We start from the raw sequence: 72,089 nt of genomic DNA, 5'->3' as shown, positions 1-72,089 counted from the left end.
ATTATCAGCCAAACTGTAACAATAAGAAGATGTGATGTGAGTGATGTGTACACAGAGCATTAGAATAACATCTGGAGATTGGGAATGTGGAGAGAAAATGTCCCCAAATGTGAGTTCAAAAAACCTATGCAATGTGTCCACTGACACTAGTATTCCCAATCTAGAAATACAGAATACATGAATAAAATATTCACTTCATTGAATATCATAAACCAATAAGCAATGTATTCTATGCTATGTTTTATAGATAGGTTCCAAGGAGTCCTAAGAGTATTCTAGACTATGTTTTATAGATAGGTTCCTAGGAGCCGTAAGAGTGTTCTACACTATGTTTTATAGATAGGTTCCTAGGAGCTGTAAGAGTGTTCTACACTATGTTTTATAGATAGGTTCCTAGGAGCCCTAAGAGTATTCTACACTATGTTTTATAGATAGGTTCCTAGGAGCCCTAAGAGTGTTCTACACTATGTTTTATAGATAGGTTCCTAGGAGCCCTAAGAGTATTCTACACTATGTTTTATAGATAGGTTCCTAAGAGTCCTAAGAGTGTTCTACACTATGTTTTATAGATAGGTTCCTAGGAGCCCTAAGAGTGTTCTACACTATGTTTTATAGATAGGTTCCTAGGAGTCCTAAGAGTGTTCTACACTATGTTTTATAGATAGGTTCCTAGGAGCCCTAAGAGTATTCTACACTATGTTTTATAGATAGGTCCCTAGGAGCCCTAAGAGTATTCTACACTATGTTTTATAGATAGGTTCCTAGGAGTCCTAAGAGTATTCTACACTATGTTTTATAGATAGGTTCCTAGGAGCCCTAAGAGTATTCTACACTATGTTTTATAGATAGGTTCCTAGGAGCCCCGACAGTGTTCTACACTATGTTTTATAGATAACTTCCTAGGAGTCTTAAGATTATTCTACACTATGTTTTATAGATGGGTTCCTAGGAGTCTTAAGAGTGTTCTACTGCCAGAAAATCAAAAATTGTCTGAAAGTGACGGTTTATCTGTCCCGTCTGTATAAGCAGCACAGATCTCCCTCACTCCTAGTATCCCATTCCCATCCCATCTCAGTTGATTTCCAGCACTAGTCTTCCTTGTGTCATTACTTGATTCTCTAAGTTCTCCTTCTGCTCTTTTGCTTTAAACCCTATCTTCTGAGTTGTCCTATAGCCTATGATGCAGTGAGAGGGATCATAGACGTATCGGCATATTCACCATTACAGCAACTAAATGTAGATCACAATTACAGCACCTTATATACCCCATATGACATCAGCATTGTGAGGTCCATCTATCATTGTCTATTGGTTGAGCGGCTGTATAGTGGTGCTACAAAGTCAATGACAGTGTCTTAGTCATACACACTTGTCTCCTTTGTGTTTTGTGGACAAACCCGTGGCAGCAGCCATTTTCTTGTATTGCAGCCATTTTTTTTTTCAAGAAAAAATAATTATAAGTTTAGTACCTCAGATCCTGTAGATTGCATAATGCTGGGGCAAATCTCTCCAATCCTCCAGTATCTAAGGAACATCTAGATAGATTGAGTTCTTTTATGTTTGTGCAGAATTCTAGAATATATGCCAACACTGTGCAGTCCAGAGATGACATGTGAATACCAGAAAAGTCAAAACTTCTGAATGACTGGAATGATTCCTGTACTAGAGCCGTATTACGAGTTTCAAACCGATAGAAGAAGGTCCTGAGAAGTTGTTGCTTTTGTCGCTGTTCTACAATGAAGTTCTTCAGCCAAGTGATAACATCTCTGGATCTGCCTGTGCACCCAAATACTCAGACAGTATTGACCTGGTGGAGCTGTCTGATAGACCACACAGGAAACGGAGGAACATCTCACCCCGTCCATCAGGATAGGATTTGGCTTCTATTAGTGATTTCTGTAACTTCTCAGGAGAATAATCAGTAAAATGGACCAAGGCAGAGAAGAATTCCTGGAGAGTGAGATGTAAGAAGGAATAGGTCACAGGTTCCCCTGATTCTATCAGAAAACTTGATAAGAGTTTAGAGTCACTGTCTACTTGGAAAGACTCCAGATCTCGATGATCAAAAATAACCTTGTGATTCATGACTCCATGTTCTGCCATCCATCCGATGGACTGCAGGATCTTCTGAGCCTCACTTTTCTCCAGACTGTGATCGGACAGAATGTTGGCAACAAATAAGGCAAATACCTCACTACTTGTAGGCTGGAAGCTCCTGGATAATACAGTACAGATGATCCAGCAGTAGGACGGGAGGTAACACAACATGTACAAGGTCTCATTCTGCCTCACATAAGTAAAAGCCTTTTCTGCCAGTTCAGGGTTGGAGAAGAAATTATTGAAGTAAATCTTTCGTTCTTCTGGAAGAAACCCAGTGATTTCTACTTTTCTCTGGAAAACACTACAATCAATTGATGTCAGTCTGGTTGGGCGACTGGTCACTAGGACAGAACAACCATTAAGAAGAGACTTTCTCAACAAACTAACCACAATCTGACCACAATGTTCAGGCTGTTTAGGATGAGAGCACAAGTGATCTGATGTGAAATCCATTGTATGATCGCTTTCATCTAATCCATCAAATATAAAGAGAAGTTTATCTGGATCTTGTAAGATGTTCTCCAGCTGCTCCTCCAGATATGGGTACTGATGGAGGATCATGGTCTCCAGACTAACCTCATCCAGTCTGTTGAGCTCCCGGAATTTAAAGAAAAAGACAAGCGTAAATCTTTTATAGAGATCGCCCTTCGCCCAGTCATAGACAAACTTATGCATCAGTGTGGTCTTCCCTACACCGGGCACTCCGACCACCATTACCATACGGGGTACAAGTTTAGATTTACAGCAATAGTGGAAAAGCTTGTTGAGGGAAATGTGCTGACATTCTTTTTGTTTCTCCTTTATATATTCCTCATGTTTTACCCCGGTCTCTATGAGCTCATTCTCAGAGTGTCCCCTAAAGTGACAATGACGGGGTTCACATAACGTTTAGAGAAGGGGAGACTTTCCTCTTCCTGGTCACGTCCTGGAGGTTTATTCTCTGTAAGTTTCTCTCTTTTCTTATGTAAATGATTCTTGTGAAATTTCTGGATATCTAAAAAGATATAAAGGAAATACGATATATGTTCAGATGTTCGATTTTAAAAAAAATTAATGAAGAAAAAGAGGAGATGTAGCAATAAGATGGAAGTATGCAAGAGACAGTACTTATGGCATAATACATTTTGTACAACTGCTAAATATTAACACCTTTCAATACAAAGCCTGAAGGATGGTGTAAATTGACATTAGAAATGGGAAAACCCCCTCAAGATTTGCATTCTATTAAGACTTGGCAGCTCAGGTCCCAGGTTAAGTATGAACCACCGTTTGAAGTGGCTTAAAACATAGTATAGTATACTCTTAGGGCTCCTAGGAACCTATCTATAAAACATAGCGTAGAATACTCTTAGGGCTCCTAGGAACCTATCTATAATACATAGTGTAGAATACTCTTAGGGCTCCTAGGAACCTATCTATAAAACATAGCGTAGAATACTCTTAGGGCTCCTAGGAACCTATCTATAAAACATAGCGTAGAATACTCTTAGGGCTCCTAGGAACCTATCTATAAAACATAGTGTAGAATACTCTTAGGACTCCTAGGAACCTATCTATAAAACATAGTGTAGAATACTCTTAGGGCTCCTAGGAGCCTATCTATAAAACATAGTGTAGAATACTCTTAGGACTCCTAGGAACCTATCTATAAAACATAGTGTAGAATACTCTTAGGGCTCCTAGGAACCTATCTATAATGCATAGTGTAGAATACTCTTAGGACTCCTAGGAACCTATCTATAAAACATAGTGTAGAATACTGTCAGTGCTCCTAGGAACCTATCTACAAAACATAGTGTAGAGTACTCTTAGGGCTCCTAGGAACCTATCTATAAAACATAGTGTAGAGTACTCTTAGGACTCCTAGGAACCTATCTATAATACATAGTGTAGAATACTCTTAGGGCTCCTAGGAACCTATCTATAAAACATAGCGTAGAATACTCTTAGGGCTCCTAGGAACCTATCTATAAAACATAGCGTAGAATACTCTTAGGGCTCCTAGGAACCTATCTATAAAACATAGTGTAGAATACTCTTAGGACTCCTAGGAACCTATCTATAAAACATAGTGTAGAATACTCTTAGGACTCCTAGGAACCTATCTATAAAACATAGTGTAGAATACTCTTAGGGCTCCTAGGAACCTATCTATAATGCATAGTGTAGAATACTCTTAGGACTCCTAGGAACCTATCTATAAAACATAGTGTAGAATACTGTCAGTGCTCCTAGGAACCTATCTACAAAACATAGTGTAGAGTACTCTTAGGGCTCCTAGGAACCTATCTATAAAACATAGTGTAGAATACTCTTAGGGCTCCTAGGAACCTATCTATAAAACATAGCGTAGAATACTCTTAGGGCTCCTAGGAACCTATCTATAAAACATAGCGTAGAATACTCTTAGGGCTCCTAGGAACCTATCTATAAAACATAGTGTAGAATACTCTTAGGACTCCTAGGAACCTATCTATAAAACATAGTGTAGAATACTCTTAGGGCTCCTAGGAGCCTATCTATAAAACATAGTGTAGAACACTCTTAGGACTCCTAGGAACCTATCTATAAAACATAGTGTAGAATACTGTCAGTGCTCCTAGGAACCTATCTACAAAACATAGTGTAGAGTACTCTTAGGGCTCCTAGGAACCTATCTATAAAACATAGTGTAGAATACTCTTAGGGCTCCTAGGAACCTATCTATAAAACATAGTGTAGAATACTCTTAGGGCTCCTAGGAACCTATCTATAAAACATAGCGTAGAATACTCTTAGGGCTCCTAGGAACCTATCTATAAAACATAGCGTAGAATACTCTTAGGACTCCTAGGAACCTATCTATAAAACATAGTGTAGAATACTCTTAGGACTCCTAGGAACCTATCTATAAAACATAGTGTAGAACACTCTTAGGACTCCTAGGAACCTATCTATAAAACATAGTGTAGAATACTGTCAGTGCTCCTAGGAACCTATCTACAAAACATAGTGTAGAGTACTCTTAGGGCTCCTAGGAACCTATCTATAAAACATAGTGTAGAATACTCTTAGGACTCCTAGGAACCTATCTATAAAACATAGTGTAGAATACTCTTAGGGCTCCTAGGAACCTATCTATAAAACATAGCGTAGAATACTCTTAGGACTCCTAGGAACCTATCTATAAAACATAGTGTAGAATACACTTAGGGCTCCTAGGAGCCTATCTATAAAACATAGCGTAGAATACTCTTAGAGCTCCTAGGAACCTATCTATAAAACATAGTGTAGAACACTCTTAGAGCTCCTAGGAACCTATCTATAAAACATAGTGTAGAATACTCTTAGGACTCCTAGGAACCTATCTATAAAACATAGTGTAGAATACACTTAGGGCTCCTAGGAGCCTATCTATAAAACATAGTGTAGAATACTCTTAGGACTCCTAGGAACCTATCTATAAAACATAGTGTAGAATACTCTTAGGACTCCTAGGAACCTATCTATAAAACATAGTGTAGAATACTCTTAGGGCTCCTAGGAACCTATCTATAAAACATAGCGTAGAATACACTTAGGGCTCCTAGGAGCCTATCTATAAAACATAGCGTAGAATACTCTTAGGACTCCTAGGAACCTATCTATAAAACATAGTGTAGAATACTCTTAGGACTCCTAGGAACCTATCTATAAAACATAGTGTAGAATACACTTAGGGCTCCTAGGAACCTATCTATAAAACAGTGTAGAATACTCTTAGGACTCCTAGGAACCTATCTATAAAACATAGCGTAGAATACTCTTAGAGCTCCTAGGAACCTATCTATAAAACAGTGTAGAATACACTTAGGGCTCCTAGGAGCCTATCTATAAAACATAGCGTAGAATACTCTTAGAGCTCCTAGGAACCTATCTATAAAACAGTGTAGAATACACTTAGGGCTCCTAGGAACCTATCTATAAAACATAGTGTAGAATACTCTTAGAGCTCCTAGGAGCCTATCTATAAAACATAGCGTAGAATACTCTTAGGACTCTTAGGAATCTATCTATAAAACATAGTATAGAATACTCTTAGGCCGGGTTCACATGGAGTATTTTGGCTCGTAATGTGGTACGTAGACTCACAAAATCACGGCCGCAAAATAGCGCCGCGTATACGGTACCGGCTCCCATTGAAATCAATTTGAGCGTATACGGCCCGCAAAAGCTCCCGCGGCGTCTACTTATCACATTACGAGCCAAAATACTCCGTGTGAGCCCAGCCTTAGGAGTCCTAGGAACCTATTGTTTGTTTATCTCTTGTGTTTTTGGTTTTTATTTTGGGTGTTATCCTTGTAGGTAGTATACAAACTTTACAATAGTCCCCAGACCTCCGAACTGTGTTATTTTTGTACTTTATATATCTTTCTCCAGAGATATATAAAATACACGCCATCATCACACTTGCCCAGAGTTCACCTATTGGTCTGTTTTTAATTTTCTTAGGTTGTATTAACTTAACATTTTAGTATAATTAGTTTATATAATAGTCACTTACTTTTCAGCTTTTTGGGAAGTCGATGCCCACGTTCATCCAGTTTGATTTGCTCGACCAAAGAGTCACCTATTAAGAAATGACAGATATGAACAACTTTGTCTAGCAAACACATCCTCAGTGCATCTATGTGAAGAATCTTAGTGTGTCCTATGATAAAATCTTACCCTACAGCAGTGTAAGGTAGAAGTGACCTTTCTTATACAATATTACCTCTCTGACTGAGTTCCTCTAATACAGCGCGTAGCCTGCAGGAACCCTGATGCTTCTGTAAGGCATAAAGGCTCATCCACAATGCTATCATATAGTCTTTGCCTTTATGAGAAATATCATGTAGTAAAGTCCGGGCCAATGTTCTTCTGTCATTTTCTAGATTCAGGTATTTCTAGAACACAGAAAAGTCACAAACAAGTGTCATTATACAAAGAGAACTGATAACAAGGGGTTAACATGTCCAGATATTTCATGTCAATCTTCTGTATAATCTTCCATATAATCTGCACCAGTGTAGGCATAGGATGCTCACTAGAGATGAGCGAATAGCATTCAATCAAGTAGGTATTCGATCGAATATTAAGGTATTCAATATGTTCGATTCCGATCGAATACCACTGGTATACAGTATAAACCTGTCCCATAGGGGTGAGAAGAAACCTGTATACTGTCATCCGGTATATACGGTAGTAGATAAACGCCATATATCTGCTGGTGTAAGGCAGAACTCACAGAAAGGGCCAAAAACTAAAACTCTGCTGGTGCAGAAATCAAACTTGAACTCAAAAGAAAACATACACACGCAGGTTCTATTACGAAGTTAGAAGAGTCGCTCAGCAAGTGACAGATGTGCTTCTTTGTGTACACCTTGTCCCACCAAAAAGGCTAACGTGTGGGCGTACTGGAACACTCTCACCAAACTCACTAAAATCTCTACGGGTTCAAGCCTCCACTCACCCCAAGGGCCTAAAACTCTGCTGGTTTAAGGCTGAACTCACCAAAATGTCAGAGGCAGATGTGGAGGTGTCCTGGCTGGTGGTCTGGACTGCAGCGCCAGCACTGGAAACAGTGGAAGAGTCAATATCGGCAACGCTGGCCAACAATTGTCCTGCGTTTGCTCTCTGCCACTGAGCCCAGCTCACTTCAAGGGCCATAAAAGTAATCACACATACACACACACAATGAAAGGTAAGGGTGGGGGCTGTTCAGTGGCGTAACTAGGAATGGCGGGGCCCCGTGGCGAACTTTTGACATGGGCCCCCCCCATCCCAACTGACGCCGAAGACCTCGACCGACCCCCTCCTCCGCACTCTATTATGTCCCTTACTGGCCCCTGCACACAGTATTATGTCCCTTACTGGCCCCTGCACACAGTATTATGTCCCATAATGGCCCCTGCACACAGTATTATGTCCCTTACTGGCCCCTGCACACAGTATTATGTCCCTTACTGGTCCCTGCACACAGTATTATGTCCCATAGTGTCCCCTGCACACAGTATTAACCCCAATAGTGTCCCCTGCACACAGTATTAACCCCAATAGTGTCTCCTGCACACAGAATTAACCCCAATAGTGTCTCCTGCACACAGAATTAACCCCAATAGTGTCCCCTGCACACAGTATTAATCCCAATAGTGTCCCCTGCACACAGTATTAACCCCATTAGTGTCCCCTGCACACAGTATTAACCCCAATAGTGGCCCCTGCACACAGTATTATGTCCCTTACTGGCCCCTGCACACAGTATTATGCCCCATAGTGACCCCTGCACACAGTATTAACCCCAATAGTGTCCCCTGCACACAGTATTAACCCCAATAGTGTCCCCTGCACACAGAATTAACCCCAGTAGTGTCCCCTGCACACAGTATTAATCCCAATAGTGTCCCCTGCACACAGTATTAACCCCATTAGTGTCCCCTGCACACAGTATTAACCCCAATAGTGTCCCCTTCACATAGTATTAACCCCAATAGTGGCCCCTGCACACAGTATTAACCCCAATAGTGTCCCCTGCACATAGTATTAACCCCAATAGTGGCCCCTGCACACAGTATTATGTCCCACTGTGGACATCCATAAACAATTATTATACTCTGGGGTCTTTTCAGACCCCAGAGTATAATAATAGGAGACCCGGGGAATAAAAACATTACAAAAAAAAAACACTGTTGCTTCTTACCTGTTCCCCGGCTCCTGTGCTGTGCTGTCCTCCTGTGCTGACCACCGCTCGCGTCCTTCGTTAATGACGTCGGACGTCACATGACCCGGGAAGCATGCCGGGTTCATGTGACGTCAGACAACAGTAGGACGGAGGCCTGGCAGGATCGCGGAGAGGTAAGTAACAGTTTTTTATGTTTATTACCTCTCCCGATCCGCTGGTCATTATACTCGGGGGTCTGCAAAGACCCCCGAGTATAATGATAGCCCCTGTGGGGCCCGCGGTGTCACTTGCCGATCCCGACCCAGCCAGGATCGGCAAGTGAATAGGGCCCGTGACAGCCTATTAATAAAACCGCAGCGGTAGCGGCTGTCACCGGGCCCTGTGGCAGCCGCCTCCGCTGCCTCTACGGTAGTTACGCCCCTGGGGCTGTTGGATTTCTCCATTGCTTTGAAAAAAATCTTGGACAATGACTTGAAGATGTGCCAAAAATCTGGTTCGAAGTAAGCAATTGCATCTGTGGTTGTCATGGGCAATGTGATTTAAAGGGGTGCGTGGTAATGTTTCTTTAGCTTAAAATTTGTGTTTCTATCCATACTAATGTAGAGGAAAGAAGGTTTCTAAGTATTTACATTTTCATAGAGGTTCTATTGAGTTTGGAAAGTGTCCAGTTGAAAGGCTGTGATAGGATTTCACATAAGTCTGCCATTCATGGGCACTCATGGTTGAGAAACTGAGGGAGCTGATTTTGATAAACCCTTGGGTTTTGGAGATGGAACTCCATCAAAGGTCTCTGCTGCTCACGCACCCTGCTCAACGTATGGTATGCTGAGTTCCAGAGTGTGGTGACATCGCACAACAGCCGGTGTTCTGGCAGATGTAGGCATAGCTGGAGGGTTTTAAGGCTAGCGGCGGCTACTGTAGATTTACGAAAGTGAGTGCACAAGCGCCGCACTTTCACTAGTAGCTCAGGCACATTGGGGTAGGTTTTTAAAAACCTTTGCACCACCAAGTTGAAAACTTGGGCCAGGCATGGAAAGTGTTTTGAGTCTGGCAAGCTCCAGAGCTGCTACCAGGTTCCGCCCATTATCACACATGACCATGCCTGGGCCCAGGTGCATCGGCGAAAACCACATTGCTGTCTCCTCTAGGATGGCATCCCTCACCTCGGGGGCAGTGTGTTTTCTGTCGCACAAACTGATGAGCTTCAGCACGACCTGCTGACTTCTCCCCACGTCATTGCTGCAGCATTTCCAGCTCACAGCTGGGGTCGATGTTACAGCGGAGGAGGAGGCTTTGTGAGAACCCCTGTCAGGAATCTTGGGCAGGGAGAGAAGACAGGCCACACCAGTTTGTGACCCGGTCCAAGCCTCCACTACATTCACCCAGCCTGTCATTACAGAGATGCAGCATCCCTGACCGAATGCGCTTGTCCAGGCATCGGTGGTCAAGTGGACCTTAGAGCAAAGCATGGAACACAGGCCTGACTCATGTTATAGGACACAGTGGAAGAGTCATTGGCTGCAATGCCGGATGACAATTGTCCTGCATTTGCTCTCTCCCACTGAGCCCAGTGCTTGCCTTCCAAATGACGGTGCATGGCTGAGGTGGTAAGTTTGCTTTTCTCAGAGCCCCTATTCAGTTTTGAGTTGCACAGTGTGCAAACCGCACTCAGTTTGTCCTTCGCGAATACGTTGAAAAATATACACACCATCGAGGGATGTGGCCTTGATGGGTGAGTTTTGGGTGAGTGGCTAGTACAGGGAAAATCTTGGGCGTTGCTGGCTCTGGCCTGGCTTCGGTGAAGCAGCTGTCCTGTGCCTCTGGACATGCCTCTGCCTCTAGCCACCTTTTTTGGTGTTTCACTTGCCTCCACATCTACACTGCTCTTTCCCCGCTAGATATGACCCCTGTCCAGGTCGGGTCGGAGTCCTCATCATCCACCACCTCCTCTTCCAATTGCTCACTCTACTCCTCCTCCTGCACACCGCACATAACCACAGCCTGTCCTGATGGCAACTGTGTCTCATCATCATCACTCAGGCAGAGAATTGCTGGTTGCGGGTCCACAAATACAAAATCGGCAGGAGATGGCGGATGCTCCAGTGTTTGGGCATCAGGACAGAGAAATTCGTCTGTTACCTCCTGGGATTTGGGAAGTGGTTGAACAGACTCGAAGAGTGGAAAAGGACCTGAAAACAGATCCTGGGAGGGGGCAAGGGTGGGATGACTCTACTGGGAAGATTGGGCATGTTGGGAAGAAGGAGCAGACTCTTGGGTAGGAACACGACTGGAGGTAGTGGCTGACTGGCTGGTGGAAAAGCCATTGGAAGCATTATCCGCTAGCCATTGTAACACCTGTTCCTGGTGCTCGGGCCTCATCAGCATTGTACCCTGCACCCTGCTTAACGTTGCCATCAAACCAGGGATTGTGATGAGCGCATGCTAATGTTCTTTAGCTTTAAATTTGCGTTTCTGTCCATATTAATGTAGAGTAAAGAAGGTTTCTAAGTATTTTTCAACTTTCCATAGAGGTTATATTGAGGATGGAAAGTGTCTAGTTGATAGGCTGTGATAGTGGGGTAATACTGGAACTTGGGCCTGTTAGATGCCCCCAGACATGCTTCCCCTGCTGTTCCAGTTGCATTCCAGAGGTGTTGACATCATTTCCTGGGGTGTCATTGTGGACTTAGTGACTCTCCTTAGTCGAATTTGGGTTTCTCCTGAAACGAGCATTTTTTCCCCCATAGACTATAATGGGATTCGATATTGGGTCGAATATTGAGGGTCTACTCAAAACGAATATCGAATCTTGAATATTTCACTACTCGCTCATCTCTAATGCTCACCAATGGGAAAAGGATCTTTGGTTACAAAATCCTTTCTGAATCCACAAGTAACAACCATTATTTCCCAGGATCTAATGACCCCACATACTGTATATGTGCAGAACCTTGACTGAATATGTTATCTAGACTGGATTATAAGCTTTGGAGTGATCTACAGTAAATACAAGCCTCTGCCTTCTACTAAATTGGATATTGGTACTCTGTGATATTTAGCACAATATACAGGTAACATTTTGGAGATAGTAGGATGGTGACCTGGACTAAACTGTCCCTATAACACATGGGGCACTTGTATACAGCACTGGAGGTTCACGTCTTCTCACCTTAACATCCAGGGTCTTTTGGTAACAAAGCTCTCTGAGAAGTGATCGAGGACTCTCGAGATTCTCCACAATGTAGAGCAGATCATCTTGGAAATATTTATGTATTGTCCTCAGTGTACCAACTTTGTACTGAGAAAGCTGAAAGGAAAACTGCTTGGTCTTGACGTAGAAGTCATCAACATCTCCAACATCTAGGAAATGAAGGAGACAAGAAACCTTCTCAGACAAGCAGAAAACTCGATATAGAATATTCCTGATATTGATTGTTTAGAAGGTTCCACTAATGGGAAACCCTGTCATTTAATAATAACATTTACATGAGACTTTTATTAGTTAAGTATTATAGCTAAGGATTACAATACTAAAAAATAACATCAAAATCACAGCAAAGAAAAGTGCAAGACGCAACAAAACCACCTCCAAGTGTCCCTTGTGCAGAGCCTGTAAGACGGTATACATACTGTACCTATAGCACTGTGAGTGACTCGCTGTACACACTGGGGCAGATTTACTAATAGAAACTAGACAGTCCTAAACTGCGCCAGATTTATTAAAGTGTCTAATGCTGTCTGATAAATCTGATGCGTTGCTAGAGCTGACACAAGACATTGGCTGTTTCCACTTGTACAGGACTGGCTTCTGTTATTCACTCGGGGAAACAGGAGAGTCTAGGTTTAGAGTTTACTACAAGTTTGTGAGCCCCAGTGCCGGAGAATGTGGATATGTTAGTCTAGGGAAAGCTGCGTTTCAATATGCAGAACAGGAATTATGGACAAGGGCAATACATGGCTTTCACGGCCCACTGAATCAACGATTTGAGCTGCAGAGGCCACAGTTCAGATATGCAACAAGACTAGGTCCTAGTTGCACCCCATTTGGGCAGGTACAGTACAATACCATGTAGGGACCAGCCACATCTTATAGATCCTACTCTCTGAATCATTTTCCACCCTCACATTTACCAGGGCAAGCCATTGCTTCCACTCCTCCTTCTTTCTTGTTTAATGGGTGTAAGGTGAGGTGCTGCCATGCAGTTTTACAGTTACTGAGTCTGGATCAAAGGAGCTACTCCACTGTATCTATTCTACACTATGTATTATAGATAGGTTCCTAGGAGTCCTAAGAGTATTCTACACTATGTTTTATGGATAGGTTCCTAGGAGCCCTAAGAGTATTCTACACTATGTTTTATAGATAGGTTCCTAGGAGCCCTAAGAGTATTCTACACTATGTTTTATAGATAGGTTCCTAGGAGCTCTGAGAGTATTCTACACTATGTGTTATAGATAGGTTCCTAGGAGCCCTAAGAGTATTCTACACTATGTTTTATAGATAGGCTCCTAAGAGCTCTGAGAGGATTCTACACTATGTTTTATAGATAGGTTCCTAGGAGCTATGAGAGGATTCTACACTATGATTTATAGATAGGTTCCTAGGAGCCCTAAGAGTATTCTACACTATGTTTTATAGATAGGTTCCTAGGAGCTCTAAGAGTATTCTACACTATGTTTTATACATAGGTTCCTAGGAGCCCTAAGAGTATTCTACACTATGTTTTATAGATAGGTTCCTCGGAGTCCTAAGAGTATTCTACACTATGTTTTATAGATAGGTTCCTAGGAGCTATGAGAGGATTCTACACTATGTATTATAGATAGGTTCCTAGGAGCCCTAAGAGTATTCTACACTATGTTTTATAAATAGGTTCCTAGGAGCTCTAAGAGTATTCTACACTATGTTTTATAGATAGGTTCCTAGGAGCCCTAAGAGTATTCTACACTATGTTTTATAGATAGGTTCCTCGGAGTCCTAAGAGTATTCTACACTATGTTTTATAGATAGGTTCCTAGGAGTCCTAAGAGTATTCTACACTATGTTTTATAGATAGGTTCCTAGGAGCTCTGAGAGTATTCTATACTATGTTTTATAGATAGGCTCCTAAGAGCTCTGAGAGGATTCTACACTATGTTTTATAGATAGGTTCCTAGGAGCTATGAGAGGATTCTACACTATGTTTTATAGATAGGTTCCTAGGAGCTATGAGAGGATTCTACACTATGATTTATAGATAGGTTCCTAGGAGCCCTAAGAGTATTCTACACTATGTTTTATAGATAGGTTCCTAGGAGCTCTAAGAGTATTCTACACTATGTTTTATAGATAGGTTCCTAGGAGCCCTAAGAGTATTGTACACTATGTTTTATAGATAGGTTCCTAGGAGCTTTGACAGTGGTCTACACTAGGGTTGAGCTGATCTTGAGATTTCAAAATCGATTTTAAAATCCGATTTTCGATCATTTTCCAGCCGATCTCAATCCTGATCTCGATTGTAAAATTTTCTCGATCGCCGATCGGAATCCAACCTTTTCCAATCCTCAACCCTAGTCAATGCTTCCCTATGAGAAGTGTCACTTTTAGGGTTGAGCCGAGAAGATATAACCTCCAATCCGATCTTTTCCAATCCTGATCGCTCAACCCTAGTCTACACTATATTTTGTAGAAAAAGCAGAGAAGATATATGTCCAGCAATCAATGGCCACCATTTGATATGGCTTAGCTTTTAATTAAGCATATCTAAAATTTAATAAGATTGACAAAAGTAGAAAAATACGCCACTTGTCGCTCATGCTTTTCGGAACAGTTGTTCCTTAGTCAGGGGGCCTCAGCCTTTATACCTTTTTTTTTTTTTTTTGGTTATGTCCCTATGCAGCACAATACTCCAGAATGTTTCCATCTCTGCTATTACTGAGATTACTGTGTATTTTTTTACCATAAATATTGGTCAAGTGGATTTTTTTACCTGAATGCGGAAAATCTATTAATTTGTCCTTAGAACAAAAGGAGGTGTATAGACCCAAAATAGCTTTTAGTAACACACTTGAAAGGCCGAACTTTAGAAGCAGGGGTGGTTTGGGCATTTCTGAGGCCCAAGTAATGTTGGGCTCACCATATCAAAGACAATTGGGTAAATCAGATGGAGATCACTATACTCTTATGGGAAACACTGCACAGTTACAGAGGGAGGTGTTGACATTCATTTGTAGGTGCTGGCAGATAAGACTCTACCACTACCACATTGGCAGGTGTTGGTGCCAGGGAGCACAGACATTGCAAATTCAAGTACCAGATGCAGTGATCATTGTGTTCAGAGGGAACCCCCTTGATCTCTAGAACCCCTTAAATTGATTGGGCTTTGTGATTGGAGGCAACGCTCCCTTTAGAAGGTTCTTATGGATGAATTCCCAGTGCAGCACATCAGGACATGGTCTATCAGGCACATAATTCAGGTGGCAACTTCTCTCGTCTATCTTCCCTGTATAAAGCAAACATAATTATCGCAGACTGGTATAATAATATTTACAGTCAGCTAGTTTGCTAAAATTGTGTTAAATGTTAGAAAATCCCTAAGTAAAAGTGAATTTGTCCTGTGACTTGTCTTACCTCCTTTTGAGTGGCCATTATGGATCATTTGAACTTTATTCAAGGAAAAGAGGAAATTTGTCTTACCCGTAGTTTTCAGTTCCCTCTGTGTTGAATGCCAGATAGGATGAGACATTTTGCTCCCTAGATTCCACCCTTGGACCAGTTCACCTAGAATGGTAAATTCAGAAAGTATCATATATCAGGATGTGATGTGGTTTTCCAGTACAAATGGATAACACCTGACATTCAATTCCACAGTAACACATTATAGTAAATTTACCTTGTCCTGAACTTTATTGTAAAGATAACGTCTTATTCTGAGGTTTACACCAACCCTCCCGATGTCTACAGATCCTCTGTGCAGCCATACCCCTGACTTCCTGCATGCATCGTATTCTATTTCTCAGGTCTGATATAGTCCGCGACCCCGTCCCTTTGTTTTCTAAATTGTACCTTTAAGATGTATTATAAATGTTGTGTCCTCTCTCAGGTCTACTTTGTCCTCTTCTTAAAAGATTCTGTAACGCTGTCTTGTTTATCTGGACTCTGCAAAATAGGGAAGGAAATGGCAAAGAAGAGGAAAGTGAAAGTGACTGAAGTCACAAGATACAGAACTGACTATGGAGAGGAGATTCCAGGCACAGTGCCTGCACAACATGTACTAGAAATCACTACTGAAGTCACAGAACTGACTATAGAGAAGACAGAGAGGAGACTCCGGGCACAGCGCCTGCACAACATGTACCAGATATCACCACTGAAGTCACAGAACTGACTATAGAGAAGAGAGAGAGGAGACTCCGGGCACAGCGCCTGTACAACATGTACCAGAGAGCACCAGTGAAGTCACAGAACTGACTATAGAGAAGAGAGAGGAGATTCCAGGCACAGCGCCTGCACAACATGTACCAGATATCACCAATGAAGTCACAGAACTGACTATAGAGAAGACAGAGAGGAGACTCCGGGCACAGCGCCTGCACAACATGTACCAGATATCACCACTGAAGTCACAGAACTGACTATAGAGAAGAGAGAGAGGAGACTCCGGGCACAGCGCCTGTACAACATGTACCAGAGAGCACCAGTGAAGTCACAGAACTGACTATAGAGAAGAGAGAGGAGATTCCAGGCACAGCGCCTGCACAACATGTACCAGATATCACCAATGAAGTCACAGAACTGACTATAGAGAAGACAGAGAGGAGACTCCGGGCACAGCGCCTGCACAACATGTACCAGATATCACCACTGAAGTCACAGAACTGACTATAGAGAAGAGAGAGAGGAGACTCCGGGCACAGCGCCTGTACAACATGTACCAGAGAGCACCAGTGAAGTCACAGAACTGACTATAGAGAAGAGAGAGGAGATTCCAGGCACAGCGCCTGCACAACATGTACCAGATATCACCAATGAAGTCACAGAACTGACTATAGAGAAGACAGAGAGGAGACTCCGGGCACAGCGCCTGCACAACATGTACCAGATATCACCACTGAAGTCACAGAACTGACTATAGAGAAGAGAGAGAGGAGACTCCGGGCACAGCGCCTGTACAACATGTACCAGAGAGCACCAGTGAAGTCACAGAACTGACTATAGAGAAGAGAGAGGAGATTCCAGGCACAGCGCCTGCACAACATGTACCAGATATCACCAATGAAGTCACAGAACTGACTATAGAGAAGACAGAGAGGAGACTCCGGGCACAGCGCCTGCACAACATGTACCAGATATCACCACTGAAGTCACAGAACTGACTATAGAGAAGAGAGAGAGGAGACTCCGGGCACAGCGCCTGCACAACATGTACCAGATATCACCACTGAAGTCACAGAACTGACTATAGAGAAGAGAGAGAGGAGACTCCGGGCACAGCGCCTGCACAACACGTACCAGATATCACCAATGAAGTCACAGAACTGACTATAGAGAAGAGAGAGAGGAGACTCCGGGCACAGCGCCTGCACAACATGTACCAGAGATCACCAATGAAGTCACAGAACTGACTATAGAGAAGAGAGAGAGGAGACTCCGGGCACAGCGCCTGCACAACATGTACCAGAGATCACCAATGAAGTCACAGAACTGACTATAGAGAAGAGAGAGGACTCCGGGCACAGCGCCTGCACAACACGTACCAGAGAACATGCCATACTATACTGTGTAACATCTGCTGAGTCTGACAATTCTTATCTTTTATTCTTGGGATATTCCTTCTTGTTACAAAAGCAAAGGAAGGTTCCAGTACTGGGTGGTGCAGAATCTTATTCATGGACAGGTACAAGTCTTTCAATAATTACTGTAATATTCTGGCTATGTAAGTGCTCCTGAACTGAAGTCTTCGGTACTGCACATGTGCGTGCCTAAATGCAAATCTATGCCCATCAGGAACTGTTTTCTGGTGTGGGATATAGTAAACCTGGTGCTCCAGTCCTCCTAGATTCCCACCTTGTTCTGACAACTGTCTAAGGCTGAGGTCCCACGTTGCAGAAATACAGCTTTTTTGTTGCAGATTTGTTGAGCCAAGTCTAGGAGTGGTTGAGCAAACATTGTAAGTACTTTCTATATATAATAATATAAAGGATCCCACTGGAAAACAAGCTTCTATGCGTAATTCCTTTTATTTCTCAAAATTGTAACAGTGTATGGTGATCAATAACAGTTGAGTAAACGTTTTCGGCCTAACCGGCCTTCGTCAGACTCTCCAAAATAAACAAACATATGGTGCAATAAATCAATGGTGAGTAGTACACCATAACACATCGTGTACCCTATACATTCTACTGACAATCAGCTGTACAATATATACATAAGAGCATCACAGGTCATTTCAAAACTATACAGAAGTTAAGGTAGATATCCTATAGAGATACATCCTGGAATCTGTGAACTTATATCACATAGTAATCAATTCGCTGCTGTAGCCGTGAAGGTCCTTGGTCACGTATAGATTAGTAAAGTGGAGTGGGTTAAGAGATAGTGTCCCTTAGTTACCAGAAGAGGAAGGAAAAGGATAGGTCTCCAGATTATTCGCATACTATTTAGACACCCCTATAATGGAAGGAAATAGAGATGCGATTAAAGCACAGGTATGACATACCAATATGGTAGAGAGTATTCTCATAGATGGAATAGTTTTCAGAGAGATGTAGAAACCTGTTGGTAAATATATACTGTCATACAAGTTGTAGGGTAGTGTCATATCGTCATAATGTGTAATGGACAGGATGCTTACCCTTAGATGATATTAGTGGTAATACACTGTCAGTGGTCCTGTAAGGTCCCCAAATAATTTCATTGCAAAGGTGCTAAAGATAAAAGCGTAGGCTAGTGGTAAATGGGACTGGCATGGATGGGTGGATTGTCACATCAATGAGACATGAAAAACGATGAAAAATTATAGATGGCTCACCCATAATCACGCATGTAGCGATGCACAGCTAGCCCTTGTATCCAAAAGAGCTGGTGGAGTAGATGCTTTATTTAACAATGGCCTCCTACAGGGATAAATGGCATTGGTGGTGCAGTGTTCCCTGTCAGGGGAGTGGAGGTGATAAATGAAGGTCTGGCATTATAAATGATTATAGGAAGGAAGTCAGAAAGTAGACTTACCTAAGGTGACCAGTATGCTGGAGTAAATGCTGGTGGGGTAGATATTCTGTGTAGGAATGGCCTCCTTCAGGGATAGATAGCATTGGTGGTGCAGTGTTTCCCTGTTAGGACAGTGGAGGTGGTAAATTAGGGTCCTGTTTGTTGAGCAGTTATGGGGAGAGAAATAGTAGCTGGCCCAAATAAGGTTGCCTTACCTCAGGTGGAGGTCCGAGGAGCGTCCTCTCTCATTGGTGGTGTGGTAGGGACTGCGGTCGGTCAGCGCTTTATCCCGCGCTGAGCCGACCCGACATGACGTCACGGCGCTTGCGCGCCGTGCGTCACAGCGTCAGGGCCGGCGCACGTATCATCCTGATGGACGATAGTGTTGCCAGCCGGGGGATAGGAGCGGTCACGTGTGTGAGCGTTCACACGTGACCGCGTTCCCTTGGAAACCTGGTGAAGTGCCGTCCGCCTGTGTTAATGCAGCAGCAGCAATCATTGGTGTATGGGACAGTAACAGTGGATGGTGGGACATGACAAGGGAAGGTATTGATATGATTTAAGTGTCATAAGCCTGTCTTAGCATTATACTGGATGGCCATTTCTAAACACTGCAGGGGTGTGAATAAATAAGTGTTAATTGAAATGTAATGAGTGATGCATTCTGAGATAGAGCAGACCAGACTGACAATATAAGACATTATAAGACATAGGGATAGGAGAGTAAGGAGATATGAGATGAAACATAAAGGAATGAAATAAAGGGACAAAAGAGAGAATTATTACAGTAAAACCAGATTACCATGGACCAAGGATACCTTTCAATGACGGTACAGGAATCTTCTAACGGCGATTCTGAAAAACATGAGAGTAATATTAATATAACAGGTCCAAGATTATAAGAAAGCCGCTACATCATATTCCCTGTTCATTCCCATGGGCTCCATCGTCTGTAGGGTGTAAATCCAAAATGCCTCTCTCCGTTTGAGAAGGCGTATCCTGTCGCCTCCTCTCCTAGGCGTATCCACCTGTTCCAGTACCTGGAACCTTAATTGCGCGATATTGCGGTTTTGACTATGGAAATGAGCTGGTACTGGTAAGTGTAACAGTTGGCAGCGGATGTTGGACTTATGTTGGCGTATGCGGTCCCGCACACGCTGGGTAGTTTCCCCAACGTATGCGAGACCGCACGGGCATTTAATCAAGTAAACCACATACGTGGACTCGCAAGTGAAGTAACCTGGTGAGTTGAAAACGCGTCCCGACAGAGGATGATATATCTTATCTCCCTTCAGTATGTTGGAGCATTGGAGACACCCCAGGCAGGGAAAAGTGCCTCTCCTGGGTGTATCTAAGAATGTTTGTCTTGGTACCCTCTGATTGGAAACTAGGTCAGCCTTCACAATAGTGTCACGTATATTTTTAGGGCGTTTGTAGCATGGCATAAACCCGTTCTGGAATTCCTCAACGTTGAGGAAGGATTTCTTCAGGATATCCCAGTGTCTACGAATAATGTGGTGTATCTTGTAATTGAAAGGATGGTACATATGAATGAACGGTATTCGTTTGGATCTTACCCTCTCTGTTGTGCGTGTTGGGTTGGGCTGGAAATTCTCCAGAACAGATTGCGGATAACCCCGCTCACTGAATTTGAGTCGCATCTCCTCTAATCTGGAGGCGCGTTTTAATGGGTCCTCAACTATCCGGTTAACCCTCGTAAACTGGGATTTGGGGAGGGATTTTTTTGTCGCTGTGGGGTGGAAACTAGAATAATGGAGGAGACTGTTTCTATCTGTGTCCTTAACAAACAAATCTGTGTGGAGGTTACCTTCGCCGTCCTTCTTGACAAGTGTGTCAAGGAAGCTGATGGATTCTTCACTATGTGTCAGTGTGAACTGTAGTTCTGGCCAGATGCTGTTGATATATTCCCTGAAGTTCAATAGGGACTCTAAACTACCAGACCATAGACAGAAAATGTCGTCTATGAATCTTTTCCATAGGCGACAGTGAGTTTGGAAGAGAGGAAAGGGATATATCCAAGTCTCTTCAAAGTCTGCCATGTATGCATTGGCATATGGAGGGGCCACATTGGACCCCATAGCGGTGCCCTGTCTCTGTTTGTAATATATGTCCTGGAAGAGAAAATAGTTCTCCTCCAGCACTATTTTCAGGAGATCTACCGCTAAGCTGGTGACCTGTGCACTCACTGACGATTTTTCAAGTAACCTCCTTGTGGCTTGGATGCCTTTGTTGTGGGTGATGGAGGTATATAGGCTCACTACATCGAAGGTAACAAGAATGGTATCAGGTGGTACTGGGCTCATGTTGCGTACATAGTTGAGGAACATGGTGGTGTCAAGTAAAAAGGAGGATGTATTTTTGGTGAGTGGGGTTAAGATTTTTTCTAGGAAAATGGCCAGAGGTGAGAGAATGGAATCTGTGGAAGCCACTATCGGTCTGCCGGGGGGTTTTTGTAGTCTTTTATGGATTTTGGGAAGAGTATAGAATACAGGTGTAACCGGGGATGGATTGGTGAGATACTGTATCGTATCATCGTCTATTGTCCCTAGTTGTCTGTGAAGCTGTAATGTGTTGGTTATTCTTTCCCTGATGCTGGTCAGGGGATTCTGCCTAAGAGGCTCGTACACATCCCTGTTGCTAAGTTGACTCATTATTTCCTCCACATAATCTGCTCTATCCATAATAACAGTGGCACCCCCCTTGTCGGCTGGCTTTATTATTAGGGATTTGTCCTCAGTGATAGATCTTAAGATCTGCCTCTGCTCCTGAGTTAAATTAGAGGCACAGGAGAGTCTATTACCCTCTACTTCCTTACGTAGGCCGTTGATATCCCTTTGTATCAGGCCTATAGCGGCCTCCACTGCAGGAATATTCTTGGGCGGTTGGAAATTGCTCTTATTCCTGAGTCCCAGTCTTTTTAATGTGATCATATCCGGGTTATCCGTGGTGTTAGTCACGGGGTTTACCGGTTGGGTTGAAAAAAACGCCTTCAGACGTAAAGTTCTGAAGAACTTTTGGAGGTCCAAGTCCATTTGAAATAAATTAAATTTGTAGGAGGGACAAAATGACAGGCCCTTCTGTAGTAATTCGACAAGCTTGGGGTCAAGGGTTTTGGAACTAATATTGATAACAAGTGAATCTTGGCCTACCTGTGATCTAGTAGGAATAGATGTTCTTCCTCTGCTTGTACCGCGTTGCCTCGTGTTGCCCCTCCTTGTGGGGTTGGACACTGGACCTCTATCCCGGGAAAATGATCTTGTAGAGTCTGAGTCAGAAGTGGTGGGAGATGCAGATCTGGGGTGATTTGGAGGGCCGTTCCTCCGAAATCCATCTTGCCATTTGTACACTCTATTGTTGTTGTAGTCATCCAGATCTCTCTGGAATTTCCTTCTTTTTTGGGCCTCCACTTCCTTTCGGTAATCTGCCAGAGTGGTGCGGAGGGTCTCTTTAGTTGACTCAAACTCTGTTTGTGAACATGTGCTTCTTAACTGATGTTCCGTGGCCTCGATCTGTGTCTTAAGAGAATTAATTGCCTTCTGGAGAAAAGAGATCGCTAATAACATCAAATCGTATGAACATTTGTTGAGAATCATCTCAAATTGCTGCGTATAAGAACTGTCATCCCTGAAAATTGTAGGGAAAGTGGACATTCTAAGTCCTCTCGGTATCCGTTGGACCTTAACATATTCTGCCAAGGTGGCACAATGTAATTCTAAACTTATAAGCTTTTTAGAGTCCTTTTCCAGGTCTCTTTGTCGTAGTTCCGCTGGAGCAGATGCCAGGAAGTCCCTGGATATCGTCACCTGGGCCAAGATATTGGCGGTTTCTTCTGGATTATATGACAGCATAAAACGTGATGCGTCACCACCTTCCATCGCAAAGGGAAAGATCCGTGTAGATCTACACGAATCTATACTTTCTATATATCTCACATTTCTCTTATAGCCAATTTTGGCTTTGGCTCAAAAAAAAAAAAAAAAAAAAAAAAGCAACAAAATCTTCAGCAAAAAAAAAGCTGTATTTCCGCAACATGAGGCCTTAGCCTAAATGTAGCAGGTGTAGCCAAATTGTAAAACATTTATGGCCACTTTTTAGGTGCATCACCCTTAGAAAATGTGGGTCACTTTGACTATTAAAAATCAGAATGTACAATCTCCAAAAAAAAAGTTTTACCTTCAGATAATTACATATATAGAATAGATTTGTCATTTTCCTTCAGAAGATACTGCTTCCTCCTGGAGGGTTTTACGGCCACTCCTTGGTGCCGTAGGATCCCTGTTGGAAATAGCTGGAATGGAGGATAAATTACTGATTGATGTGGGCCTGACTTTGGGACCGATACTGAGAACAGGAGGTGTTTATCCCTGTTGTGATTAAGAGAATAATGTTTGGCCTAAAAAAGTCACATTCACTTATCTTACTACTTTGTTATATAGCCCCAATTCACTTCAATGCTGGGACTGGTTGGACCTGAAATAAAGAGACACGCAGAGGCGTAGCCAGTGGGGGGAAGATAGGACTGCTGCCCCGGGCCCACTGACTATGTGTGACCCACCCTGGGGCCGCCATTGATACATCATTTATTTCTAACTAGATCGGTGTCTGCAGACACCGATCTAGTTAAAACATATCCTGCGATTTAATAGACTTGCGGTTTACAAGACCCAAGACCACAGATGGACGTCTGCTTCTCAGCATACACAGCGCAATAACGTCACAACATCACACTGCCTGCGCTCAGACACAGATGTCATGTGTGTAGACACAGAGGAGTCCGCAGCTCCATTCATCAGGATCACAGGTAGGCGAGTATAACTTTTTTGTTTATTTAGCACAGATGAGGTATATTAATAGTATAAGGGGTGGTTAGGAGGGGGAAATCTAACTATAAAGGGAGGATTCATTAGGGGGCATTATGACTTTGGGAGGGAGTCATTTATATAAAGGCTATTATGGAATATTATGAATACAAGGAGGGAGGTTATTTATGTAAGGGGCCATTAGGGGGCATCATTTATATTAGGAGGCTCCCACAGTTCTTTTTTTGCTGCAGGATGCCATGTGGCATTTTCCAGCTCATTTTAAACATCAAAATAGATCATCAATAAAAGATCAGTGACCCTCCGCTGATCAGCTGTATGAAGGGACCATGGCTCCTCTTTATTTCACATGCTGTCTGTTTATAGTGACCATGTGATGTCATTCCAGGCTTGTCACATAGACGTGTATAGGACCAGGATGTAGTTACATGACATGGCCACTAGGAGATGAATGACACTATGTAAAAAAAAAAAAAAAACACGGTCATGGCACTTACACAGGTACCCCTGACCATTCAATTAGCTGATCCCGGGGTCCCGAGTATTGGAACCCCATTTTTTTAAGTAGTAGAAAAGTAGAAAAAAAAGTGGCACTACCGAACACACAAAGTTCTTTGTTCCTGAGAAAAACAGATGCAATGAGGTGGAGCATAAAGTACGGGTAACCATGTTGTCAAATATAAAAGCTAACAAGCTTGCCAAATGGTGCTCTCTGCATAAGAAGTCCATACAAAAAGTAGCAAAAAATAGAAAAAAAGCGCAGGGCACTCACCAAACAGCGGGTTCTATAAAAGCAGAAGGCTTTATGTCATCTTTTTAAAACCATCCAGCGCATAGGGATAGAGTAGATGGTATAACAAACGGATCAGGCGACGATCATTTCATGCAGTAAGCATCTCATCAGGCTTGCTATCACATTGCCTCTGTACCTCTGAGTTATACCGGTGCACTGACCACCTCACCTTCAGGGAGTCTGATCAAACTAAGCAATCTTTATTAACAAAACAACTGTTCATTTCAAAGAAAGGTTAAAACAATGAATTAGTTACAAAAAAAACGTGAAAAAGAAAGACACAAGCTTGAGTATCTCAATCCTTCAGTAGTATATATAGTAATAGTATATATGCATTGTGAGCCTCCGCTAGAGTACACGTATATTCTAATAGGACCTGGTTGGATTAGTCCCGCCCTTTATTTTACGGACCTGAAAGAAAACAGTACATTGTATCTCCTAACCAATCATAGAACAGGATATTTTAAGATTCCTTGCAAGGGAATCAGGAAAAAAAAAATAACGCACTAGTGTAAACAGGGGTTTAGAGAAATACACTCATATCTACCCTGTCATTAGACCTATAGGGCCATTGCTCCGGTATGCAATATAATTTTGGCTTCCTCCTGTAGAAGCCTACGACTTCTATCTCCCCCTCTTGACATTGAATCAATATGTCGTAGACCAAAGACGGAAAGGCATTCAGCATTCAGCCCTTCCTCCGTGCACTTCTTTAACCTGCTCTATCAGCCTGGGGGACCCCTTTCCGTTAGTAATGGATTTAAAATGCTCCCTAAATCTATGAAATAGAGGTCTGATTGTTTTACCAATATAGAACCTTCTCCAGGGACATTGGACTCCATATACAACATACTTTGTTTTACAAGTAATAAACTGTTTAACACTATAGAAAACCCCTCCCAAGTTGGCCTGTTTAATCAAGGTCGTCTAATCGCCCTCTCATCACCTTTAAGAAGTGTAAGACAATAAAAGACTGCATTGTGTCGAGCAGGTTTTCGTCCCAAAAAAATACATGGTTAGATAGCGGTCTACCTAAAGGTAACCATCGATGTCGCAATTGTGCATACTGTGAATTTAATAGCCAGATTAAACAGGCCAACTTGGGAGGGGTTTTCTATAGTGTTAAACAGTTTATTACTTGTAAAACTAAGTATGTTGTATATGGAGTCCAATGTCCCTGGAGAAGGTTCTATATTGGTAAAACAATCAGACCTCTATTTCATAGATTTAGGGAGCATTTTAAATCCATTACTAACGGAAAGGGGTCCCCCAGGCTGATAGAGCAGGTTAAAGAAGTGCACGGAGGAAGGGCTGAATGCTGAATGCCTTTCCGTCTTTGGTCTACGACATATTGATCCAATGCCAAGAGGGGGAGATAGAAGTCGTAGGCTTCTACAGGAGGAAGCCAAAATTATATTGCATACCGGAGCAATGGCCCTATAGGTCTAATGACAGGGTAGATATGAGTGTATTTCTCTAAACCCCTGTTTACACTAGTGCGTTATTTTTTTTTTCCTGATTCCCTTGTAAAGAATCTTAAAATATCCTGTGCTATGATTGGTTAGGAGATATAATGTACTGTTTTCTTTCAGGTCCGTAAAATAAAGGGCGGGACTAATCCAACCGGGTCCTATTAGAATATACGTGTACTCTAGCGGAGGCTCACAATGCATATATACTATTACTATATATACTACTGAAGGATTGAGATACTCAAGCTTGTGTCTTTCTTTTTCACATTTTTTTTTTTGTAACTAATTCATTGTTTTAACCTTTCTTTGAAATGAACAGTTGTTTTGTTAATAAAGATTGCTTAGTTTGATCAGACTCCCTGAAGGTGAGGTGGTCAGTGCACCGGTATAACTCAGAGGTACAGAGGCAATGTGATAGCAAGCCTGATGAGATGCTTACTGCATGAAATGATCATCGCCTGATCCGTTTGTTATACCATCTACTCTATCCCTATGCGCTGGATGGTTTTAAAAAGATGAAATAAATTCTTCTGCTTTTATAGAACCCGCTGTTTGGTGAGTGCCCTGCACTTTTTTTCTATTTTTTGCTACTTTTTGTATGGACTTCTTATGCAGAGAGCACCATTTGGCAAGCTTGTTAGCTTTTATATTTGACAACGTGGTTACCCGTACTTTATGCTCCACCTCATTGCATCTGTTTTTCTCAGGAACAAAGAATGTTGTGTGTTCGGTAGTGCCGATTTTTTTCTACTTTTCTACTACTTGTTTTACCATGAATTAGCCGTTAACAAAATTATTTCCCAAATGATCACTAGTAGAGATGAGCGAGTAGGAGTTCGATGTACTCGAGCGAACACTACTAGCTGTTCAAAGTTTAAGGTTCGATGCAGAACGCTGGTTCTTCTCTTACCTTTCCGAAGTCTTCTCCATGCTGCGTCCCCGCGTCTTCTTCTGGGTGGAATTCACTCTGCCTAGGCATCCAGCCTAGGCAGAGCCGACTGCACATGCGCGGGCATGCACGCGCATATACGCGCATGCGCAGTCGGCTCTGCTTAGGCGTCGGGCCTGGGCAGAGCCGACTGCGCATGCACAGTCAGCTCTGCCTAGGCCGGATGCCTAGGCACAGTGAATTCCACCCGGAAGAGGACGTGGGGATGCTGCGCCGGGAGAAGACTTCAAGCAGAAACCAGCCCAACCGTCACTCGTGGACTTGGTAAGTATGATTTTATCGAATGTTGCGTACCCCTGAAACGAGCATTTCCCCCCATAGACTATAATGGGTTTGAAATCCGTTCGAACAGTCGAACAGTGTGCGGCTGTTCGAATCGGATTTCGAACCTCGGACATTTTAGTGTTCACTCATCTCTAATCACTAGAATTGTGCACTGTCTAGCTATTACACAATATTAGTAATTTTTTTCCCAGTGTCCACATGTGTTCTCACTAGTTCCTACTGGTTATACCTCTATCTATACAGCTAAGAATCCAACTAGTTATACCTAGCTATATAGCCAAATACCCACCTGTTATACCTCTATCTATACAACCAAGAGTTATAGTGGTTATACGTCTAACTAAACAGCTCAGCAGCCTACTGGTTATACCTCTAGCTATACAGCAGAGAATCCAACTGGTTTTACCTAGCTATACAGACAAATGCCCTCCTGTTATACCTCTATCTATATAACTAAGCATCCTACTAGTTATACCTTTTTCAATATAGCTGATTACCCTACTGGTTATACATCCAGGTATACAGCTGAGCATCCTCCTGGTTATACTTTTAGATATACAGCCCAGAATCCTACTGGTTATACCTCTAGCTATACAGCCGATTATCCTACTGGTCATAACACTAGTTATACAGCTGATCATCCTACTGGTTATACCGCTATCTATATAGCCGAGCATCCTACTGGTTATACCTCTAACTATACAGCCGATCATCCTACTACTTATAGCTCTAGCTATTCAGCTGAGCATCCTAATGGTTATACCAGTAGTTATATAGCCCAGAATCCTACTGGTTATACCTCTAGCTATACAGCTGAGCATCCTGCTGGTTATACCTGTAGTTATATAGCCCAGATTCCTACTGGTTATACCTCTAGCTATACAGCTGAGCATCCTGCTGGTTATACCTGTAGTTATATAGCCCAGAATCCTACTGGTTATACCTCTAGCTATACAGCTGAGCATCCTACTGGTTATACCTCTAGCTATACAGCTGAGCATCCTACTGGTTATACCTCTAGCTATACAGCTGAGCATCCTGCTGGTTATACCTGTAGTTATATAGCCCAGAATCCTACTGGTTATACCTCTAGCTATACAGCCCAGAATCCTACTGGTTATACCTCTAGCTATACAGCTGAGCATCCTACTTGCTTTGCCCACATTGTGCACTCATAGTGAAGCTGTCTAATATCAGGACACCTAGAATCTTCCCTTTTGAAGTTCTGCATTATTTTACATTTGGAGACATTGGACATTGTTTGGACAATATATTCAGGGAAGCTCAATCCTTTTCCCTATTGCAAACCCCAAGGAATATAAAACATTAAACACTTTTGTATCATCAGAATGTGCTTTATAGAAGTGCTCGCAGCTTTTCTACTAGTTGTACCGTACCAAGCGCTTTGTGTCAGCTCATGGACAGTCTCTGGCTCCGCAGCACAGAACATAGGGCTCTGTATTACACATGTGGCTCTGGTATATTAGCACTATGGTGTCCTGTATGAGTATGTGAGAGACATGGAGGAGGGGGTCATTGACCATGTGAGGAGCCTGTACAACATATACAGGAAATTTTGAGGAAACCAACATCATCAACAACAAAGTATCAATAGTCAGTAACCTGAAATGATAAACCTAAGTGATAGGCTTCAATGTCACTGTAATAATAGGAAACCTTTACAGTGAATTACATCCGGTCTATTGTGATTTATTAGATCTGGTGAATTCTATGGAGATGATAATCATCTCTATTATAATCCAAGATAATGAATTTCATCAGGACGTTCCGGATACGATGATTTACTAATGTCATCCCTAGTGAGCCCATTATATCATCTCTAAGGAGAGAAACCCCAGGAGGAAGCGATAGATGTGAGCACACGTGCTGATAATGGAGATGGCTGCTGTATACGGAGCATAGTATAGAGTGTTATACTAGAGTTATATAATAGCAAATCATCATTATCAGCTCTATATAGTACAGAGCACACTACAGTATAGAGAGTTACACAACAGTTATTTATATCCTTTCATCATTCTCATAAGCTGTATACAGTACATATATCACACATTTCATAGACTGCTCAATTACATCATGCCATAATGTCATTATTAGAGATGAGCGAACAGTGTTCTATCGAACACATGTTCGATCGGATATCAGGCTGTTCGAGGTGTTCGATTCCATACGGCCACCACGTGGCAAACTGCAAAAAAAATTGATTCCCCTCCCACCTTCCCTGGGGCTTTTTTTTTTGCACCAATAACAGCGCAGGGGAGGTGGGACAGGAACTACGACACCGGAGGCATTGAAAAAAATCGGAAAAAGTCATTGGCTGCCGAAATCAGGTGACCTCCATTTTAGACGAATAGTGGATTTCAAATCCGGGTCATAGGAGACTGTGAACTTTGTGACTATGAGACAGGGATAGCTGTACAGGCAGGGATAGCTAGGGATAACCTTTATTTATGTGGGAATGTTATTAAAAATAACTTTTTGGGGCTCTATCGGGTGTGTAATTGTGTTTTTTGTGAGATAAACTTTTTCCCATAGGATTGCATTGAGCAGCGTTGATTGGCCGAATGAGATACAGAAGACGTGCAGAGACTCAGCAGTGTTGAGCCAGTTCTGCTCAACTACACTGTGTGCCGGTCAGCTCTGCTGTGCGAGCTCGGCACACACTCAGCTCTGCATCACCGCTGGCATTGGCCAGCGTTGATTGGCCAGTATATAGAATCAATATACAGAATCAGCAGAGCTGAGTGTGTGCCGAGCTCGCACAGCAGAGCCGACCGGCACACGGTGTAGTTGAGCAGAACTGGCTCAACACTGCTGAGTCTCTGCACAGCAGAGGTGAGTGTGTGCACTCGCTCAGCACGGCTGCATCACCGCATACCCATAGGAATGCATTGGCCAGCGTTGATTGGCCAGTCTCCAGCCAATCAGCGCTGACTCTGCCGGAGTCTAAGGTCGGACCTGAATGGAGACTGGTGTGGAGCGATCTTAGACTCCGCCTCCTCCGGCAGAGCCAGCGCTGATTGGCCGAATTCTGAAGACTGGCCAATCAACGCTGGCCAATGCATTCCTATGGGAAAAAGTTAGCTTGCGAAAATCGCAAGCTGACAGGGATTTCCATGTAATAAAGTGACTTATATGCCCCCAGACCAGGGGTGAACCTGCCTTTTTCGCCGCCCGAGGCAGACGACAGAAAGCCGCAGGGGGAGTGGAGAGGGCGGAGCGAAGGGGGCAGGACAGAGTGAAGGGGGCGTGGCGGAGCGGCCTTAGCAGGCAGAGAGCAGGCACGAAGAGGACCTGCTCTCTGCCTGAGCGTGAGGGGAGGCCGCTGGAGCAGCGGTGCTCCAGCGGCCTCCCCAATCCACCGCTCGGTGACGCTAAGGCAGTCCAGGACAAGCTGTCCTGGACTGCCTTAGCATCACGGAGCGGTGGATTGGGGAGGCCGCTGGAGCAACGCTGCTCCAGCAGCCTCCCCTCACGCTCAGTCCCTCACAGCTTGTCCTGGACTGGCTTAGGTAAGCAAAAATGCCGCCCTCCCCGGGGCCCTGGCATAGCGCTGCCTGAAGCGGTCACTTCAGGTCGCCTCATGGGAGGTGCGGCACTGCCCCAGACATGCTTCCCCTGCTGTCCCAGTGTCATTCCAGGGTGTTGGTATCATTTCCTGGGGTGTCATAGTGGACTTGGTGACCCTCCTGAGACGGATTTGGGTTTCCCCCTTAACAAGTATATGTTCCCCATAGACTATAATGGGGTTCGAAACCCGTTCGAACAGTCGAATAGAGAGCGGCTGTTCGAATCGGATTTCAAACTTCGAACATTTGGGTGTTCGCTCATCTCTAGTCATTATTATATAGTACATAAAATAATAGAGATGCATATATCAGTATATATGGTGACAAAGTAAGAAAAAGCATACATCTATGGATAGACCCATGTGTATAACTATGAGGTGCAAAATAAGCAAAAAAATATAAAGTGCCCTGTGCAAACCAAGCCAAAATACATGTAACCGAGACAGAGAGTCACTATAACATTACCCAAGACCACTGATATCCTCACCATATGAAGGATATATAATCCATAGGCAGTCTCATGAAAGTAAACACAAAGAACACAAGGATAAAGTAGTGAGTAATACCAGTGTATTATATAAGGTGATGGCCCCATGAGGGATTTGATCTGGGAGGGCCAATCTATTTCAGAAATAAGATATTCATATTTATTGCATTGTCAGAAGATGTGACATCTAAATCTCCCAGTCAGTGTGCGGTGTTCATTGTCATCTCCAGGGACTTCCTTCTCCAGCTTCTTGATGGTACGATGGTTGTGAGTTCTCAGACTCTGGTAGACTTTGTCTTTGTCGTCATCACCCCAGGCTCTTATATAGTCGTACAGTGTCCGCATCTGGCCTGCACTGGTGCTTTTGCTGATCACAGTCTGATATTGTTCATAAGTTAAGAGATTTTGATCTAGGAGATCATCTAGAACCGGATCTACCACCGAGATCATCCGGATCAGTTTTGCACGGTGTTTATCCATAAAATGGACACTTTGAGGGATGGACGAACAGTCTCCTGTAAGACAAATATAATCTACTGTCACTATCAGGTTCCTGCTTACAATCTCTTTCTAACCTTCCACATTCCTATACTGCAAAATAAAAATGTCCACCGAACCACTGTAGACATATATTTCCATCTACAAGACACCAGCCAGGCACTGGACACTAGTAAATGGTGATATACTTTCACTCAGATTACAGGTTTTCTCATTTCTAATTTTATTTTAAAAAAATTGAGTTCAAGCCAACCCCGAACATTTGGGTTCACCACCCAGAAATTATTATTAGAATCTGTGTAATCTTCAAAACATAATTATCAGGGGACCCAGAAAAGTGCATAACAATAATAAAACATCTCATAATCACTTATATTTATCTCTGAGGCTCTGTCGCGGCATCCAATCTACTTTCCTGGAGTCTTTCAGCCTCTTAGGGCCTCCTTCTTGACATCAGCATCCCCAGGGAGACTATTGATATCAGCACTCACATGGAGCACATTGACAATACAATACTCTGATACAAGTGTTATGGTGTTGATGTGACTCACAAAACCACTGAGGCCCAATAATTTTTCTGAAACTTCCCTATACCTACAATTACCGATTTTCTCCCAAAAATAAGCCCTACCCTAAAAATAAGCCCTAGCTAGATTTTTCAGGTTTTATGAAGTAGGCTTGAAATATCAGCCCTACTCCAAAAATAAGCCCTAGCAAGTTTAACCCCTTCCCGATGTCAATCATGAGATTATAGTGGATACCTGGTCCTTAAAGATGGCAGAAACTCTGTTGCAGTCTGGCCACCATAGCTGAATCTCCGCTGTAATGTACAATGGAGACCCAGAGTTAATGTCCACAATCAGAGTTTGCTCTGGTCACGAGAGTTGTAGAATGGGACCTCCCCCAAAGTAGCACAACTGCCCTTGGGCCAGCCCCCACTGCCATAGATACTGTACTGGGTCTTCGCTGCAATTTACAGCGGCGACCTTGAGCTAATGACCACGATCAATGTCCACTTTGATCGCGGGCATTATAGAGCATGTGTTCTTCCCCAAAGTATTACAAATGCCTGGGGCCAGTCCATGACTCCTGCCAAACCCACCCCCAAAACAGAACAACTACACGGGCCTGTCTCATTACAGGCCAGCTCCCTGCGCGAGATAGCGGGAGCCTCATTGGCAGCTAGGGACCTTATGAAGGTTCACAGGCCTGTCATAAGAATATTTCTATTGAGGCTACTATATGGGACAATTTCAGGCTCAAGACTCCTGGAGGGATGAAGATTAATAAAATAGTTTAAAAAAATAAATAAAAAGCTCAAGTCCCACCTATTTTCACTAGAATAAATATAAAACAAAGAAATGACTATGAAGCACATACACATTAAGTATCCTTGTGCCTAAAAATCACCCAGCTTACAAACCTATAATAATATTTTTCCTGTTTGGTGGACACTGTAAAACTGAAATAAAAAGTGATCAAGTGTGTGATTGAATTTGTTTTTACAGTTTGTAAGTGTCTACATTTAAAGGGGTAATCCAGTTAAAACAAGTTACTCCCGATTCTTTGGTGATGGGTGGGTGTCCCAATACTATTTTAAATAACCTGGCCCCCCTTCAAATTTTTAGTAAGCAGTCAAGGTAAAAACCAACCCTCTGGAACTAATATTATCCACGGAGAGGGGAAGATCCATGGTAATCAGATTCATTCCATTCTAAAAATACCAGCTTGATGCTGCCCCAAATTGAGATTGAAATACACTGGGTACTGGGAAAAGCTAGGTACCATCTGAACCTCCAGCCTTCACAGAGGAAAGTTGTCTATCAGACAACTGTATTCAAATGAAATGTAAAACAACTGTCTCTGGACATTTTAATTTGAAAATGTTGATCTGTTATTCTGTTATAGTTTAAAGCGAAGAGAATCCTATAGAAAATAACACACAAATAACAAGCTAACAACGTAGATAAACATCACTTTTCATAATTACTTGAAGATAACTTGTTTGTGTGAATAGAATTATAAAAATAAGTTCATACCTGACTGGTTTGTAAACCTTGACACTGCACATGGTAAATGCATCATTTCCTCTAAAAAAAAAAATAAAAAAAATAAATAAAATGAAATAGTTTACTTTGAAGAGTTCAATATGCAGGAAAGTAAAGGATGAACAACCAAACCATTAAAATCTAAATAGATGAATTGGGATGAAAGTGATTTCTTGCATATGCCAATATTTCCTGGTTTTTGTAGGATATTTCTTTGCAGCAGCCCTCTCACTTATCAGTACACTTATAATCTCATTGGATCGCAGCGATTATGTATTTGAAGACACAGAGTCCCCCAGTCAAAATAAGTAATTCTTCTCTACTCCTCCCTCTTTGTAATGACCTCTGCACAGGTCACAGAGCTTGGCTTGAAAACTCTCCCATACAAATACATAGGGTCTGCTCCAGTCCAATGTGTCTAGGCATCATGGTCCTTTTATAAGAAACAGGAAGTCACAGAGTGTTTTAGGCTTGGGGCAAACCTTGGAATTGCAAAAATTTTTGTATATATTTTATGATAGATATTAATTCGGAAAATTGAAACTACTAGCATAAAAGGTGATTTAAACAATTGGTCATTTTCTGTCAACAAGTTCTCTTTAACCCTTCGGCATTTAAAAGATTTTTTTCCCTTCATTTTGGTTGAGTGCAGGTGTAAGGGTTAAAATAAGCTTGCTCTTTTATTAAGAGACAATAAAGTAAAAGTCAGTTGGACAGCAAAACCACAAGTCTCAGACTGCACACTAGCAGTTACACCCATTCTGCTGATCTATAGATAGCTGTACCCCAGTGGTTAGAAAGTAGTCTGTTATCATTCTAAAAACTGTAGATATGAGGTGTTAAGGTGTAAGTGACTGTTGATGCTCAGTGCTGTGGTATATGTAACATGAGTATATATATATATATATATATATATATATATATATATATATATATATATATATATATGTTGACAATGTATGGTACGTGCTACCGGATCCATGAGACCATATTTAGATTTCGGGTCATGTGACTTTTATGCAAATGTGCTTCCTATATAATCCTACGCTGCTGAACAATAAAGTGAAACATTCCATTCACGATACCTAGGTGTCTGACTGTCTGTTTCCTGAGCTCGATATATTCCAACTCTTTATTAGGCCTACGACAACATAACTCGGGGGTCTTGAGCCCCTAACACAGGTAAGGGGACATCTGTGGATCTTCTCTCCTCTGTCACAGTCTAGTAATACAATAAACATCCAGCAGTTTTCTACTTTATTACAGGTTTTAGTGAATTGCTTTGTATTACCTGCAGTCACCGCAGATTTCCAGACTATAACATCTTTATCTTCTGGAAGTAAAGACACAACAATTTTTGTGATCTTCTCCTCTATACTGATTTCTGTGTAGGCGTATATCTCCAAGGGGCAGTGACTTTCAAACAGCAGTGTCTGCAATAAATTTTGGTTTGCAATGTTCAGACGGGAATTCATTGGGCTCATTTATAAAACACTAGCTGGTACCCGCGACTTTGTCTGCGGTGATAGTAGCAGTGGGTATATACAGGCGCAGGTAAGGTTTTCGTACTATGTATAAAGTATGGGATATGAAATGTAACTTTTTATCTTGTTGTTGCTATAATTCTGAGAATACGTGAGACTTTTGTGTTGAAGTTAATTTGTATTTCAGCTGCTATACGGTGTTGGTATAAACTGTACATGGTGTCTTTGGGACAGAGGTATTACAAGTGAATATACTTGGATATACGACATTGTATGATTTGTTATTTTGCGCCAGTACATGTAAGTTTTGGGCACAGGATACTCTGGAGCAAGCAACATAAAGTCTGACCCTGTGCATGACAGTTTAGTAACTCCATGTGCCTCTTATTTATATCAATTAACCCCATCATGTCCCTCACATTAACCCTTGTGTAAGAGTTACTGATATGTGAGAGACTTGGAGGTAATAATTAAGTATCTTCATTATTGAGGTCTTTTATTAGTACCTCCATGTCTCACATATTAGTAATCTTTATATGAGGCACACAGGGGTTAATATGAGGGACATGATGGGGTTTATTCCTATTAATGTGAGGCACATGGAGTTACTAAGACTAAACTAATAACCCCAAATGCCTGACATTAATAAGAACAGTAATCCTATGTACCTGTGTGTTTTTCAGTTTCACTTTGCTAGCAGCTTCCTCTCCTCCTCGGAGAATCTTTGCATGGTGCAGACGGCAGGAGCAATCACTATAGCAGGCACAGACCTGAGCGATTAAGCTCCACCCCCTGGGTTTCCTGCACCCCTCTCAAAGGGGAGTGTCCTTATGCCTCAGCTCTAGCAGAGCACTGAAGGGACGCTCGGACTTCATTTAACTCTTCCAGGTCCTGTGCTGCTGGTGTGCCAGTGAAATATGGCAGGAGTACCACTCTTGGCACGTGTGGCAGGGGTTGCTGACCTCTGCTGTAGAGGGTAATATGAATTTTGTGGCTTGCTATGGTCCAAAGTGTGTGAGATTGCAGAGACAGTGATGTGAGTTTGGGTTTTCTGGGGGTTCTGGGAAAAACGTATGTGCGCTATTATGATGAAAAGTAGCCTATTGCGCAATTGAGTGTAGTGACTATGTTTGTGGAAAATTTCAGCCAAATCGGTGGAGTGGGTTTTGCGTGATTGAGGATCAAACATCCAAACATTCAAACTCACAAACTTTCGACAGTTTCAGAGGGGACATGGAATGGAATAGCAGATGTAGCAAAATATATTACAGCCACTTTAATGACTTAATGTATTTGATGCACTAGGTTTGACACACTTCGCTATTATTATTTATTATTATTATTATTATTATTATTTGTATACCTAGTGCAAAAACAAGTATAATAACTAAAGATGGGAGAAACCTTGTGAAATTTAATTAGCAAATATCTCAGGTTTACTCTCAAGCTGGGTTCAGAACAAAAATTCTATTATTTTGTCTACCCACTAGGGTTGATCGTGATCGGGTTCGGCTGAAAAATAATTGAAAATCGGATTTTAAAAACGATCCTGAAATCTCAAGATCGGCTCAACTCCACCTATGACTTATTGCATTTAGGGTTGAGTGATCGGGATTGGGAAAGCAAATTTCATGATCGGGATCAACTGGAAAATGATCGAAAATCAGATTTTAAAAACGATCCTGAAATCTCAAGAACGGCTCAACCCTACTTTCCACATGATCACTGAGACCCAAATACAGGACTCAGCAGTGACTCACCACCACTGATATTACCCAGGAGACAAGAAGAGGCTGGTACATGCCTGGAGAGAAGGCAGATGCCTCCATGAATCTGTGAACAGTTGAGGAAAAATTAGTATTATTGTACACCTCTGTAATGTCTTCAGTTATTATGCTCTGGGATCTGAAGAAACTCCCAAATATAATAATTTTTTGTTGGTGGCAAATAGCGTTGAGCCAATCTTGACATTTCAGGATCAATTTCAAAATCCGATTTCCTATCATATTCCAGCTGATCCCAATCATGAAATTTGCTCGATCACCGTTTGGGATCTGATCTTTCCAGATCCCGATCGCTCAACCCTAGTCAATGCTTCTCTATGGGAAAAGCCACTGTTAGGGTTGAGCCGATCTTGAGATTTCAAAATCAGATTTCCAATCATTTTCCAGCCAATCCTGATCATGAAATTTGCTTGATCGCCGATCGGGATCTGATCTTTTCCGAACCCGATCGCTCAACCCTAGTGGCAAACCTTCAAAAATGTGGATTCAAATGAATCAAAAATTTTGGAAACTTTGTAAATCTTTGGGCTTGCACATGTCTAACAATATACAGTACAATAAACACAAAACTAAACTGAAGACTAGAATTGTACAAGCGGTAAAGAGGACCCTGACTGCGAGAGCAAGAGAATGTAGGTGGAGACAATAGGTGAGAGCAGAATTTATATGGGTAATATGTGCATGGTAAGTTATTCTGAAGGGGTAGGTCATCAGGATGCATTTGAAGACTTCATAGAACAATCTAACGTTTTAGGGCAGTGAGTATGTGAGAGCAAGAGGAAGATACAGAAATGATATTACAGATGGTTGTGTGAAGAGAAGACTGAAGAAGGAAGTCTTGTGAGGATCGGAGATTACGTGTGGGGCGGTCTCAGGTGATTAGGTCAGAGATGTATGTATGTTATGCCACCTCATGACTACACCTTCTCCTTTTACATTTTTCAGAACCATCAAGGAAAGCATAAACATTTCTTATATATTTATAAATAAGTTTCTGTCTTTTGTTCTTTATGCGTGACCAAGTAACTGGGCCGATCTTCACCAAATTTGGCACACAGATTCATCAGGGGTCCAGGAAGGTTTTAGACTGGGCCTCAACTCTCTCGGAAGTACCGTTCCAGAGATACAATATTTACAAAAAAAATTACTGGCATTACTCAATACAAACCTGCAAGTCTTTCACTCATATTCCAACCTACATACACCCGGTCACTCCACATGCGCAATCAAACACTGATATCCAAACTGAGATACACGCATCAGAGGATTAGATACGTGGCTCAGCACACAGTACCACATGCCACAGAATTAGATACACATCTCAGTACATATTACCACACCCTGGAGGATTAGATACACACCTCAGTACACAGTACCACATGCCATAGGATTACATATGCATCTCAACACACAGTACCACATGCCAGAGGATTAGAAACACGGCTCAACACACAGTACCACATGCCAGAGGATTAGAAACACGGCTCAACACACAGTACCACACGGCGCAGGAGTAGATACGTGCCTCAGTACATAGTACCACACGCTGGAGGATTAAATAAACATCTCAGCACACAGTACCACAAACTGGAGGATTATATAAGCGCCTCAGCACACAGTAACACACACTGGAGGATTAAATATGCGCATTAGCACACAGTACCACACACTGGAGGATTAGATATGCACCTCAGCACACAGTACCACATGCCTTAGGATTAGATACATGGCTCAGCACACAGTACCACACAGCGGAGGATTAGATACACCACTCAGCACACAGTATCACACATCAGAACTTTACTCCAGGTTTCCATAGCAACTCAGCCATTTTTCTTCACTGCTGTATGTCAGCTTTAAAGGGGCAGGGCACTGTGGATGACACTGTCACACAAGGTCACATTCACACTGCTTTACTCCAGGTCACCATAACAACTGATCGCAGCTTTTTCACTGATATCCAAACTGAGATACACATGAACACATGATGCTTATATGCACACACAAATGACACACAATATACACAAGTGCAAAACTGGATAATTCTTATGGGGCCACTACACAAACAAAAAATGAAATGTACCCGTGCAAAGCCCAGTCCTCCTGCTAGTATATTATAAATTAGGACTGGGCTCACAGGCCTAAACAGTGACATGGGAATGCCAAGCATCATAAAGGAGAACACCAAGGAAGTGCTGTATGAAGTGAAGGAGCCCAGGAGAGGTTAGGGAAGGTGAATCTAAGTATTTATTATTTTTTCCTGGGCCTTCGCTTATTATACTCCGGGTTCTGAATAGTAGAAGTAGAACAAGTTTGGTCCAAAACAGAACAGTCAGATAAACCTTGTGAATATTTGTATAACAAATTTAACACGATTCGCCCATCTGTATATATATATATATATATATATATATATATATATATATATATATATATATATATATATATATATCTCAGAAAACAACCTACCTCTGGGTTTACACTCGCAGTCAGGGGTCCAGTAATTCTGTACTTCTTCTTATAGTACACAGATTCTGTCTGGGGAGGTTTAGGAATTCTCTGGAATGAAAACTTCATCTCCGTGCGCTCCACCTCCTGTATGAGACCAAACCAAATGAAAATTTTACATTTTGCCTCACGTCTCCTGGACATCGTTGCAGTGTGCAGAAGTCCTATAGCATCTACTTCCTACCTCTGGCTGCCATTATGCACCCTGGGGTCAAAGTTTTATGCATCATGTGACCTATGAGGCCAAATTATAAGCCTTGGTGATGACCTCAAGACACGTGATGAAAGCCAGAGGCCAGACGTGGAAGTTTTTGAACCTGTTGAGAATCCCTGATATAGACAACACAAAAATGGAGGAAATACCTTCTCTGCTGTGCGGATCCTCGGCAGTAGATACAGATGGAGTCTATACTGGTGTCTTAGATCTTCTCTGATAATCGTATTAGAGAATAACAGAACCATTCCATGATAAGGGATCAGCTTTATTATTCTCTCTTGTAAAAGGTTCAAGGGATATAAAATAACCCCGATACAGGAGAAGGTGGGGTTCTCCAGCACAGCGTACTTTCCTTCCAGTCTGGACGGTGTTTCTAGAACCAGGTTATCATCCTTGTAGTGGAAACATTGTATCAAAGACTTGTCTCCTCTAAAACCTAAATATACAGAATATAAAAATATAAGCGAGACAAAAATAATTGTATATTTGTAATAAATCTATTTGTATTCTTAGTGTTAGTTAGTTATTGGTTCCATCAAACATCCACATTGTCACTGAGCTAATACAAGATTATATTACATGTAACTAATATCTTATACCTCAGCCCCATGGGTAGTATATATGGTAACAGTTCTTCATTACCTTCTAGACATAGACAATGAGGTAGGTAGACTGCCGAAACCATATTTGGTTCCAATCTGGATTTTACATTGAAGAGAGGCCCAATAATCTCATATCCACCACGTAGGTTCTGCAGGATCTCAGTGTAGTTACTCCAGGAATCCACCTCATAGTCAATGGTCACATGTCGGGTAACCTGGAACTGAATATCAGACTCTGAGCAACGGAACAGTCCTGGAGAGGTCATGGATAGACTGAAAAACAGAAACAAGGTCTGTCAGTCATGTGGGAATATTCCCCAAAATGCAAAACAAAATAGTGTACAAAAATAGTATAGGAATAAACAAACTGGTTCATAACAAGCCTGGTTCATTGCAAGTTTTTGGGGTTTGCCACCCATGAATCATTATTATAGTCTGTGAGGAGATATCCAGAAAAGCAGGACAAAATAGTGAACCATGGAAACAATCGTGCAGGTAGTGCGCGGCAATCACACGGACCCCATTATAGTCTATGGGGTCTTGCAATTGCGATTGTATTCCATCCGGGGGGTCTCAATGCAGGCTCTAGCCGGATGGAACACATACGCTAATGTGAACCAGGTGTAAATTCTGAAAACGCAGAGCGTATAAAACACAATCACAGGCACTTGCGTAAGGAAATTGTCAGGTTTGATTGAACGATGAAGTAAAGCCCGGATTGGTTCTGGTTCTGAAATCTCAGACTGACATAACCCAGACAAAGTTTGGCTAGTAAGCATAGCAAACAAAGCAACAGCCATATGGCAAAATCAGTTGCCGCACAGAATTTCCCATGGTTTGGTGAAGATAAATAATCTAAGCAGTCATGTCACAGAAGCAGTGTATGAATTGTTCTGTATTGAGAATGATGGGACATTAAACACACAGAAAAGCTCAATTGTTCAGATTTTCAAATTGGCCATGGGGACACCCACAATAACCATGAAAGTTTCATAATTTTTCTTTTCTTTGGAAGACTGGGTAACAGGCAGCAGAGTTATTTCATTTGCATTGGAAGGTAGGAATTTGTTGACAGATACCAGATATATTGTATACTTGGAGGTCTAGATAAGGTAGAAGACAACACTATACACAGGTAAGGTTTTGTATACATCTCTTCTGCCTCTCCCACGGATATAAGAACAGAACGTACTCCATCTCTTCCGGGAAACCTTATTGATTGAAATTACTTCCCAGTTACTATAAAGCAGACACGCCACTGCAATGTCTATATAGATAATACAAGGAGGAGGTGCGTCATACCCTGTTTCCCGAAAGTAAGTCATCCTCCGAAAGTAAGACATAGCAGAGGTTTTGTTGAATTGCCTAATATAAGGCACCCCCCAAAAGTAAGACATCCCCCAATAATAATCTTTCTGCGCAAAGATTGTATGAAGAAAAATATTGCAGCCGGCTGAACACTGTGCGCGATGCGTGTGCACAGGTATGTCGACTGCTGACGCTGCTGCGATACATTGTATCCACTGTTACTGCCTCTGTAGGATGAGCTGGGAGATGCCCACTGCGCAAACACTAAGCATCGTATGCGGCTGGGGAGGGGTCCATTCTCCCAGCTCAACCAACAGCAGCAGGAACAGTGGATACAACGTACAGTATCACAGCAGTGGCAGCAGCCAGCTTTCTTGTGCACACAGAACATCGCACACAGCATTCAGCCAGCTGCAATGTTTTTCTTCATACAGTCTATGCACAGTAAACACATCTCAGTGTACCTCAGTGGTAGCAGCAGCACACAAAAATAAAATAAGACATCCCCTGAAAATAAGACCTAGCATATCTTTAGGACCAAAAATTAATATAAGACACTGACTTATTTTTGGGGAAACATGGTACAGTATATAGAGGTTCCTAGGGAAGATTTTTTAAAAATAAAATGCAATATAAGACTATTCATAAGAATAGTATACAATACAATATATGGAAATAAAATGCAATAACTTACTGGTACGTGCTGCCGAGCATAGTGGGCCTAATAACTTTCACTAATCCCTCTGACTGATAGAAGAAAGAAAATGATAAACCCCCCAAAAAAAACAAAATAAATCCCAATAATAAGCATCAATTTAAAAAAAAAATAATTCTCTAATAAGAAGATAGAAATCTTTTGAATGAATGCATTTAACCTCTTGCAATTTTTTTTAATTCTCATTTTTATTTTTATCCCTGTTTACCAAAAGTCATAACATTGTTTCTTACTTTCCCAATCACATACCCAGGAGTTGGCCCGTTTGTGTTATGAAATTGCAATTTATCGTGATTAGAGATGAGCGAACACTAAAATGTTCGAGGTTCGAAATTCGAATCGAACAGCCGCTCACTGTTCGTGTGTTCGAACGGGTTTCGAACCCCATTATAGTCTATGGGGAACATATACTCGTTAAGGGGGAAACCCAAATCCATGTCTGGAGGGTCACCAAGTCCACTATGACACCCCAGGAAATGATGCCAACACCTCTGGAATGACACTGGGACAGCAGGGGAAGCATGTCTGGGGGCATCTAACACACCAAAGACCCTCTATTACCCCAACATCACAGCCTAACAACTACACACTTTACACACTCAATACCACCTCTCTGACAGTAGGAAAACACCTTGAAACATGTGTATTTGGCACTTGCAGTGAGGAGAGCTTGTCACCAGCAGTGAATTTGGCCCTTGTAGTGAGTTGAGGTTGGCACCAAATTCATGGTGGAGGGAGCCTCTAAACAGCCCAGTTTGGACCAATTCATGGTGGAGGGAGCCTCTAAACAGCCCAGTTTGGACCAAATTCATGGTGGAGGGAGCCTCTAAAAACCCCAGTTTGGACCAATTCATGGTGGAGGGAGCCTCTAACCAGCCCAGTGTGGGCAAATTCATGGTGGAGGGAGCCTCTAAAAACCCCAGTTTGGACCAATTCATGGTAGAGGGAGCCTCTAAAAACCCCAGTTTGGGCAAATTCATGGTGGAGGGAGCCTCAAAAAATCTCAGTTTGGACCAATTCATGGTGGAGGGAGCCTCTAAACAGCCCAGTTTGGACCAATTCATGGTGGAGGGAGCCTCTAACCAGCCCAGTTTGGACCAATTCATGGTGGAGGGAGCCTCTAACCAGCCCAGTTTGGACCAATTCATGGTGGAGGGAGCCTCTAAAAACCCCAGTTTGGACCAATTCATGGTGGAGGGAGCCTCTAACCAGCCCAGTTTGGGCAAATTCATGGTGGAGGGAGCCTCTAAAAACCCCAGTTTGGACCAATTCATGGTGGAGGGAGCCTCTAAAAACCCCAGTTTGGACCAATTCATGGTGGAGGGAGCCTCTAACCAGCAGAGTTGTGGGAAATCAGGGTGGAGGGAGATTCTAACCAGCAGAGTTGTGGGAAAGCAGGGTGGAGGGAGCCTCTAACCAGCAGAGTTGGGGGAAATCAGGGTGGAGGGAGCCTCTAACCAGCAGAGTTGGGGGAAATCAGGGTGGAGGGAGCCTAGTATTAGCAGAATTGTGCAACGCTTATGGTGGATGAGTATGAGGATGCGGAGGAATTGGAGAGGTTGAGCACAGACATGGAGTTTCATGTTGGGGTGCTTTACACAGGTGGGCACAAAAATGAAGGCTCTATCCAGTGGTGGTTCATTTTTATCAAAGTGAGCCGGTCGGCACTCTCAGCTGACAGACGGGTGCGCTTGTCAGTGATGATGCCACCGGCTGCACTGAACACCCTCTCAGATAGGACGCTGGCGGCAGGACAGGACAGCACCTCCAAGGCATATAGGGCAAGTTCAAGCCACAGGTCCAACTTCGACACCCAATACGTGTAGGGCGCAGAGGGGTCGGAGAGGACAGGGCTGTGGTCGGAAAGGTATTCCCGCAACATGCGCCTATACTTCTCACGCCTGGTGACACTAGGACCCTCCGTGGCGGCACTTTGGCGAGGGGGTGCCATCAAGGTGTCCCAGACCTTAGACAGTGTGCCCCTTGTTTGTGTGGACCGGTGAGAACTTGGTCGCCTACTGGAGGAACTGCCCTCCCTGCCGCCAACGTCACATGCTGGAAACATCTCCATCATATTCTGCACCAATTGCTTGTGGCAAGCATTGATGCGATTGGCCCTCCCCTCTACCGGAATAAAAGAGGAGATGTTGTTTTTATACCGGGGGTCAAGGATAGCAAAGATCCAGTACTGGTTGTCCTCCATGATTTTGACAATACGCTTGTCGGTTGTAAAGCACCCCAACATGAACTCAGCCATGTCTGCCACAGTGTTAGTTGGCATGACTCCTCTGGCCCCACCGGAAAGTTCAATCTCCATTTCCTCCTCATCCTCCATGTCTACCCATCCGCGCTGCAACAATGGGACGATTCGAAGTTGTCCGGAAGCCTCCTGTATCACCATCACATCATCGGACAACTCTTCTTCCTCCTCCTCCTCCTCCTCCATTAAACGCGATTAAGCGGACAGATGTGTGGACCTACTCTCCAGCTGTGACGGATCGGATGCTATCCCTGACTCCTCTGTGTGATCTGAGTTATCCCTGATGTCAATCAGGGATTCTCTCAGAACACACAAGAGCGGGATTGTAAGGCTCACCATCGCATCCTCAGAGCTCACCCTCCTTGTGGACTCCTCAAACACCCGTAGGATGTCACAAAGGTCTCTCATCCATGGCCACTCATGGATGAGAAACTGAGGCAGCTGACTTTGTGGCACCCTAGGGTTTTGTAGCTGGTATTCCATCAAAGGTCTCTGCTGCTCAAACACTCTATTCAACATCTGAAACGTTGAGTTCCAGCGTGTGGGGACGTCGCACAAAAGCCGGTGTTGTGGCACATGCAGGCGTTGCTGGAGAGATTTGAAGCTAGCAGCGGCTACTGTCGACTTGCGAAAGTGGGCGCACATGCGCCGCACTTTCACCAGTAGCTCTGGAACATTGGGGTAGCTCTTTAGGAAACGTTGCACCACTAGGTTGAAGACGTGGGCCAGGCATGGAACACGTTGGAGTCCGGCAAGCTCCAGAGCTGCTACCAGGTTCCGGCCGTTATCACAAACGACCATGCCTGGGCCCAGGTGCAGCGGCTCAAACCATATTGCCGTCTCATCGAGGAGGGCATCCCTCACCTCGGAGGCAGTGTGCTGTCTGTCCCCCATGCTGATCTGCTTCAGCACGGCCTGCTGACGTCTACCAACACCAGTGCTGCAACATTTCCAACTCGTAGCTGGGGTCAATCTAACAGCGGAGGAGGAGGCGGAGAAGGAGGCGGTGGGTGTTCTTCTCGTGTCCCTGCCAGGAATGTTAGGCGGGGAGACGAGGTACACCGGGCCAGTTTGGGAAGCAGTCCCAGCCTCAACTACATTCACCCAGTGTGCCGTCAGTGAAATGTAGCGTCCCTGTCAGCATGCACTTGTCCACGCGTCGGTGGTCAAGTGGACCTTTGTGCAAAGCGCGGAACTAAGGGCCCGCCTGATGTTGAGTGACACGTGCTGGTGCAAGGCGGGGACGGCACACCGGGAGAAGTAGTGACGGCTAGGGACGGCATAGCGAGGTGCCGCAGTTGCCATCAGGTCCAGGAAGGCGGGAGTTTCAACAAGCCGGAACGCCAACATCTCCTGGGCCAGCAGTTTAGCGATGTTGGCGTTCAAGGCTTGCGCGTGTGGGTGGTTAGCAGTGTATTTCTGCCGCCGCTCCAATGTCTGAGAGATGGTGGGTTGTTGTAAAGAAGCGCCTGATGGTGCCTTTGATGGTGCAGGAGAAGGAGATAAGACAGGAACAGGGGAGGATGAGGAAGAAGTCAACAAAGTGGCGGAGGCAGATGAAGTGGTGTCCTGGCTCATCCTCTGGAGTGCATCGCCAGCACAGTCAGCAGTGGCAGTGGCAGAGGCAGAGGCAGTGGCAGTGGCGTGAACGGCAGGCGGCCTTTGTCCTGCCGTTGCTGCCTGCCACTGATTCCAGTGCTTGGATTCCAAATGACGGCGCATTGAAGTGGTGGACAGGTTGCTCTTCTCAGAGCCCCTAATCAATTTCGAGAGGCAAATTGTGCAGACAACACTATATCTGTCCTCGGCGCATTCCTTGAAAAAACTCCACACCTTCGAGAAACGTGCCCTCGAGGTGGGAGTTTTTCGGGGCTGGGTACGAACTGGAACATCTTGGGAGATTTCGGGTGTGGCCTGGCTTCGCCTAAGCTGCTGACCTCTGCCTCTAGCTACCCTTTTTGGTGCTGCACCTGCCTCAACATCCACACTACTTTCCCCGCTTGACATCCCCCCTGTCCAGGTCGGGTCAGTGTCCTCATCATCCACCACTTCCTCTTCCAACTCCTGTCTCATCTCCTCCTCCCGCACAATGCGCAGGTCAACTGGATGCCCTGACGGCAACTGCGTCACATCATCGTCGATGAGGGTGGGTTGCTGGTCATCCACCACCAAATCGAACGGAGATGGAGGAGACTCTAGTGTTTGAGCATCTGGACACAGATGCTCCTCTGTTAGGTTCGTGGAATCGCGACGTGGAGGGGCAGGTTGAGGGACAATGAAAGGAGCGGAGAACAGCTCTGGGGAGCAGGGACAGTTGGGGTTATTGTTCTGTGAAGCTTGGGAATTTTGGGAGGAAGGAGGACAAGACTGTTGTGTAATAGGAGGAGAGGAGGCAGAGTCTGACTGGCTGCTGGACAATGTGCTGTAAGCGTTATCCGACAGCCATTGCAAGACCTGTTCCTGGTTCTTGGGCCTACTAAGGTTTGTACCCTGCAGTTTAGTTAATGTGGCAAGCAACCCTGGCACTGTGGAGTGGCGCAATGCTTGCTGCCCCACAAGAGTAGGCACGGGACGCCCTGTGGCTTCACTGCTACCTTGCTCCCCAGAACCATTCCCCCGACCTCGCCCACAGCCTCGTCCACGTCCCTTTCCGGGAGCCTTGCGCATTTTGAATTCCCAGTCAGACAATGGCACTATATACCAGTAGCAAAAATTGTGGGTGCACGTAACCCCAATATATTCTTTGAATTCCCAGTCAGACAATGGCACTATATAGCAGTAGCAAAAATTGTGGGTGCACGTAACCCCAATATATTCTTTGAATTCCCAGTCAGAAACTGGCACTATATGGCAGTAGCAAAAATAGTGGGTGTATATAGCCCCAATCCTATTGCTAGGGGACTTGCAGGGTATTTCTGGGGTGAAGGTGGGGGGGGGGGGGCACACCGTTGGAACGGGGATCGGGGGTGTATATATAGGGTATACAGGAATACACTGTCAGTGTATTCCATTCAGGATCCTGGGAAAGCTGGGTTGTGGCGATTGAGCCCGTCAGTGCCACGTTACACTGACAAGCTTCTCCCTGGAATTTAGCTCTTATAAGAGCTGTTGGTTGTCTTCTCCTTCCTATCCTAGCCTGTCCCTGCCTACCCAGAATCTAAGCCCTAGCTAACTGGACGGAAACCTCTGTCCCCGGTGAATTGCAAGCTCAGAATGACGCGAACCTGGGCGGCGCTGTTCTTTTAAATTAGAGGTCACATGTTTTCGGCAGCCAATGGGTTTTGCCTACTTTTTTCAACGTCACCGGTGTCGTAGTTCCTGTCCCACCTACCCTGCGCTGTTATTGGAGCAAAAAAGGCGCCAGGGAAGGTGGGAGGGGAATCGAGTAATGGCGCACTTTACCACGTGGTGTTCGATTTGATTCGAACATGCCGAACAGCCTAATATCCGATCGAACATGAGTTTGATAGAACACTGTTCGCTCATCTCTAATCGTGATCTGTTACCTCTTAGTGTGATTACAATGTCACCAACTTTATATAGTTTTTGCTGTTTTACTATTCAGAATAAATTAGCAATTTATATAAAAAGTTGATCTGTATTTCCATAGCCCGACATCGACAACTTTGTATTTTTCTTATTTCTGCCTACGTGGCTGTGAATGGAGTTGAGCTGCAATACCAAGTGCAGCCACTATACAATAGCCTTGTTTTAACACAAAGAAGATACTGATGATGGGTCGGAGGTGTTGGAAACCTCATCAATCTCTTCTTGATAACCTATCTTATCAATATAATATAATACAAAATAACAAGACATAGAAATTCTGTAAAACCCCTTAAAGTATTTTGCATTACTCTTTTATATCTCAATATCTCAGCACATAGTTGACATACAATAGTTTAGAGGTTAGGGACAGTTTCCTGATTGTATTCCCAGTTGTTAATACCAAGTCTCTCAATATATCAGCCCTAAGGTCTAAGGAGTCAGAGTATAGATAACAAAGGGGAAGGGGATTAATACAGTACAAGCAACACTTCCATATTGTCATCCTGGAGACTGGTATCATAGCAAGTTTACCAAATCTGAAAGTTTAGGTTTATCAAAGTTTTTTTTTCATCTTTGTGAGCCAGAAAACCACGAAATGTTCATCATATTAATAACATTACCTTATCACACTGTTTACAGCTTGTGGCATCTTCTACCTCATTATCAATCATAGAGGATGAATCGGGTTCTTCACTTCTTTCTGTAAATACTGAAACAGTAGAAGGGCAATGTTACAAAATATTCCAAAAAGGGGGATTTAGTGGAATTACATTTATTACTTATTAGTGTTCTATTTAGTGTCCAAGAGTGTTCACATCTCTAAATATTTCTAAGGACTGGAATTTACATTTACTGCTGCTCCCCAATACGACTCTTTTCCAAAAAATAAGTTTGGATGCTATTATGAAATGTAAATATAATACAATGATTTAGATATCTCTATATTTTATTCACAATAGAACATAGATCACATATCAGAAGGTGAAAGTTACATAACAGAACAGAGATCACATATCAGAAGGTGAAAGTTACACAATAGAATATAGATCACATATCAGAAGGTGAAAGTTACACAATAGAACATAGATCACATATCAGAAGGTGAAAGTTACACAATAGAACGTAGATCACATATCAGAAGGTGAAAGTTACACAATAGAACATAGATCACATATCAGAAGGTGAAAGTTACACAATAGAACACAAATCACATATCAGAAGGTGAAAGTTACACAATAGAACAGAGATCACATATCTGAAGGTGAAAGTTACACAATAGTACATAGATCATACATCAGAAGGTGAAAGTTACACAATAGAACACAGATCGTATATCAGAAGGTGAAAGTTACACAATAGAACATAGATCACAGATCAGAAGGTGAAAGTTACACAATAGAACATAGATCACATATCAGAAGGTGAAAGCTACACAATAGAACACAAATCACATATCAGAAGGTGAAAGTTACACAATAGAACAGAGATCACATATCTGAAGGTGAAAGTTACACAATAGTACATAGATCATACATCAGAAGGTGAAAGTTACACAATAGAACAGAGATCACATATCTGAAGGTGAAAGTTACACAATAGAACATTTCTGGAAGTATTTTTAATACAGTGCCACATGAGGGCCCATAGATCACAAGCATCCAATATTAACCCTTTCACTGCCTTTTTTTACTTCATTAATATGGGAACTGCACTGTGAAAAAGACCTCATGTGCGCAAGGCAAAGCATGCATGTGATCAATTTAGGTTTCCTATCATGGACGACATCCTGCTGGAGCACGTGGATGTCCTGTTTCTTTTCCTCAATGACAGATGGCGTTCGTAGGCGGGTTAAAGTACCCGATTCCCAATTGGGGATCATGAGAGTTAAATGGTTATCCAATAGCCAGTGGCATAGCTAGTGAAGGGATAAGGAAGGGGGCTGACTTTATGGATACAACCCCAGGGCCTCTTCAATTTCTCCAAGAATACTGGTACAGTTGTTATACATGGTAGAGGAGGAAGCTAATGGCTTCCTGCTCTATCATTCTGTTACTTGTAGGCCATAATCCTCTTCAGGCCTGTGGCTTACAGGGCGCACCATCAACTAGTCAACCCAGAAACAATGTTTGGACTGCTCCAACTGAACCCAAAGCAAAACAACTCTTCACAAATTTGTCCATCTCTATACAATTCAATGACACAATTTAGGCCCAGCCTAACTATTGATCTCCACTAGTTCTTATGGTGGTAGATGCTATCCGCGGGCACTATGTGCTTCTTTATATAATTCTCCTCACTGTGACTAAGTCATGGGGAAGATCCTTCCTGTATCTGCCTAATTCTTTCTCTCTCTGTCACATGGAAGCTCCTTCCTCCACCCAGCGAGGTCTCCAGCTTCCCTTGTGCTGCAGTTGCGGTACATACTTATAATATTACCCAACATTTCCTGACTAATCTCTTAAGAACCAGTCGCACTGTCTTACGCAGGTATAAAACAATACAAAGAATACTAAGATTTACACAATGTTAAACTAGAGAATGTTCCAGGTTTTTCACATTGGAGAAAAAGAATCTGAACATATTAACACTTACGGGGCGGTCGTATTTGTGGTGATGTTTTTACTATTTCTGGACTCTCAAATTCCATAGATAGATCAGATGAATCTTCTTCAAAACTATATGCATAAGCAGCACCCTCTGTAGAGACAAGACAAGAAATGCAGAAATCACAGAGAGGACTTGTATGGTTACGGGCTCTCCGGGGTGAACCTTCTGTTGGTGCCGTTTTATGTTTCTCGTTCAGAGTCTGTCTGCTCCAATATACCTCCCTAACCAAGGCCTCCATTGTGGTGCACGCTGCAGTTTTGTCAGGTATTTACCAATTAGTCTCTTATAAAGACACATGGGCAAATTTACTAAGACTTAGACAATCTAAGTCCTATTACTACCAATTATTTCACTTACTATACTTTGCTTTGATCCACACTATTTCTCATCAAGTCACATTCCTTTAAGCTATGCCCCCTCGTGGAACAAGATGCAATGTCATGTAAGTCATTTATTTTTCCACAAGTGAAACCAGAGTTCTGGTGCAATTAGCTTAGCAAATCTGGTAACTATGGTCTGATGCAAAGACTGGGCCCCATATACAACTTTTGACTTGCCACAAAGTAAATGCTCCCTTTTCTGGCCAACACACGGTATAATGTCCCACAATGACCCTTCCAGACAGTGCAATGTTCCATAGTGGCTCCTTCACACAGTATAATGTCCTATAGCGTCCCCCACACACACTGTAATATTTCATAGCAGCCTCCATACAATATAGAGTCCCGTACATAGTGCCCCTTTTCACTGTATAATGTCCCATAGTGGCCCCTGTGGTTTTTGTTACAAATATTGCAAAAATTTTGAGTTCAGAGGAACCCAAATCCTTAGTATTTCCCACCCAAGAATATTATGCATCATAGTGGGTCATCATGGCAGCTGGACACATGTGACCACTGAGGCCTCAGTGATCTGTGACATCACTGAAAAAGCTGGAAGACCAGCGGGGCCCAGGAGAGGTGAGTAACACTTTTTTTTGTTGTTTTTTTTTTCTCCTCCCCCGAGTCTTTGTCCCCTGAAATGGTCAAGGTTGTGTGAGGGAGGTTTTTTTTTTATTTATTTATTTTTTTTTTTATTTACATAGGGATAAAACGGGTAGGGGACTAGTTTTTCCAATAGCTTTTATTCCAGCATTAACAGTGTGTTGTTATGGTTCTGGGTATTTATATAAAAATAATATTTTTAAACCGCAGAACCTCTTGGGCTGCAAGGCACTGCAGCGAGGTCCACAGGCCCTATGGGCGGCTGTATGTCAAAATGCAACAGTACAGCAGTACAGCACAGTGTGAATTGGGAGCAACACAAGTTCACCAGTTAGACTCACTGAGTGAATGGACAGTGCAGCTCCCAATGTGAACAGGTTGGAAACAAACACAAGCTAGCTGCCCAGGGTTAACACTCACCCCAGGTCAGCGACAAACATAATCCCCTGCAGTAGCTAGGGAGGCTCCTGCACACAGCTAGGAGCTACCAACGGTGTTAGGCAAGGCGAGCACGGCTAACTTGGAAACCAAACCTGCTGCAGCTCCACAGGCCGGAACAAAGTCTATTGCTCCAGGCCTTGGTGTAGAGCTGACAGTCCTTCAGGATTTACAGGTCTATCTACTAGCACCCTAGACTGCCACCTGCCTATACACTGGAGACTCTCCCTGGGACTACTGTCTTTAGGACTGGTAGTATCAGATAAAGTGTGAGCGCCAGGCGGGCGTCGACTCACTCCTTTTAAAGGAAAGTCCCCGCCCAATAAGGGCGGTGGCCATGACCTCACCGCTCATGCTCAGTCAGAGAGAACTGGCACTTAGGCTGTGAGCGACTCCAAAAAGTCCGAGCATGCTCAGTCGGAGAAAACTGAGTCAGTCTCCAGAGACTTCACCGCACGCCGCCGGGAGCGAGGGTTGGATTGGCCCACAGGTGGCGCTGTGCGCCGGAAGGCAAATCTGCGGGACCCCATCCTAACATGTGTTTTCATCAGTTTCAACTGAGTCCTAAATGACAAAGACATACATATATATAGAAAGAAAGAAATGCAAAAATAAATGAGTATATAAAAAAGAAGCATGACCATAATTTATATATCCAGAAAGACTGGCACTGCCTGAGCTTTGGGTATCGATTGTGATGAGATATAGGGATCTGTGTTCAATCGGGAGAATGGAGACACAATAGAAAATTCAATGGTGTTTAATGGAACAGTGTAGTGACAGATTGTGTTTTTCAAAACCTTTATTGACATTTGAGAGAGAACTTTTCATCCTATTATGAAAGGAAACAAATAGGATTTAAAAAAAAACAAAACAAATTGAGATACTCAACATACACGTACTTTATAAAAATTCATTATATCCTTTATTAATGAAGCATTACATGTCTAAAAATACACATAACATATAACACACAGAAAACTATTATTCAAAACAGTACAAAAATGGGGCAACCCACTGAGGCAATAAACTGTGCTTATCAACCACCAGAACAGACATATACAGAGAGAGAGCAGCACTGGAAATATAGTGGTTTTTATATGTATATATATATATATATATATATATATATATATATATATGTGAATGTCCCAAATCCTTTCCAAATCCTTCCAATCACATATTGAAGCATATCAAAAATAAAATGGGAAACAGGAGAAGGAAGGGGGACACAATCTCCACTGAAAGCCAGAGAAAATACCCTGTCCTAGAGAATGTATGCAATGATAACAGGGAGATAAACACAATACAATGCTGCTCAATGCAAGTAAATACTATATGAGAAACATTCTCCAACTAAAAGTCTGTCCAAAAAACAGTGTATCTAGGGGAGGAAATGACATCTCTTACCCACAGTAGGTGATGCACAGGAGCCCGCAGTATGGGTCTGACCCACCCGACGTACGTTTGGGCACGTATCACCGGCCTTCTTCCAGGGGTGGAGTTGTGTAAGTATGCATAGCAGTATAAATGTATCCGGAATCCAGGCAGGAGCCAATAATAGGATAGTAGGAGGGAGAAATCAGCTGTTACCTAATGAGATATTCTCTAGTCATTACAATGAAGGAGGGGCCGGGGGAGAATTTCCTGTCTACTGTGACGCATGACCACTGCAAAAGAGGCTTGACCCGACCACGTGACCAGCCGACTGAAACCGAGGCGTGGCTGGGGAGCCAAGCCTCGATTCCGCCCGCCACACGCAGCGAGGACAGCCTGCGGGGGCATGCGTTCAAGACAGAGTGAAAGGAACCCGTCCATCAGTTACACAAAATTACGTGCTAAAGTGAACAAGTGCATATACCATGAAGTGGAAGGGGAAGTGTATTTAAATGGAAATATGCAAGTTATATTGTATAGTGTGTAAATCACTTATAATAATAAAAAGAAATAACAAGTACAATTGTGTCATATCATTATTAATAACATGATTGTATACCAAATACAATCATTAAAAATTACATTTAAATCTTGTGCCCACAATATAATTAACATATAATATATAATACAAAAAATATTACAAATATATAGAAATATATAAAACGTGTGCAAAAAAAAAAAATTAAAATTTTTTAATTTCTTTTTTTTTCTCCTTTTTTTCTTCCTTTCCCTTTCCTCTTTCTTTTCCCCTTTTATCTTAGGAGGAGGGTCTTTCGTAAGATGTAAAGACAGATGAAAGAATTCTTTTTTCTTTCTTTGTTTTTTATTTTTCTCTTTCTTCCTCTCTCGACCCACAGGATTTTCCTTCTCCACAGATCCTTAATATAAGTTCAGAATTAAATAATACTGACAAAAAAAACCAGACAAAACAAAAATTACTAAAAATGTATATTAATACACTGAATTTTTTTTTTTTTTTTTTTACAGACACAACACCACGATTAGTGATAAGACGACAAACATAGGACTGAACAATGACAAATAACATAAACATTAAAAACATAAAAAAGTTTTTTCAGCAATGAAAGGTACCCAGGTAAGGACAAGATCAAAGAAAAGCTCCAAAGTTCATTGTTTCATTTAGACCATGTGGAGTCATAGTTCCCAAGGTCCATATCCACCGTGATTCCATCTGTGCTAAACGTTTTTTAATATCTCCTCCTCTGATGTTAGATGTAATACAGTCAATTCCCCGGACCTGTAGTAGAGTAGAATCACTATTATGGCAGGCCGCAAAATGCCTTGCTACCAGTTTTAATCGATCAACATTCCCCTCAGTGTTAGCCATGATGTCTCGTACGTGCTCTCTCACCCTTATTTTCAGCTCTCTTGTGGTTAGGCCAACATAGATCTTATTACACGGGCAGGTAGTGTAATATATAACGCCTTTTGTCTGACACGTGATACGTTTTTTAATTTGGAAAACTCTGTCCCCTTTTGAGTTGGAAAAACATTTAGTCTTCATGATATTCGGACAGGCTATACATCTACTGCATGGTGTACAACCAGGTGGTGGCAAACCAGAACCAAAAATGCCGGTTGGCTTAGGCTCATAGTGACTATGAACTAGTATGTCTCGTAAATTTTTGGCTCTTCTCGGGGTCACACTTAGGTAGGGATTCACGTACTTGGCTAAGAGTGGGTCACCAGTAAGAATGGGCCAAAATTTACTTAATATACCACACATTTCATCCCATCTTGAATGGTATTGAGTGATGAAGCGGGTTTCTTTAGGTCTATTGTTGGTCTTAGAAGAAGGGGGATTGATGAGGAGGTCTTGTCGTGGCGTGTGTTTAGCTCTATTATAGGCTTTCTTCACCATTCTACGACTATATCCCCTGGACAAAAACCATTCTGTTAAATCATGAGAAAACTTTTCAAACCCCTCTTCCGTTGAACAATTCCGACGCATTCGTAAAAATTGTCCAGTGGGGATTGCCCTGATCACATGGAAGGGATGTGAAGAAGATGCCATTAGGAGGGAATTTGCAGATGTCTCTTTTCTGTACGTCTCAGACTGAAGATTGTGCTGAGAGTCTCTGAAAAGACTCACGTCAAGAAAATCAATTCTGGACCTATGACACCGATAAGTGAGATGTATGTTTAAGTTATTGCGGTTGAGGTTCTCCATAAAGGTTCCCAACTGCTGTTCTGTGCCCCCCCAGACGATCAGGATATCGTCGATGTACCGCATCCAAGATAGGACGCGGCACATCGATGAGTCCCGATCGTCTGGGAGGAGGTCCCTCTCCCACAGCCCCAGGAACAGGTTAGCATACGATGGAGCACATGCCGCCCCCATAGCTGTTCCCTGGAGCTGCAGGAAGAGGGACCCCTTAAACGTAAAAAAAAATTGTTTTAACACGAATTCCAAAAGGATGAGTATAAATTCACACAGATCTGGAGCCAAATTACTAGCATCCAAGAAAAATTTCTGGTTTGCCACCACCTGGTTGTACACCATGCGGTAGATGTATAGCCTGTCCGAATATCATCAAGACTAAATGTTTTTCCAACTCAAAAGGGGACAGAGTTTTCCAAATTAAAAAACGTATCACGTGTCAGACAAAAGGCGTTATATATTACGCTACCTGCCCGTGTAATAAGATCTATGTTGGCCTAACCACAAGAGAGCTGAAAATAAGGGTGAGAGAGCACGTACGAGACATCATGGCTAACACTGAGGGGAATGTTGATCGATTAAAACTGGTAGCAAGGCATTTTGCGGCCTGCCATAATAGTGATTCTACTCTACTACAGGTCCGGGGAATTGACTGTATTACATCTAACATCAGAGGAGGAGATATTAAAAAACGTTTAGCACAGATGGAATCACGGTGGATATGGACCTTGGGAACCATGACTCCACATGGTCTAAATGAAACAATGAACTTTGGAGCTTTTCTTTGATCTTGTCCTTACCTGGGTACCTTTCATTGCTGAAAAAACTTTTTTATGTTTTTAATGTTTATGTTATTTGTCATTGTTCAGTCCTATGTTTGTCGTCTTATCACTAATCGTGGTGTTGTGTCTGTAAAAAAAAAAAAAAAAAAAAAAATTCAGTGTATTAATATACATTTTTAGTAATTTTTGTTTTGTCTGGTTTTTTTTGTCAGTATTATTTAATTCTGAACTTATATTAAGGATCTGTGGAGAAGGAAAATCCTGTGGGTCGAGAGAGGAAGAAAGAGAAAAATAAAAAACAAAGAAAGAAAAAAGAATTCTTTCATCTGTCTTTACATCTTACGAAAGACCCTCCTCCTAAGATAAAAGGGGAAAAGAAAGAGGAAAGGGAAAGGAAGAAAAAAAGGAGAAAAAAAAAGAAATTAAAAAATTTTAATTTTTTTTTTTTGCACACGTTTTATATATTTCTATATATTTGTAATATTTTTTGTATTATATATTATATGTTAATTATATTGTGGGCACAAGATTTAAATGTAATTTTTAATGATTGTATTTGGTATACAATCATGTTATTAATAATGATATGACACAATTGTACTTGTTATTTCTTTTTATTATTATAAGTGATTTACACACTATACAATATAACTTGCATATTTCCATTTAAATACACTTCCCCTTCCACTTCATGGTATATGCACTTGTTCACTTTAGCACGTAATTTTGTGTAACTGATGGACGGGTTCCTTTCACTCTGTCTTGAACGCATGCCCCCGCAGGCTGTCCTCGCTGCGTGTGGCGGGCGGAATCGAGGCTTGGCTCCCCAGCCACGCCTCGGTTTCAGTCGGCTGGTCACGTGGTCGGGTCAAGCCTCTTTTGCAGTGGTCATGCGTCACAGTAGACAGGAAATTCTCCCCCGGCCCCTCCTTCATTGTAATGACTAGAGAATATCTCATTAGGTAACAGCTGATTTCTCCCTCCTACTATCCTATTATTGGCTCCTGCCTGGATTCCGGATACATTTATACTGCTATGCATACTTACACAACTCCACCCCTGGAAGAAGGCCGGTGATACGTGCCCAAACGTACGTCGGGTGGGTCAGACCCATACTGCGGGCTCCTGTGCATCACCTACTGTGGGTAAGAGATGTCATTTCCTCCCCTAGATACACTGTTTTTTGGACAGACTTTTAGTTGGAGAATGTTTCTCATATAGTATTTACTTGCATTGAGCAGCATTGTATTGTGTTTATCTCCCTGTTATCATTGCATACATTCTCTAGGACAGGGTATTTTCTCTGGCTTTCAGTGGAGATTGTGTCCCCCTTCCTTCTCCTGTTTCCCATTTTATTTTTGATATGCTTCAATATGTGATTGGAAGGATTTGGAAAGGATTTGGGACATTCACATATATATCTCCCTATATTATAAAAAATGAATTTCTGTCTGTCTGTCTGTCTGTCTGTGCTCTAATGCGAACCAAACGACTGGACCGATCTTCACCAAATTTGGCACAGAGATACTTCAGGTATCCGGGAAGGTTTAAGACGAGACTCCAACTCGCTCGGACGTACCGTTGCTGAGATACAGCATTCCAAACACAGTGCCCCCCCCCCCTTAGCCAATACAAACCTGCAAGACTTTCACTCATATTCCAACTGCAATACACACGGTCACTCCACATGCACAATACAACACTGATATCCAAACTGAGATACACGCATCACAGGATTAGATACACAGATCAGCACACAGTACCACATGTTAGAGGATTAGATACACGGGTCTGCACACAGTCCCACAGACCAGAGGATTAAATACGCACTTCTGCACACGGTTCCACATGCCGAAGGATTAGATACAGGCGTCTACACACAGTTCCACACTCCAGAGGATTAGATACGCGCGTCTACACACAGTACCACATGCCATAGGATTACATACACGCGTCTGCACACAGTACCACACGGGAGGATTAGATACACGTGTCTTCACACAGTTGTACACACCATAGGATTAGATACACGCGTCTGCACACAGTACCACATGCCGTAGGATTAGATACGTGCCTTTTCACACAATACCATAAAGGGGAGGATTAGATACACTTGTCTTCACACAGTTGTACACGCCATAGGATTAGATACGCGCGTCTACACACAGTACCACATGCCGTAGAATTAGATACACGGGTCTGCACACAGTCCCACACACCAGAGGATTAAATACGCACTTCTGCACACAGTTCCACACACTGAAGGATTTGATACGTGTATCTGCACACGGTTCCACATGCCGAAGGATTAGATACAGGCGTCTACACACAGTTCCACACTCCAGAGGATTAGATACGCGCATCTGCACATATTTGTACACGCCATAGGATTAGATATACGCGTCTGCACAGAGTACCACATGCAGTAGGATTAGATACGCGCGTCTACACATAGTTCCACACGCCGAAGGATTAGATACGCGCCTCTTCACACAATACCACACAGGGGAGGATTAGATACATGTGTGTGTGCACACAGTACCACACTTTGGAGGATTAGATACATGCCTCTGCACACAGTACCACATGCCATAGGATTAGATACGCGCGTCTGCACACAGTTCCACATGCCGTAGGATTAGATACGCGCCTCTTCACACAATACCACACAGGGGAGGATTAGATACACGTGTCTTCACACAGTTGTACACGCCATAGGATTAGATACGCGCGTCTACACACAGTACCACATGCCGTAGAATTAGATACACGGGTCTGCACACAGTCCCACACACCAGAGGATTAAATACGCACTTCTGCACACAGTTCCACACACACAGGATTTGATATGTGCGTCTGCACACGTTCTACATGCCGACGGATTAGATATGCGCATCTACACATAGTTACATACGCCGAAGGATTAGATACGCGCCTCTTCACACAATACCACACAGGGGAGGATTAGATACGTGTGTGTGCACACAGTACCACACTTTGGAGGATTAGATACATGCCTCTGCAAACAGTACCACAAGTCAGAGAATTAGATACGCGTCTCCGCACACAGTACCACACGGGGGAGGATTAGATACACACGTCTGCACACAGTACCACACGGGGGAGGATTAGATACGCGCGTCTGCACACAGTACCACACGGGGAGGATTAGATACGCGCATCTACACACACTACCACATGCCATAGGATTAGATACGCGCGTCTGCACACAGTACCACATGCCATAGGATTAGATACGCGCGTCTGCACACAGTACCACATGCCATAGGATTAGATACGCGCGTCTGCACACAGTACCACATGCTGGGGGATTGGATACGCGCGTCTACACACAGTTCCACACGCCGTAGGATTAGATACGCGCCTCTTCACACAATACCACACAGGGAGAATTAGATACACGTGTCTTCACACAGTTGTACACGCCATAGGATTAGATACACACGTCTGCACACAGTACCACATGCCGTAGGATTAGATACTTGCATCTAAACACAGTACTACACGGGGAAGGATTAGATACAGCTTTACTCCAGGTATCCATAACAACTGATCACAGGTTTTTCACTGACATTCAAAATGAGATACACATAATCACATGACGCTTATGGACATACACACAAACCACATACAAAATACATCAGTGCAAAATTGGACAATTCTTATGGGGCCACTACACAAACATAAAATGTAATATACCCGTGCGAAGCCGGGTCCTCCCTCTAGTATACATATAAAAACCACTATATTTCCAGTGCTGCTCTCTCTCTGTATATGTCTGTTCTGGTGGCACAGTTTATTGCCTCAGTGGGTTGCCCCATTTTTGTACTGTTTTGAATAATAGTTTTCTGTGTGTTATATTTATGTGTATTTTTAGACATGTAATGCTTCATTAATAAAAGATATAATGAATTTTTATAAAGTACGTGTATGTTGAGTATCTCAATTTGTTTTTTTTTTTGTTTTGTTTTTTTAAATCCTATTTGTTTCTATTTGCTATTTTTTGAATTGAGATATGTCTTTTATGATTGGGCTGATTTATGAGAGTCGGTTACTCTGGATTTGATGATATTTAGACTCCCGTGTGCTATGCTTCTTTTGCTATTATGAAAGGGCTGAATGGTTCGTCCTACATATTGGAGTTTATATGGACACTCCAGTAGGTAAATGGCAAAGTTAGAATTACAATTTAAGAAGGAATTGATGGTAAATGTTTCCCTCTTAGTGATTGATGGCTTTGTGTTTAATGTTGGGGCAACAAGCACACCTAGAATGCCCACCTTTGAACACCACTTTGGTTGTGGGTAGTGAGGTGTATGTATTTTTCTGGGTGGCAATAGGGCGAAGTTGACTAGGTGCAAAATGGTTGCATAGGGTGATGGATCTACGGAAGGTCAAGGTTGGTTGTTCGGAAAGGTGTTTCTGTAAGTGTCAGGACTTGAACCAAGGGACTTCAGTGTCCCAGGCTGCAGCTCTTCCAACTGAGCTATTCAGCCTCCTGGACAGCTCCTGTGATGATCTGGTAATTCTAGTTTCAGTTTTACTCCACCTTGTTCTCTAATTGAACTTCCTTGAACTTCCTGCCTTGCGAGATTATTGTGCTCCGCCGGTAAATTAGCTGCTCTCTCCCGCTCTGCTGCAAACACTGACGCTCATCTTGTGTACTGACCACTGGCTTCCTCCTGACTACGTTACTAATCTTACAAGTCAGTCACCTTCCAAGTAGTAGCAACTTAAGACTCCGAACCAGACCCATACCGTTACAGAAAGTGTGGGTCACTTAACAGAACTTTCCAATGTTGGGAGAATATGAGCTGGATTTTTATAGCGTTGTATGTTGTAATGAAATGTGATTTGCTTAACCTGCTTTTTTATTATTCATTGATTTTTTTTTTTTCTGGTTCATCTGGACGGGATTTTTTCTTTATTTTCAGACAGGTTTCATGGGAAAGTTTGCAAATATTTTGTATGGTGTTGACAATGATGGATTTGGGCTAGTGTTTCTGTTTTTATTGCATTAGCACTTTAGTAAAGAATCCATTAGTAAAGCACAGCTTATATTAGCCACTAAAAAGACCAACACTAGTCCCCCATTTATTACCTCAGTACAGACTGCCAGCAGGGGAACCAGGATGAGTCAGGTATGATCCAGCCCCTGACTATTTAGTGATGCTAGAGGATTGGTAATCTGTAATGTGGCCAATCACAACTTAGAGCTCACTCTATACTTTAACAATAGAGGGATTGTGGAAAATCTCCCTATGTCAGTCTTCCTCTGTGTGCAGAACAACCACCCCAATAACTGTATTAAAGTTCTATATGGAGCACCCTTGGGAGTCAGTATTTTATTTAGTTTACGGTTATGGACTGCGATGATCGCCATTGATTTTTTTTTAAAATAAAATAGTCAAGAAGAATTGTGTAGGGGAGTTTGCTAGTAATATCTGCCTTCTGATTGTCAGCATCCTTTACTATAGCGGGACATAGTGGTAGCTGCTAAAAAGGCTAACTTTACCCCCCAATTATTACCCCAGTACATACCATAAATGTCCTCTGCAAAAGAGCGCAAAAACCGGGCTCTATCTGTAGAGAAAAGACAAGAAATGCAAAAATCACAGAGTGGAGTTGTAAGACTATAGACTCTGTGGTGTCCCTTCTGTTAGTGCATTTTTTCTATCATTGTTTCCTACATTTTATTACACTTTTGATTATTAGAGATGAGTGAATTGGTTTAGATTGAACCAGATTTGGCCCAAATTTTCTAACACTTTCAGACTCAACACATAACCAAAACTTTTGGAATATGACATCCACAAAACAATATTATACTTCGGAGTCTCCTAGATTATAATAAGTGGAGGTTCAGGGAAGGTGCAGCAACATAACAAACAAACTGCCCCAGGGCACCCATGGCTGATGTGTTGCACCCTTGTTCGAAGTGTTGCATCAGTCAGAGGCCAAATAGGTCACCGGGGGACCACTGGATGCCACTAGGATGTCAAGGTGAGGTGAGGCAAGGGAAGGATAACTGTTCGCTTTGCTGCTGCTCATCAAATGGGCCGCCACTTATTATACTTTGGGCTCTGAAGAGAAACAAATTCAGCCCGAAACAATCTGGAGGGCTGAACCTCACAAATATTTGTTAAAACAAATCTCATAAGGATTTCCCATCTCTACTGATTATATAGATAATTTTAATACTATTGTCATTGGGAATCAGAATATCAATATTATTATTATTATTGTTTATTTATATAGCACCATTAATTCCATGGTGCTATATCAATATGTACCAATACGGAAAAAAGGGTGTGTGAATAAAGCCACATAAACTCAAGTCTAACTAAAAAACTAACTTTATTACATAATATATCCCTAAAGCAAAAAACTAACAATATTAAAAAGTACACAAGCTGTACTAAGACACCCATGGACTAAGGCCTCATTCACATTTGTGTCGGTAATCCATTTGGGGAAATCTGCATGGGGCCCCCCCCCCCCAAACAGACTACCTAATGGATTTGCAGTGTATGTATATAGTGTGACTGTAAATCTGTATAGCAGCACTATTTGACTTTATATGGCCACTGTACTGTATCTGTATAGCAGTCCTAACCAACATCTGTTAGGTCTACCCATTCATTATATAATTTTATACATGACAGGGGGTCATGTTGGAGGTGCAGCCCTGCAATATGTTACAGTATTAGCCGGGACGGACTTTTGGGAGGACCTTCTCCCAGCCCCCACAGGCAGTTCCCACTAATAGTACCCCAGTACACACCATCATCACGGTCTCCACGATCCATGGATTGTGCAATCGGATCCTCTTCAGTACTATATTTAAATAGATCTCTATCTGTAGGGACAAGAAAAGGAATGCACAGATCACATAGAGGAGCAGACTGGTTTGAATTGAATGGGATTCAAAATTTTCAAAGAGTTTCACGCTCAACTCAACCCAAAATTTGATGCCACAAGAATGCCCAGGTGAGGTGAAGCAAGGTGCGGATATTTTGTTGCCACATCTTCCTTGATTCTACACTTATTACACTCCAGATTATGAAGAGTCCAGAGAGTATAATAATAGCACTACAAATTCATTCTCAACAAGCTGGACCCAAAACATCCTGGAGGGCTGAACCTCATGAATATTTGTCGAAACAAATCTCACGAGAGCCGCCCATTTCTGTTCATGATATAAATAATTTTAACTAAGTATCTAAATATCAACATGTATCAATACAGAAAAAAAGATGCGTGTGAAGAAAGCCACACAAACCAACCACATATAACAAGCTTTAATACCTAATGAATCCCTGAATAATATCTGATGAAAGAGACACCCTAAGAATGTGGCGCTGATCGGGACAAGAGCTCTGTGAGATCTTCTTAGGTCCAAAGTCAAAAGAGCTAAAGCTAAGATCTTCGGGAATACAGTTACTGTTACGGTCAGCAGGGTTTATTGAAAAAAACTAAATAAACAAAAACCCTGCGGAGCCCTACTGGACTCTGACTGCTCCACAACCTGGTGTGAACACTGTATGACAGTTAGTGTTACTGCCAGCTAAACTAAGCAACCAGTTGTGCTCTGTTATAGATCACAGAGACCTGTACAGTTACAGAGCAGTTGCTACAATAAACAAAACTGTCTAGCCAGAACTCCTGGTCTAGACAGAGACCGATTAAACCCACTGTGCAACAGGTCCACCCAACCCCCAAGGCAGCTAAAGCCAAATCCACTTCCAGTAACCCTGACTGAGAAGTAAAGCAAGCTAAAGCCTACTGAGATCTGCACCACACAACACACAAGGCAGCATGCTGCCTGACTAACAATGGCATTGCTATCTCAGATGGATATTGCTAGCTAGGCCAACTAATAGTTTGCTCAGGCTGGAACCCATCTACACACACACATCAATTCAGGTTTAAAGTTTGATATCAGAGCGCCGAGCGTCCAAACCAGCCCCTTTAAATAGGCAAGGGGCGGTCATAAGCAAATAGCCCAGCTGCCCACGCCAAGCGTAGATTGGCCGACACGCCAGTCAGTCAAACCATCGACCACGCCCGGCTGCTGCAAAGGAAGTAACCCTTGCAGTGCTGGACTGTGCAGTGGAACAGGCTGCAACTTCCATACCATGGCCGTACCTGCTGCACAATCCTAACAGTTACACCAAAAAATATCCACACCTGAGAAGGACATAAGATTCAGATTAACTATTACAACATGCAAAATTTACAGGACAGGTATCGGTAGGTCAGCATAGTCCATGGCCTGAGATAACTGTAATGCACAGTGGGTTGTGGACCCTCACCAATCTGGGCTCTATCACCAATCTAGTTCGGCTGTGCCTATACCTAAGGGCATTGTTTGAGTGTCCCAGGATATCATTGTAGGGAGGACATTGCTCTTAGAGGAGACCTGGTGTTGGTAACAGATGACCAGGCAGGTGAGAGATTAGGGTGGAGCGTACTAGAGACTCAGACTAAGGTCAGAGCAGATGGCAAAAAGTACAGCAAAAAAACATACAGGCGGTCAGAACTGATAACATCAATACTGATTCAAGAACAGACTGGGGCATACAGAGAGCAGAAGTCAGGACTTACACAGGAGGACATCAGGACGGGTAGCTGAAGTACATACTATACTCAGGAGCCTGTAGCAGGGGGCTCAGAGGCCAGGACAGGTACCAGAGGTAAGTACTAAAGCAGGAGTCCATAGGCAGCAGTATGTAGAGAATAATCGTAATGAGGGAATTGATAACAGAAGTTTGGCAAAGTGAGGAATTTATGGAGATGCAGAATGTGAAATGGAAAGTGGAACTTTCCTCCATGGGAGGTCCAAAGAGTAAAGGTACAGTCTGCACATAATTCACTTACTCAGGCACCGTCCAACTGTTGGTCTCCCCGGGTCTTATGGTGGTAGTCGCTGTCTGTCGGCACTATATGTTTGTCTCTTCTCAGTTCCTCTCACTGATGCTCCTTCCTCTATCTGCCTAATTCTCTTTCTTTGAGTTCTATTAAAGTCCTTCCTTCCTTTTTTTTCCCCCTGCTCACTTATAAGTGTTGTATAGTTTGGTATATTAAATTGGTTGTCCAGGCATTTAAAAAAAAAAAAAAAAAAAAAAAATGCCGGAGGAGGTGAAAAAAAAATAATAAAAAACCATACTCACCTTTCCCAAGTTCTCCGGTGTCCTCCCCATGCAGTTCGGTACTTCTGCTCTGGCATCTTCCCATGGGTTAATTCCTGAGTTCCCCTGAAGCCGCTGTTTGGCCTCCGCAGTCACGTGACCTCTGAGGTCAATCAGTGGCCTCAACAGGCCTCATGAAGAGATCCATGATGCCACAGGTAGTGACATTGCAAAAGCCCTTTGCTGAGGCCGCTTATTGGTCTCAGCAGTCATGTGTGGCTGGGGTTTCCACCGAGAAGACCGGCCACACTGGGAGGCACTAGAGCACCGTGGGAAGTTATGAATTTTTTACATTTTTTTTTTCACTTCTTCTCATTACATGTACATTGGGGGAGGGGCATTTTCTATGGGTCTTTTTTACCAATTAGAATTGATTGCATCCATATACCCTAGTTTATCGTTTCTAGGATGAGCAGCACTCTTTTTGGTTTTGTGGTTGGTGTATACATCATATACTTTCACCTAGGATATTCTATTTTAGTGCATATTATATTTTACTGTATATACTGTTTACTATATATTGTCATCAATTTTGATTTCTCGTTTAGTTAAGTCTCGTGTTCCCTCTGGGATTTTCCTGTAGATATTAGTTTATTGCAGTTTGATAAGTTTGTTTTGAGCAGTTTTCACGCTGTCATTCTTCCATCATGTAAGATTCCGCTTATGTTTTCTTCTTGTGTTGCGAAACTTTTCCAATCTTTGAACAACATATAGACAAAAATAAGATGACTTTGTGCAAGGCAAGGTAACGCCTTCTTCAAATTGAGGAAGTGAGATAAAGTTACAAAATACAAAATCGTGTGGCAGATTCTTAGTGACTCTGGCCCAGTGTATGCCAGTGACTGATGCTGGAGGATCAATCTGGAGTATTTTTAGACTTTCCCGTACATTCACTTATTATTTGGCTCACTGTGCTTTGTTTTGTGCAGACTTTCTAAAAGCATTATGAATTTGTGATACATTATGTTATGGAGTGACAGTGTTGGACTGGGACATCTTGGGCCCACCAATGGAATTGGTTCTAGAGGTCCATCGCCAGGACTCCTGCACATCAGCTGTACCAACACCGTGTGTCTACAAGTAGTAACAATGCCATGCTGATCATCTGCTATACTGTGTGCACCACTGCACTACCTGAACCACCTCTACACTATGTATGGCAAGTGAGCAGTTGTTAACATTGACATGGCCCATACAACTATAGTAACACAACTGAGGTTATCAAGAATATGGTGAGTAAGTAGTGCCCAGCATGGAAAAAATACTGGGAGATGCATATTCTGGTAAACATCTGATCTTCAGAGTCATAACAGTCTAAGAGGTGTGAGAGATCCACAGGGGCCCCTGCTGATCAACTGTTTGAAGAGACCATGGTTCTTTTGCGATTGTCGCACCCCTTCACTATTTACATCACACAGATCTGCTTTATAGTGACCCTGAAGTGTAATTACAGACTATGATAATATCATATGTCTGCTATAAAATAAATGAGGTGTGATGTAAATAATGAAGAGGTGTTAGGATTGTGCAGAGACTGCGTCGCTGTCTGTTCCTCTGCACAATCCAGGGTTGCAAGGGTTAACCTGCCTTGCAACAGCCGGGCGTGGTCGACTGGTTGATTGACATAGGAGTCGACCAATAGATGCTCGGACTGGGCAGGTGGGCTATTTGCTGGTGACCGCCCCTTGCCTATATAAGGGGGCTGGTCTGGACGCCCGGCGCTCTATGATCTCATTCAAATTCCAAACCCTGAAATGACGTGTGTTGTGTGTGCTTGGGTTCCTGCCTGAAATATTAGAAATTGCCCTAGTTAGCAAAAGACCCCTGAGCTAGCAATGCCACTGGTAGTCAGGCAGCATGCTGCCTTGTATGTTTGTGGTGCAACTCTGTAGGGGCAGCTAGTAACTCTTCCCAGACAGGGTGACTGGGAGTGGGCTTGGCAGTAGTTGCCTGGGTGGTTGGGTGGAACTACCACACACAGGGTTACTTGGTCTCTGGCTAGTCCTGGAGTTCAGGCTAGCCAGCTTATTTATTTGTGCGGCTGCTTTGACTGCACAGAGCTCTGTGAGTTGCAACAGAGCACACCTGGTCATTTAATTTAGCTGGCAGTGACAGGAACTGTTGTCTGTATTCACACCAGGTTGGTTGCAGTAATGGCCCGGAGGGCTCCGTAGGGTTTTATTTGTTTATTTTTTTAATAAACCCTGCTGACCATAACAAGAGGTCCCACACAGTGTAATATGATTCCCCATAACCCCCACACAGTATAATATGCTCCCTTGTGGCCCTCGCACAGTGTAATATGCTCCATGGTGGCCCCCACACAGTATTATATGCTCCACAGGGGCCTTCACACAGTATAATATAGTGCACAATGGCCCCCCACACAGTACAATATGCTCAACAGTGTCCCCCACACAGAACAATATGCTCCACAGTGGCCCCCCCACACAGTACAATATGCTCCACAGTGCCCCCCACACAGTACAATATGCTCCACAGTGGCCCTCACACAGAATTATATGCTCAGCAGTGTCCCCACACAGTACAATATGCTCAACAGTGTCCCCCACACAGAATAATATGCTCCATATTGGCCCCCACACAGAACAATATGCTCCACAGTGCCCCCCACACAGTATAATATGATCCACAGTGGCCCTCACACAGAATTATATGCTCAGCAGTGTCCCCACACAGTACAATATGCTCAACAGTGTCCCCCACACAGAACAATATGCTCCATATTGGCCCACACACAGAACAATATGCTCCACAGTGGCCCTCACACAGTATTATATGCTCAGCAGTGGCCCCACATGGTACAATATGCTTAACAGTGGCCCCCACACATTATAATGTGCTACACAGTGACCCAAACAGAGTATAATGTGCTTCACAGTGGCCCCCACACAGTATAACGTGCTCTGGAGTTTAAGATGAACCCAGTGTATAACAAAAGCACTATTGGAAAGGGGAATGCCAGGCCCCTTTCCATTAACAATATGTATAGCAGTCGGCGAACCAGGCTTTCCCCAATGACTATCACGGTGCTGTGGGCCCTGGCCATCAACTATGGACCCCGTAGCACTCTGGTCATGATCACACCCTTTGTGATTGCGATTGTTACCAGACCTCCACTGCCTATTAAAAAAAGTAGTGGGGGTCTGGTAGGGCCCACTAAAGGCACGAGGTCCAATCAGGGAATTCACCAGTCTCCAAGTGCGTCAGTCCGACCCTGCCCGGAGATCACATAAGATCTGATTGGTGATCCTTTCAAAGGATCACCTGTTGGCACCTTAGGCAAATATTTTACAGTAATACCAGTTATAACACACCGCTGCATCTCTGTTCATCAATAGGCTATCCAAATCACCAACCAAGACCCATACTCATGGACCAGAAGTTAAAAAATTTAACTTCCCCTCCAATCTACCACCCCCATTGCACTACTACTGTAGCCATACTCCCCACGCTTCCTTAGAACATGGCCGAGGCAGGGATATAATACTGTGCGTCATCTCACAACACTAGGGCAGGAGTTACAGAGACAATATGGCTGTTCGACGCCATTTTCATAACTCCCATGGAGGTAAATGGTATGGAAACAGTGTAAAACAGTGAGCAATGAAGTCGTTGTAACTGACAAAGTTCCAGAAGAAGCGCGCCTCACTCTTCTGCTCCACTTCTGGATCTCTCCTCCTCCCATAGAGGACACAGAGCAGTACTGCACAGCTGTTCCCGTAAGTGCCAACCTAGAGATTGGGATTTAGGAGCAAGTATTCTCATCTTGTCATTGATTTATTGAGATGGAAATAAGACAATATAAAGGTAAATAGAATAAAAATCTGTCCTTGTTTATTGTAAACACATCCAATAAAATTGCCTGAAAAGACGGTGAAAACCATAAATTTTGGTCTAGATAATATATACACCGCATATATCTGGGCAACGGGATTCATCATGTAGAGGCCACACTTGGTCCCTGTCCCTGGTCCTTTCATCTTTGCATCATATATGTTGATACCCATATGACCTCCCATATTATGTGCATGAATATCAGGGATCTATGGGTGGATACATTATGTTTGCCAGAGTAAATCTGTGTGTCCACGGTTTGCATGGTTTGCATAAGCTTACTATTCTTGGTTGACACATAGGCTCTCATTCCATTCACCCCCTAGTACAGATATATGTGAATACACATGCCTTGAGAGGTTCATAAATGGCTGACTGTTTCCTATTCTCCTCCGGGTCCCTTCAGTGCTTCGATCTTACACTTCTATTGGTACTTACTGTCAGTAAGAGGCCACATCTCCCCAGACACCTATATTGATTGACTGTGGTCACTATGATGGGGCCATCTATTGGTGACATATACATGGAGGAGACTGGAGCTTATATACAGGCTTGGGCAATGTGGTGATTCAAGGATGTCGTGTGCAAATATGAGACTTTGAAACCTAGGTCTAAGACAGCAAGATAGCCCCTTATGACCTTATTGGACACACTCTAGGGGGGTTTGAATTTGTCACATGGGTTTATGTCCTTCTACAGAAACAAACCATCACATCTCTAATGAAAGCCACCATATAGGCCACTCACTGAACTGTTTACTTGTGTGCACCAATTACCATCTACTCCCCCACCAAACATTGTATTCCTACGTGTCCCCAGAAATTGTGTTTAAACCATGCCTGACGAAGGGGCCTAAGCAGCCTCGAAAGCTTGCTGGTATGTCGGTCTTTCTAATCTTTTCATTAATAAGTATCTTATATCATTTAGACAACTTACCGCTCTTCCTATACTTAGATATTCCCTTTTATTGAATGACACTAATTCATTTTACAAAGCATGTCTAAATTGAAAATCTCAGAATGACTCACTTACTAAAAGGGTTATCCAGTTTCTAATATTGATGGCCTATCCAGATGTTGAAAAAATGCAAAAGTAGAAGTGCTAATAGTTTATTTTTATCCCATCAATAGTTGGTGTGACCTTTTCCCTTTGGGGGAGGAGTCCTAGAAGTGATGATGTGGCCCCAGCAGATATAGCCCTGATCTCATCAGCATCCAGTCTGTCTGGGGTGACATGAAGAATCAGATGGATTGGAGCAAGCAACATCCACAGAAGATCTGGGCTTAGTTCTCCAAGATGGAGGCGAGAACAACCTCCCTACCGAGTTCTACCATAAACTATCTTCAAGTATCGAGAAGAACTGATGGAAGGGAAAGGTCAAAGGTCACACCAAATATTCTTTGTTCTATCTACAGTTTGATCAGTTTTGGAATGTCAGATGGTGATCCAAACTTACCCTTGGGTGGTTTTCTACTTCCCAGATAAGAAGAGCCGCTGAATGTCATGTGCCTGATTCCCATGTCTGTGATGATTTCTTCATTGTATCTTCTAAGGATTTTATAAGCCATATATTTCCCTGTATCCTGCCAGTGTATGATAATATCACACAGCTCTTCCATCTTCTCCTCCGTTGTTGTCTTTCCCATCACATCATTGTACTGGTCCTCAGTCAGTAGATCCTGATCCCGGAGATCACGTAGAACTGGATCAACATCCGTTATCCTTGTAATAAGATTTGATCGGTGAATTTCTATAAAGCACGCCTTCTCTGCAGTGTGAGGGGAGAATTATGAGATAAAGACACCACATTGTTTCACGTCTGAAGATATTTCTACGTTTTTCTTAGAATTTGTTCCTGATTTCTGCTCATGATACCCAAGGACCAGTTGACTAATCATGTCTAATATTTAATACCCTTTTGGTTTGATATGATATGTACAGATCTCCCTTTCCAAGGATTTTTTTGGCACCCTAAGACTGGGTTCAAACGGGGTATTTTGGACTGGAACCTGAGGCAGAGGCCGCCTCAGGTTCTGGTCCAAAATACGGGTAGCCACGACTGGATGCTGATGCAGTGCACCAGCATCCAGTCATGCACTCCGCTCCGGATTAGGCCCAAATGAATGGTCCTAGTCGGGAGGAGGGAGTGTCTTTAGGCGGACTTACGAGGTGACTCCGCCTGGAGAATGAGCATGTCTGTTCTTTTTTCTGGGAGCCAGAACAAACAACTCT

At 42.9% G+C, this 72,089-nt stretch overlaps 1 protein-coding gene and 1 pseudogene across 1 annotated transcript; both read right to left on the bottom strand.

The window, feature by feature from the left end:
• The window catches only part of LOC142204380 (NACHT, LRR and PYD domains-containing protein 12-like), a 997,553-nt pseudogene extending 982,043 nt beyond the window's left edge, over positions 1–15,510 (bottom strand).
• Positions 15,511–31,531: 16,021 nt separating this feature from the next.
• On the bottom strand, positions 31,532–53,889 carry LOC142202332 (NACHT, LRR and PYD domains-containing protein 1a-like). The gene is made up of 9 exons (XM_075272409.1): positions 53,797–53,889; positions 50,951–51,055; positions 48,979–49,067; positions 40,567–40,799; positions 40,071–40,360; positions 39,669–39,794; positions 35,223–35,364; positions 33,923–33,973; positions 31,532–31,900 (listed from the first exon to the last, which is right to left on the bottom strand). Exons 3-9 carry the CDS (start codon positions 49,005–49,007, stop codon positions 31,557–31,559), a joined length of 1,215 nt encoding a protein of 404 aa, XP_075128510.1. The 5' UTR covers positions 49,008–49,067; positions 50,951–51,055; positions 53,797–53,889; the 3' UTR covers positions 31,532–31,556.
• Between the last annotated feature and the right edge of the window lie 18,200 nt (positions 53,890–72,089).

Source organism: Leptodactylus fuscus, chromosome 5 (assembly GCF_031893055.1).
Source record: "Leptodactylus fuscus isolate aLepFus1 chromosome 5, aLepFus1.hap2, whole genome shotgun sequence".
NCBI classification, from domain to species: Eukaryota; Metazoa; Chordata; class Amphibia; order Anura; family Leptodactylidae; genus Leptodactylus; species Leptodactylus fuscus.
This window is presented reverse-complemented; position numbering and strand designations above follow the sequence as displayed.

What these genes read in the sequence shown, in the direction of transcription:
- LOC142202332 (XM_075272409.1), bottom strand. Translation starts at nt 49,007, where the DNA reads ATGCCACAAGCTGTAAACAGTGTGATAAG. An exon ending in TCATTGTCTATGTCTAGAAG is followed by an intron (nt 40,361 to 40,566) that starts GTAATGAAGAAC and finishes CTGTATATTTAG; the next exon opens with GTTTTAGAGGAGACAAGTCT. An exon ending in CTGCGAGTGTAAACCCAGAG is followed by an intron (nt 35,365 to 39,668) that starts GTAGGTTGTTTT and finishes AATTTATTGCAG; the next exon opens with ACACTGCTGTTTGAAAGTCA.